Consider the following 72,089-nt stretch of genomic DNA (forward strand, 5'->3'; position numbering starts at 1 on the left):
CTCAAAACAGCCTAGTATTCCCAGAAATTGACACATAAACCAAATGAACAGAGCTCCAGAAACAAATCCACACATTTACAGCCAACAGAGATGCCAAGAACACACAATGACAAACAGATACCCTCTACAAATGGTGCTGGGGAAATCTGAGGTTCTTCTTGTAGGCAATAACTGCTCCCCCTCCAAAGATGCTATCTGCTCACCATTTGATTCCTGCTATTCTTCCTCAAAAAGAGGATTTAGAGATTAGAAAACAGAAACCAGTAGGAGAGACATGTGAACATATGCAGCCTGCCCTAATCACTATGTTTGTGGAGTCTTCATGGTCTCTTATTAGCTGTGTAACTCCAGCTGAATGGCCAAGTCCTTCCCCATCAGTGTTGACCCAGTAGGGATTTCTGGAAGCCATTTGATGAATGCACGTAAGATCTCAACCCCAAGGCTGACCTTTCTTGGCCCATGTCAGTCACTTGTGCTATGGAGTCTTGAGGACAGGGAATCACTGTCCTGACACACCAATATTGGCATATTGGGGCCTTTAGTACATGTTAGTGGCGATTATTAACAATAGTATATGTATATTTTAATTATATAAAATGGGGACAAAGTCTCACCAAAATGGCCTCCTAAATGATAAGGCCAAAAAAGGATGTCATTATTAGAAATGCTAACATGGAAGAGGGCAATATCATGGGACTTCAACTCTTGTCAAGGAACTACAGGCAACAAAGGAATGCTGAGGGTGAAATAGTCTTCCCCAGAGAAGAGCCAGATTGGTGCTCAGACCTGAAATCGTATACATCCAAATAATAGTATAAGAACTGAACAAGGTGTGCTTATATATTAGGAATATACTATTCATATTTATATGTTCATATATGTACACACACACAAACACACACATGTGACGAATTTGACAGAATGCAAGAGGGTACATGGAAAGGATTGGTGGGATCAAAGGGAAGGATGAAATGATGTAGTTACATTTTAATTTAAAAAATGCAGATAAATTTTAGCTGTATCTTGGTTAAAGTCTCTTGCAATGAAACACATGACCAGAAAACAAGTTGAGGAGTAAAGGGTTATTTGGCCTACATTTCTACCATTGGTCATCATTGAAGGAAGCTAGTCCAGGAACTCAAGCAGGATTGGAACCCAGAAGCAGGAAGTGATACAGAGACCATGGATGAGGGTTGCTTAGTGGCTTCTTCTCATGGCTTGCTCAGTCTGTTTCCTTATAGAGTCCAGGACTTCCAGAATAGCATCACCTACAATGGACTGGGCTTTCCTATATCAACCCCTAGTTAAGAAAATGCTCTGCAGGCTTGCTTACAGCCCAATCTTATGAAGGCATTATCTTAGTTGAGGTTCCCTCTTCTCAGATGACTTTAGCTAGTGTCAAGTTGACATGAAAGTATCCAGTCCACAGTGGTTGGGTATCCACTGATATTCTGTAATTTTTTTCAACACATTCAATGGAGATATGTGTTTAAAACAACCTATTTTACTGAGATTGAAATTAAATAACCACATTTTCATATAGCCAAAATTGGAGCTTTGCTTCTAAGAGATGTATTTTGTTAAGTCCTAGGGTGCCCTGTTTCCGAGTTTCCAGAGCAAGAAAGTAGCCTGGCAGTAGGTAGGAAACTGGAAGGGCTATACTCAAAAGGTGCCAGGTGTGTGGCATGGATTTCCATCAAGGCTGCATGGATGATGACCAAGGAAGCCTTGAATGGGCCCAGTCAGGGGGCCTAACATGTCAAATGCTGCTGTGAAGGCCTAGGTCTGGACCAGGTTGCTCGGAGGACAGCTTGGCCTTTCCAGTCACAGAATACAATGTCAGTGTGAGATTCAAATTCTTGGGTGAATTCAGGCAGGTTTTTGTTTTGTCTTTATTTATTCTCTCTCTCTCTCTCTCTCTCTCTCTCTCTCTCTCTCTCTCTCTCTCTGTTTGTAGTGATTTTGATTCATGTTTTTCATGAGAAAAGAGGAATTACAAACCAGTGTTAATTTTTTCTTCTTCCTTGCAAAGAGCCCATAGCTGAAAATAAAAGCAGCAATAACCCTCGTAACTCATGAAGACCATTTGCTGTTGATGAATTTTCTTGTGATAGTTCTGCTACGGATGTTTTTATATAACTGTATTTATGGATCTCACTCCACACAGTCTTCTTCTATGTAGTTATGCTTTCATATCCCTGGTTTTCGAATCCAGTAATTTATTCAACCGCAAATCAAAAGTATTCACAAAAACTGTGTAATCGTGTCTGTTGTGCACTTGTACATGTTTTGCTTACCTGCAATTATCTTTAAACAATATGGTGTAATAACCACTTACAAATGGTTTCTATTGTGGTAGGGATCATGAGTAATCAAGAGATGATTTAAAGCAAAAAGATCTGAGTATGTACCAGGGAGATGCCTGGCCTAGGTTTTATATGAAGTGCTTGAGTCTCTGACCTTATTTTTAAGTTTGCCTGCACAGTAAGTTCTTCAGCTGGTGGCCAGATTTCCTCGTGAGATAATGCTGTGAATGAAATGTCCTGAATGCCTGCTTTCTCACAGTTCGCACATCTTGGCACAGAACGCTGGCAGCTGCCCCCCCTGGTTAACTGATGGTGTTCCTTGGGCTTTGGACCAAACTGCTTCCACGAGCATCTGTGCCAATTTCTCCGCCATGGCTTAGAATATAAAAAGTACAACTTCTATTCCTCCCGTGCAGATGTGGTTGATTTGTTTTCGGAAGGTTTTGTTAATTTAGTCAGTGAACTAAGTATAAATCTCTGATTACTAAATTATGTTAGGGAAATACTCATGAAAGTGTATTTTTAAAAGTCCAGTTACTGGCTACTTATCAAAAACTCTGTTATGCACTTACATTTTCTATAAATAATTTTGAAATGTTATTTTTGGTTTGTTCCCTTTAATTATTACATCAAGTTATATTGTGGTTGTCAGCATATTTTACACAAAACATATTTTACATTTTGGTGATTTGCTTATGTGGCTTGGGAGGGGTCAACCTTAGCTTAAATAAATGGGAACACAGCACACTGAAGTGTGATGAACGATGACTTTGCTATAAACAGCTTGAAATAATATCAACCTCATTTTAAGCACAAGTGCCCGAGCTTTCTGGAACTGATTTAACAGTCCGTTAAAATGTTGAGTCTTTACATTTTAGCACATATATGAGTATCCATGTCAGAAACACTCTACTAGACCAAAGACCTAAAGTGCAAGAACAATGTTCTGGAGAACTCTTCCAACTCAAACATTTCCACATTTGCCTCAAGTTATACTTTTGCTCAAATAACTACTTTTAAGAGATCTAAAGTACTTAGATTCCAATGCAATAGACAGTCCTTAATGGTGTTCAAATCAAAAGAACCATTCAGTCTACATGGTTGCACCTCTTGGACAGAAGGATCTGGACAATCGACAGCATGTGCAACGTCTAAAAATATTTATTTTTATTTTATGTACATGTATTTTTGTTCTGTATGCAGGTATGTCTGTGTGAAGATGTCAGAAATCTTGAAACTGGAGTTACAGACAATTGTGAGCTGCCCTGTGGGTGCTGAGAATTGAACCTGGGTCCTCTACAAGAGGAGCTAGTGCTCTCAATTGCTGAGCCATCTCTCTAGCCCCAAAGTAATCTTTTTAGATTTGTTTTATGCACATGTTGGTACACCACATGTGTATCTGTTGCTAGAAGAAGTGGCAAGACATGTGGGTTCTGGAAATTTAATTGTTTTTTTTTTTTTAAAGAACAAGAACCACTGAGACAACTCTCCAAATCACAGCATGTGTGGCTTCTACCTTTTGACACTCAACTCTCACCCCATCAACTACAGTATCACCATTCAGCAGTACTGATGATGGGTAAGGGAGGGTTCACTTTTAACTTCTCCCATATGATATGAGGAGTTGTGTGTGTGTGTGTGTGTGTGTGTGTGAAATGCCCTTCCTGAGCCTGCTTTTCTACACTTACTTGTTAGTTTTATTTAGTAACTCTTTGGTTCTTAATTATTTTTTTTATACATTTTAAAGGAAACATGTAAAAATGAACATATAAGTTAGTTAATTTATCTGCTAAACCAATGCTGGGTTTCTGTTTTGCAATAAACACTCCATTCACATCTCCTGGATACAGTTCACCAGTGTTTGGTTTCTGTTTCAGAAAGCTAAGCATCTCATGACAGGAAGAGCAGAAGCAACTGTGTCAGCAAGACATGGTAGATTCGGTGAGAGCTGTGTAAGTGTTTCCTGGGAATGTTTGAGAGAGGCATCTAATTTTATGAGGAGCACATCAGAATGTTCTCAGTGAGGCACTCACATCTGAGAAGGACTTCGGTAGATGGAGCTGCTCACCCGGGCTGTGACAGCAGGCTGGTTTGTCCTCCTTTAGGACCTGGGGTTATGTGAGGAGTTTTGCTGTTATAAACAATGCCTCAAACACACTCACACCCATTTTAACACACATGTCTATGTCAGCAAACATCAAATCCATAAGCAGGGAGTGGTCTGGCAAAAACAGAGACCTGAGTAAGGGTGGAGGTCTGGAACATGAGGCCAAGGGGTAAGCATAGCATGTTTCTGGGAATTCCAGATTACACAGTCTTACTCTTTTCTGTGGCTAAAATAACCCATCCCTAGGTCCCTGGACATACACATCTTAAAGTAATCTGATTCTCCTAGTTGGAACAAAGACATTAGGATTTAAAAGACTTCCCTCATGTGATTCCAACTCACAAGCAAGCTGGAGAACTGGGATCCCCATGCCAGGAGCCATTAGAGATTGTGACCCAGTGGGTGGAACATCTGGCATGTGTTGAGGCAGTGAGGGTGGATCTAGAAGCAGAAAACAGAATCTACAGGCATCCATGAATGAGACTGACCATGAAGGTTCCAAACTGACAGAAACTAAGATGTGCCATTGGCAGGATTAGCTGAGGAATCATATGAATTATGAAGGAAGCAGAGTGGCAGAGGGTGGACTCTAACATCATGGCTAGGTCCTTGGGTAAAGGGCAGGGCCATCAAGTGAGACAGAAAGAATGGTTCTCAAGTGAGCTGCAAGAGGAACTGGCTATTGATCTGAGAGTGGAGAGGAAAGATTATGTGGCATTTGGATTAGAGAGATGTGTGTCTGGCGTAGGCTGCAAGGAGTGTTCCGCTACAGAGATCAATGCAGCCTCACACAGAATTGTCACTTGGGAGGCATGAGACTCTGAGCCTGCCTCTCTTGGACCAGTGAGCTTGGAAACGCCTACAGGCAGCTGGCAGAGGCTTCATGATTTTATTGTCACACACTTCACAGCAGATTATACAAACCACTAAATGGCTCTCCAAAAACTGACCCATCTCCACATCTACTCCAGGGACCTTGAAACTAGAGGGTAAGAGAAAAATGATTCATCTGTAAGTGGAAGAGAGAGCAGAAAGGCTCGCCCCTTCATTGGCTCTTGCCTGCTGCAGGAAGCTGCAGGTACTGGGCCAGGAGTCCGCTCAACTACTGGGGTCTTGGGTTCTTTTATACAAACACCAAGGGTTCAGCTGTCTTTTTGAAATTCAGAAGACTATAGTACTCTTGACCTGTGGGGTGGTCGAGTCGGGATGTGTCATCCCTGCTTGCCTTGGATTTTCTCATGTCATCCTATTCTTTCTTTTTTTCTTTTTTAAAAAATATTTTTTATTAATCATTCCATTTGTTTACCTCTCAAATCATATCTCCCTTCCAAGTTAACTCACCCCATCACCCCCTTCCCCTCCCCCTTTCTCCTATTCTTTCTTAACTCAAGCTCTTTGACCCTCATAACTATCTCTCTGCTCCCCCTCCCCACTACCACCACCACAAAGGACATGATTTTAGAGGCAGATAGCCATCTCAAAATGGCCATTTTGATGGGAGGTAGATGGAGAACACACATTAAAAATATGATCCAAATTCAACATGTTATCTCATTCCTTCCTCTACAGTGCAAAACTGAGGGCAGAACTGTGTATTTCTGACACTCTATGAAGTGTTCTGTGCACATTTCTCCCTCGGATAGGACCAAGGGCAGATATAACTATTTTATCTTTTAAACATGTCCAGTGACTTTGAGACAATTTCCCCAAGACTGTTGAAAGTAGTTGAGACTATTTGGGCAAATAGAGAGCAAAATGTAAATGCTAAGGACTTGTATTTTTAAATGGCTATTCATCCCTCCTTTAAAAAGATTTATTTATTTTATGTATGTGAGTACACTGTTGCTGTCTTCAGACACATCAGAAGAGGACATCAGATCCCATTACAGATGGTTGTGAGCCACCATGTAATTGCTGAGAATTGAACTCAGGACCTCTGGAAGAGCAGTCTGTGCTCTTAACTGCTGAGCCATCTCTCCAGCCCAGGGCTTGTATTTAAATAGCTAACATGTTTAAGCATGGGCACATGTGTGAAACTCACATTCAGAAAAGTTCTCTGGTGTAGAGGCACAAAGCGCCCCTGGTTTGACACAAAAAGCTAGGCCCACTTGCCTACTGAATGCTTTTCTGGAGAAGTGTTGTCTGGACATAATTTGAAATTCCCCCCTTAGATTTCTGCAGGTGTGTGTGTGTGTGTGTGTGTGTGTGTGTGTGTGTGTGTGTGTGTGTGCTTGTGTGTGTGTGTGTGTGTGCGTGTGCACACCCATGACAATATAAAAAATCTATTAATGGACCATTTTAAACAAATAGCATCTCCATTCAGCTGTTAAATTCCATGTCTGCTAGGATTTATAGTACACTAACACATCTGGTGTCTGCTTTCTCTTCTCTTTAAGGCCCTGGTGGGTATGTAGTCTCTAGTGTAAGCCAGCATCTCATTAGCTCTGCAGAAAAAAATTCCTGTATTCCTGGGATCTGCAGTAGAAATAAGTTCTCTTGAGAGTAAGGCTTCCTAGTTGTTTCCTGCGTGGGCCCCTCCTGGAGCCATCACAAACCCTGGCATGCCAGGCCATGTTTTATGGGCTCTGGATCTTGTTTGAAACAGAGCAGTACTTTATGAGAGAATCCCCCAGAGCTCTTGCTTTTTGTCTCCCCTAGGCTCCCGTCCTTTTCTTCCTTTGCTTTGTTTTTGTCTGGGAACGATGTGAACACAGTAGTGTTGAGGAAATGTTCTTAGGGCCATCATTTCCTATTGTCTTTCCTTTATAACACTCTATTGTGTTATAAGTGTCTGTCACTGATATCTGTACATATTCCTGTGATGGGGGACATGAGCACCCTAAAGGACCTTGGCCTGGCACTGTTCACTCATGTATCTTGAAGATGAAGAGACTTAGGCAGGGAGTAACTGAGGATAACTCAGATGGCCAGGACTTCTAACCCCACCTTGTACTTTCTATAGCCCCAGGGAGCTTTGTGTTCAGTCCAAGGGTAAGGAACTGAGGCCTCATACACAAACGCCAGTGTTCTGCTACATGAGACAGTCAACACTGCCTACTGAATTCTTTCTCTTCTGGGTTTGGTTGGTTTCTTGAGTCCCACTACCTGGGATGGTGGGGACTGGCTACTTGGGTGGAGAATGACTTGATGCCCTTGTTAATGTATATGCTTTATGAAGCTAACTCATTTTTTTTTATCAGACCTCCACTCACATCTGGGCATATGTATGAGTAAGGGTGGATGTCTGAGTTTGTGACAATGTGTGACACACATTTGCCCATACATGTGTACAATGTACTCATGTGCTCACACATGCACATTCCTGTACACTCACAGATATCATATATTCTCATATATCAGATACTTGCATAACCTATTACATCTATTCCCACATATTCAGATAGTAGAGTTATAAAAAAAATATGCTTTTAGACACGTGCATACACAAGGACCACAGTCACTCGAACATCAGGATGTGACTAGACTCTTGGTTGCTCCCATTAAGAGGTTTCTGGCTACATGTGCTTTGTGAGTTCTGGCAGCCCAGCACTTTCAGAAGTAATCATCCAAGGACAGTTTTTATCAGATGTTTCCATTTTAAAGTATATAACATTCCAAGGAAAACCCTGTCATGTGAATTGGTGAAAACAGAAAAGGGCTTTTACAGCAAGCGTGCAAAGTCCAAATGAAGCCGAGTTAAAATGCCATAACCCCAAGCTGGGAAAGGGCAAATGTCTCACACAGGCCACACACGGGAAGGTGGCTGAAACCCTTTCTTGGAATTCTAAGGCAAAATCCATCAAACCAAGAGTAGCTGTGTGACCAAGAGTAAGTCCCTTCTCTTGCCTGAATCTTCATTGTTTTGCTTATGGTCAAGATTTTCAAATACCTCTATTATCGGCTTTAGTTGTACAGAATGAGCCCAGAACACATATGTGTGGACCCGTGGCTAGCGAGGGGTTACTACTGGGCTGCTGGATTTTAGGCAAGGATCCTTGTTCAAGGACAATGGGTCATCTCTCCTGATTCAGTTTACCAATTTAGTTAATGAATTTATACTTCTAGGAAATTCTAAGTAAAAAGAACTTGTTAATCTTCTGACTGAAACCTCCAGTGTTTTCACTGGAAAGCTTAGATCTCCCAGAATGCCCCAACAGGAGTTTGCTCATTTGGTTGTCTTTGCCTGACTGTCGTGTTCCCAGCCACTGTCCCTTACCATGTGTGACCCACTTATTTGACTGCAGAATTCCCCTGTGAGAGTCAGCTCATACATATGACACGTTGGCCTGCCTTCACTGTTTCCTTCCACAACACACTAGAAACCAATTTGGCATTGATGAAGGATGTGCTTTCTGCTGACAGCCAGCCAGTGGCCTGTACTCTCTGTAGGTGAAGTGAGGACACAGGGTTTATTTTTCTAGAGACATGTTGTTTGAATCAAGTGGTGCTCTGAGAAAGCATAGTAACCTGGAAGTGTGTCTGCCAGCAAGAAATGACTCATGGCCCAGCAGGCAGTCCTGCTCGCCTTGAAGAACATGAGAACATCTCCTAAAGCAGACATTGTTGGAGTCACAGAACTGTCTCAAGAGCCTTTTTTCTTTTGAGACAAGTTTCTCTGTGTATCCCTGGCAGTCCTGGAACTCACTTTGTAGACCAGGCTGGCCAAGAACTATGAGATCTTCCTGCCTCTGCCTCCTAAATGCTGGGATTAATGGTGTGAGCCACTACACCTGGCTTTGTGTTCAGTTTTAACACCATAAGAAGACAGTTCCCAATTTAAATATGTACACTGCCCTGTTAGTATAATGCCATAAACCAGTGGAGTCTGGGACTAGCCTAATTATATAGGCATAAGCAACGTATTGTGTGCACATACATATATATGTACATTGAGAAGTCACAGAAGCACTAAGCACGGTGGCTTGTCAGTACACTAAAGTATCGAAGACTGTGCCACAGTCATAGACAAGACTTACAAATGGCTTAACTGCTGTGAAGGCAGAGCTCAGGGTACTCCTGGCTTGGTAGGGTACAGATGCTCAAGGCACCGTTAAGTTGCTCATTTAAACACGTGGCTTATGGGAAACCTGCTGTCATGCCCTTAGTACCTTGGTGCCTCCCAGAACAGTAGCTGAATCCAGAACTCTGCAAAATATTCTTGTCATGGTCACAGGCTGAAACCTTCTTGAGATGTCAAGAGCTACAGTACAGGATCGTGGTGGAGGTCAAGAGCCCTTCACATTTTTCTGAGTCTCTTTTCCTGCAAACTATAGCAGGTGTCTGGCAAGTGGAGAATGTTGGAGATACCTCTTGGGTGGGAGTATGTAGTGCTAAGACCGGGATTGTGACTGCCTTTCAGCTGGGGAAGGAAGGAGACCTTTATAGAAGGCTGGCAATGTCCACTTGGATACTGCTCTCTTCCCACTGCCTAGTCCTCGGCAGAAGTCATTACACACAGTTCTCTGTGCCTCCAAGCACCATGCCATCTAAGAAGAACGCATTTGAAATACGGTCCATGCTGACAGTATCCGAGAGTGCAGATGGGCTTAGAATTCCATAGACCTTGCATGTTAGAGAACAGGCTTCTGTACAAAGAATTGAGTATGGTAAGGAGCATGCCCTTGTGCTTTGTCCCAGGTATCTCTAGCTGAGATGTGCTTTAATCCTCACCATAGTCTATGAATCAGATGTTGTTGTGCCTGTTTTGAAGATGAAGCCACACATGGGGGTTTAAGGCATTTTGGGTGATGTACAGAAGACACTTTACTGAACACATGCCTTGCTCTAAATTCTAAGCATCTAAGGATGCCTTTTTATCAAATCCAGACTGCGGGCTCACTTCTCCTGTGTCAAATACTGTCTTTCACCATCTCATACAGTCCATCAATGGTGCCTCCACTGCTCAGATGAGAGAGAGGGTTTGGAGCTGGGATTCCAAATGCAGCCCCAACTTCCCCTTTCTTTAAGAAAATGCTGTTGCTGGGGAGGCCATATGGGAGAACTGAGGATCAGAGGGAAGCAGAGGCGATAGAGAGCCCTGGGTATCTTCAGGGACATACCTGAGAGTTAGTGTATGAGTAGCAGCCATCCCAAGAAAGGTACAGGGGTAAATCTGTGACTTAGGGGTGTTAAGTCCACATTTGTTTCTTTATTATTTGTGTACCTTCGTGGCTAATGTGGCCAGCCACAAAGTTAGATTTAGAATGTCTTGTTTTAAAATATATATAAATATATTTAATTGTTATTATTTACTAGAAAAGTATTTCTTTAATTTTTAAGAGTCCAGACTTTTAAGTACAGGAGAAAGGCTCAGCATTTGGCATTCTATCACCACTAGATGGTGCTGTCTGAGTGTGGAGTCTCAGCCTGGACCTTGAACATAAGCTTTGGGATGGATGATTGAAGGTCTCAGCCTGGTTGCCAGCGTGTGTCCCGATGCTAAGATATAGCAAACAGGATAAAACTTCTGCCCATTTTATCCATTCTGAAATCTGGCTCTACTTAAGTCTCTCTCCTCTGTGATTCTTTCGAACTCTTTCTTACTTCTATGCGCCCTGTATTTGACAGAGTGTGTTGTGCTTAAGGCCCACTGGAACATGCTAGCAACTTAGTATCCTTGTACTGCTGCACTGTATCTGGTGAGGACCTGAGCCTTCATCTTCTTACTCCAAACAATCCTGGCTGGGTATCTTCCATGTGTCCACTGTACTAGTCTACCTCTAGATATGTCTAATGTATGCCTTCTGCCATTCATTCTTCTGGAGAAGGTAGAAACACTGGTCTCCACTGGAGATCCTATGCAGTCTTTCAGCTCTAGAAAACTCTCATCTGACTACTGTGCTCAGACACTCAAAACCTTGAATTCAGAAGCAGGCTTTTGGACAGAATTGAGACATGTATTCAGGGAAGCTGAGGTTGTCAGAGGGCATTTTAGTGTTGCCATCTAGCCAATTGTCTGCTGACTCAGCAGCTCCAGGCTCTTGCACACCATTCTGATGGTGTCTTGTGGTTAAGGTCTGGTGCATGCCTTCCATTGAGGCAGAAGGGATAGTAAAGAGATGCCTCTCCCCTAATGAGAATAAACAGAGGAGAGCAGACACCTGTAGTACAGGGTTAAATAGTGCAGAGACGATCACTGCCCTATAGGTCATGGGGTTGGGAAAACTTGTCAAAAGTCAGGATGTGTGACCCTACAGGGCTGAAAGATGACTCTGTTACACTTTCTCCTTTTCTGTATTTTCTCTATCACAGTACCCAACTCCTTCTTCTTTGTTCTGGTGTCGGGGGCATGCTCTTCCTGAGTGAGCTGAGACTTTGAAGCTTTGTTCTTCAGTGAATATCCAACACCTTTTGTATTTACCTCCTGCATTTACCCCCCTGAATTTATGTGGGGCCTGAGCCACTTTCCCTTGGGAGGAGATGTGGTGTGGCTGTCTTTCTCTTTGGCCAGAGATGGGGCACCTCACCTGGCAGTTATACACTTAGAGGTGTATAACATTCACTTTTTAGGGTACTTCTGCAGACTACCCTTGGTCCTGTAAAAAGAGCACAGGGTCTAGCTCTGGAGCTTCACTATCCAGGCTCTACCTGGGGATGAGGAAGTGTGGTCATTGCCATGTTAGTTCTAAGTCTTGACTCTTGAAGCCAGACTGTTCTGTCCTGGCTGGGGAAGTCATCAAGTGTGTACTGGAGCTTGGAAGCCGGTCTCAAAGAATGTGCCTTTGCCTGGCTTTTGTCAGTGGACACATTCCTCTCCCCACCTCCCAATTTCAACAGGCTCTCACCCTGTCACCCCAGGGAAGGGACAGCCAACTCCCTCAGCTTCTCTAGTGCTGAGATTACAGGTATGTGTCACTATGCCTAGCCTCAACTGTTTTCTTTCTTTCTTTCTTTCTTTCTTTCTTTCTTTCTTTCTTTCTTTCTTTCTTTCTTTCTTTTGAGACTTTTATGTCTACTTAGCAAATTGTTATTTCCCTTTTTTGTGTGTAGCACATCATTCCAAAGAAAATCCATATTCTTCTGTCCTTTTGAATTCAAATCTTTTAAATTGTGAGACAACTAGACAGTGAGATAGGAACTTTCAGGGGTGTGATGTTGGAACCAGGCAGCTGGAGGCTGCTGAGGATTTCTGTGCAGTTGACATTCTGACTTGACCATGTGCACATTCCTATGAGTAGTGTTGATGGCATAGGCTCTCATGGGAGGAGACCACAGTTTGGGCTTGTCTCACTTTGTTTTCATGTTTCTTGTATTATCTTCATCTTCTTGGGCTGCCATTAAAACAAACCAACCAAGAAAACAACGAATGGTAGCTTAGCAATGGCAAGAGTTAATTTCTCAAAGACCTGTAGGAGTTTGCAAGCTGGACATCAAGACACTTGGATGTTTGGTGTCTGGTGAGAGCCACTTTCTGGCTCGTCAATAGAGCCTTGTGTCTACCCTCTCATGGCAGGGCCCAGGGAGTTCCCTTGGATCCCTTCCACATGGCACTGCTCCCAGTCCTTGAATGAAGCCCTCCAGATCTCCTCGCTTCTGCCTCCCAGGGGCCACATTACCTTTGTGGTTAGGATTTCATTGCATACACTTTAGGAAGTCACAATTGTTCAGGAATGTGGGGACTGCCATGAAATGATCCTGAAAAGCAACTGTAGAAAACTCACTCTGAATAAATATCCAGAGGAAAATGAAATTTTACTTCAGGATGCCTGAAGAAGAGGACAGGTTTAAGCCAATGGCCTGTAAAAATGTTTACCAATACGTGGAGTAATTTTTGTCCTGCTCAATATTCACCATAGAGAGAACCAATAGAGATGATAGTAACTAGGTTTTTGCCTTGTTTTGTTTATAACTTTTGAATTTCAGAAAGAGAATGTGTTCCTAATCTCGAGTATTTTTTTAATGGAGCATGTAAATCTGGTCCTTCTAAAGCCAGTGTGCATATGAACACATTCCCCTTACTGATGGACACAGGTTTTTTTCTTGATAAAGCACATACCTTCATCTCTGTAAAGAATATCTGAATGGGTAGGCCAAAATTTCAGGAAACTGATTTGTGCATTAAAGGCATTACAGATAGTATGTAACTGACCTGTTATTATTATGAATAATAATTATGCATAATAATATTATAATTATGAATGATTATTATGAACTCCCTGAATATTTGCATATTTGAGGGAATCAAATCCCCATTTTTATTTCAATCTGTATGTTTTTAATCATTAAAGATGGCAAGCCCTTTGTTTTGTGTTTACATTCTATTAGCATTTCTTTTTTTCTATAAATTATTAATATTTTCTGTCCATTATATTATATTGTTTATGTTTTCTCTTCTAATTGGTAGGTTCTCTTCACTCTGAAAATCTAGGCTAGACTTAACTTTCGTGGTTTCTGAGGTTTATAAACTTTAGGGAGTCCTCTGTAGCAAAACTAAAGCAGAAGTAGGAATGTACCTTTCCGTGGCTAGGCTCTTGCCATGGCCCTGGAATGAACCCTTGCATGCAGATTGTCTTCAACTCATGCCTCATTAACATTATGATGAGTCTGACTTCCCCAGAATGTTCCTTTTGTTATATTTGCAGCAAATATTTTCACTGTAAAGATACTTTAACTTTTCTGTTTGCAAGTCTGTCAATATTTTCCATTACAACTTATTCTCTAATGATGCTGATACTTTTCTGGTTCTACAAGTTACAACCGTTGTGTGCTTAGCTGGAATCTCTGTTTGCCACACTGAAGTTGTATGGAAATAAAAGTGGTTGGGCTGAAGTGTCAAGGGGGAAGGCAGCTCCAAATCCATGGCCAGGGCACCCGTTTGCTCAACTACTCCCACGTCTCCCCAGCTCTGGGATCAGCTGCTTGTCTTCCATAAACTGATATGACGCTGGACTACAGGGAGCTATAAGTTGCATGGCTAGGTCTTTAGCTTTTATTTTTCAGTATTAATGTAAAGTTGTATTCCCCTTCTCTTTTTCTCTGTCTCTCTTCTTCCTTCCTTCCTTCCTTCCTTCCTTCCTTCCTTCCTTCCTTCCTTCTTTCCCTTTGTTCTTTTTTTTTTTTTTTGTTAATAGTGTTAGGGACTGAAACCAGGGAACCAAACAAAGAACCTTTGTTCTTTGTTTTTTTTTTCTTTTTTTTTTTTTTTCTTATAGTGTTAGGGACTGAAACCAGGTCTTTGTAGAAAAGCACTCAACTTTTGAACTATAGCCTAGCCCTCTTTTCTCTTTCAGTTTTGAAGAAAGTCTTACTAAGCTGTCCAGGATGTCTTTGAACTCACTGTAAACTCAAAGTAGTTCTTGAACTAGTTGTCCTCCTGCATCATCTCCTGAGTAACTGAGATTGGAGGGCAATGTCACTGAGCCCAGCCTTAGTGCAAAATAGAAGATATTTTCTATTAGGATAAGATATAGGGCCCATTAGGAGATTTAGTCAGTTTGGTGAGACTATAGCAGAACGCCTCAGCTTGGATCACTTATTTAGAAAAGAAAACAGGTTCTTACAGTTTTGGTAGCTAGACGTCCAAGAGCAAGGTGGAAGCAATATTTGGTGTTTGTTGAATGTGGAGGCATTTTAATCCAGTAACATTACTTCTCTGCCAAGGGATCACATCCAAAGATATGACCTGGCCAGAATGCAGACATCCTGACCCTGGATTATATAGTATGATCTAACTGGAATACAGAAATGCCCATAGTACACACCTTTAATCTCAAACAATGAAGGTAAAGTTAGTTTGTAGAAAGAAATATTCATGTTTGAAAGTGATGTCTAATTGAGGGGCAAATAGAAAGATGAATCAGAGAAAGATTGAACAGGAAGAGTCAGAGATAGGATATACACAACTCTTATGAGAACAGAGAGGAAAGAGAGACTACTTAAGAACAGCTCAGGGAGAGAAAGTTTTGTGTGTGTGTGTGTGTGTGTGTGTGTGTGTGTGTGTGTGTGCGCGCACATGCGTGTGAGCATGTGCACACATACATGTGCTTTGCTGGGACAGTTTTACAGAGACAGGTTGCAGAGAGAAAAAGCTAGACACATGTGAAGACAGAATAAGTCACAGAAGGAGAAGGAACCAGATGATTAGAAAAGATTGTCAGAGTTAGTATTAGGGCAAGCAGAGCAATTCAGTCAGAAGTCACGAGAAGCTGTATTGAGTCAGTCAGTTTGGAGAGGAGTTTTGAGCCAGAAAAACTGAGTTGAACCAGTCAACCAGGGTTCAGAAAGAACTAGGAAGGGTGTGCTTATTCACATCTGGGTGTAAACCTTCCAGATAACAATACACTTGGCAAATAAAAGTTACTTTTACAGTTGATGTCCCTGTTTGTATTTGACTGTGGCATGAGCCTGGGTGGAGGGATTCCTCCTTACCTGGCATTAGAGCTAAACTTGTGGAACTTTCTTTACACAGCAATAATCTATTCATAAGTCTTTGTGTGAGCATCTCTCATCAGGCCAACCTCTCAGCACTGGCACAGAGGTCTAGTTTCAGTTTGGGGAATAAACATAGACTAAAGCAGTGTTTGCATTTTCAGTGTGTTATTAGATCAGTTCTCTCAAATCTGACATTCTTTTAAAGAGAGACGTGCTGCACTGAAGAGACAGAGAATTCAGTTTCTTGTATGTAATAAATAGGCAACATGAATTCTTTGTTTGTTTGGTTGTTTTTGTTGGTGTTGTTATTATTATTTTTTTTTTAATATAGGTTTTTCTGTGTAGAGCTCAGAGATAGGCCCACCTTTGCTTGCTGAGTTCTGGGACTAAAGATATGTGTCAACATTGCCTGGTAACACTAAATCTTCTTAAGCCATAAAATGCACTGGATTTGTTTTGTGAAATATATAGTTGAAATTAAGCACCACTTCATCATTGCTGAGTGGTATTCTCTAAATTCTGTTTCTTCATAACTGGTCATGTGGTTGTTGTTTGTTTCTTTGTTTGTTTTTCATTGTAATGCAAGATTCCAGATGCTAGTTACAACTTATCTTGAATTTCAACTTGGTGTTGCCCTGGTAATGTGGAACAATTATAGCTGCTCCTTAAGGGAGAGGAGTTGGCTGTTTTAAGATGGCAGCCTGATGGCCCTGGGAATCCATCACCTGTTCCCTCTTCTGCATTTCATTTTTATACCTTCCATACTTTCTACTTCTTCAAATATGTATCATATTTACCATCCTTCTCATGACCCAATCTTGTGTATTCAGTGAGAGGCTTTCTCTCTGTATGTCAATAAATTTTAGAGCCGCCTGTAGTTTCCATCTTTAACACACACACACACACACACACACACACACACACTCACATTTTAATGAAGAGATTGAATTTCAGGACCCAAGAGCATCAGAAATAGGGTTACCTATCTCTCCCAAATCTCACACACTGAGTTTTTGACAGTTCTTCCTGAATAAAATAATGGATCATTGTCAGGGGTATCAATTAAATTAGGCAAGTGAAAACATCCAGCTGAGAACCTATTCCATTCATCAAAAGGACTGGGAAACATCCCTTTACTGGCTGGCTTTCACAGTACAGGAAGACATCATGAAAGCCATTAGAGGAACAAGGACATCAATGGTTGTACTGAGTACTGGACCTTGTGTTGAGTAATGATAATCTGACAGGCAAGATATGCTTACCGGTGCAATAATGGCATGAATGTTAAAGGGTAACTAACCACTTTCAGATTGGGTTTAAGGCCTGATTCACAGGAGGAAATTTCATGTCTGGTACTTTAATCCTCATCAAAAACCCATGGCTGGGAGTTCATAAGCCCTAGGTTAGCCTGATATTGCTCAATTGCTATTTTTTGCTCAATTGTCATGCTGTCAAATTGCCTTCTAAATATTGATCATTATACCCACAGACTTGGGCTGCTTTCAACCTTGGTCAGATAAGCTCTTTATTAATTTTTATTTTTTGCAGTGGACAGTAGTCAGTGGAGAAATTCATAAATGGCCAAAGTGCTAAAAACAAGAGACTCAGTGCTGGGGCCTGAATGGGATGTCTATATTAACCCCTCACCAGCAAGGCTTAGCGGACATCATAGAAGAAAAGATAAAAAAAGCATAAGGGCCACAGGATGCTGAGGAGCTCTGTGAAATGCTATCTTCTGGACACAACATGGCCATTGCAGACATGATCTTATAGACCTGCACAGGACCTGTTTAAGATCAAGTCAGCCAAAATCCCAGCTTAGATGTGGTAAATGGTCTCTAGGCCTCACCCTTTACTGGGCAGTTATGGGAAGTTAATAGTTTCTGGGGCAGACTCATTCTCCTCTCTCTCTTTCTTTCTTTCTCTCTCTCTCTCTCTCTCTCTCTCTCTCTCTCTCTCTCTCTCTCTCTCTTTCTTTCTTTCTCTCTTTCTTTCATTCTTTAGATACAACCACTGGTAAGTTTCCCATGTTCTAGTAAGTGTTTCTACATCCATACACACATGGGCAGCACAAACTGGACATAATAGGTTATCTCCACTCCAACTCTTCCAGAAAAGAAAAAAGACACAAAATTGGGGAAGGAGAACTTGTTGAGGAGACAAAGGGGGGTAGATATAAACATATTTCATTTAATACATATACAAAGTTTTCAAAAATGAAGAAAAAGTTTTTAAACAGAAAAATGTATCCCAATGCTTTACAAGCCTGAAGACATCTGAGGAACACTGTGGGGTTCCACTGTACCACAGAGCAAGTGCTTCATTTTGTATAAGAATGCTCTCCTCAGGCACATTATCGTTAAGTATTTTGAGTTGGACCACTGGGGTCAAGTAGGATCATAACAAAGACCTCCAGGCTGAGCCACATGGGAGCCGTTCAGTCCACTCTGGAAGAGCCCAGGCTCATGTGTCTCACAATCCCCTGGAGTCAGGAGCTGTCCAGCCTGAGCGCCAGACCAAATAGATTAGGACAAACATAAGCAAGATGGCAAGGTCCAGCACAGAAGTCAGGAAAGGTCAAAAGCTCCCCAGACAAATGTCTGACTTTTCCAGTGTTTATTTACTTTTACAGCACTGGCAGCACTCAGTGAGGGTCCGAGAGCAGCAACTGGACAGATAGGGCTTTTCCTGTCCTTTCCACACCCTCCCATTCCACTTCTAATTCATCATAAGCAAAGCATATCTTCTGGTTTCAAGACCCCAAACAACTACAAAATTTAAATGCCAGAATAAAATAGACAGAAGGAAAACTCATATTGTCATTAAGATTGAATACATTTTAAACAATGGTACATCAGCAATATCTCCTCACAAATGCCATTTTTCTATAAACTCATCAAGTCTGTCTTGATTATAAAAATGTCTCTCTGGATGAATAGCCTATGAAACATGCTTTTCTTTTCTGTGTATCTCTTGCATGTTGGGCAATAAAGGCTATGAGTTAGAGACTCAAAGACTCTTTCTTCAACTCAGTCTCATCACAGAGCCCAGAGAGATGTGACCAACAATGCTACAGTTAAGAAACATGGCCATGTTTGTAACACAAATACATCATTCCAGTGGTTCAGCATTTGGGAAGTTCACAGAGTTTTAAGCAGTGAGGGAGGGAGGAGGTAGGTGATGTTGAGCAGTGGAGAGGAAAAGAAGGGAATTAGGAAAAGCAAAAGCAGGCATAGTGTGGGAGAGTCCGGCACTTGATGCTGTTGAAAATGACTTTGATATCTAGAGGAATCATAAGGTACCAACTTCCACATCAACATTGCTCAGGCTTATCCTGCTGGTGATGGGGATAGGAGAGGAATTTCTAGCTGTGTAAACTGTAAAATCTGAATCAAGCCAGCTATTTGTCAGATAGCCTATTCACAAATGCCCGGTTCATCTTCATCTTACAGTCAGATTAAAGAATATCCCAAAGGTCACACAGCTAGTGATGATAGAAGGAAATTAATTTGTATGTCCTAGGCCTGAACGTCTAGGGCACTATCATAAAGAAAACTTAAGGCAAGTCTGGTGGGTGCTCACATTTGCATATCAGATGTCCTGACAATCATTTAGGAACATCAGGTTACCAGGATTTGCTGATTTAAATTTCTCTTTGTGCCTACCAGTTATGTTCATGCCAAAACAAACTGTATAAACCTTTCCAGGACATTACCAGCCTAAATATTCTGGCTTGTCTGCCCTTCCCTTAAGTATTCTTACAGGATGGCACAGGACCAGCAGGGCCCTTGCAATGTGTTGGGTAATCAGTTTTCCAGCTCCCAGGCTGGGGTTTTGGGTAGTCCTCCTGAGCATTAGAGAGGTTCCCTTCTTCATCACCTCTGGAACAGAAAACACATCAACTGTAGTTTTTAAAGAAATGGTTTTATTGAGATTGATTTTCTATTCTAAAATTTTAACCATTTTAGGCATGTAATTTTAGAGTATTTTACTTAACTTCTGTGAATTCTCAGCTGGGCCCTCAGTACTTCTGGGTGCTCTGAGACCTGAAAAATGTCCCGAATTCCTGATTGCTGTAATCCTTGTCTACCCTTGTCATTTCTTAGAAAAGGATTCATACAGTATGTAGCGTTGTGTATGACATCTAGCAAAATGTCCTTGCAGTTCATCTGAGTTCTAATATGCATAATCAGTCTAATCCATTGTGTTTCAGTATCTGAACACACCACACTTTGTTTACCCATTTAGCAAGGAACAGGCATTGCTTATAAACCTTAATTAAAATGACTAATGTGCATTGAACATATACACACAAGTTTTATGTGCCCAAATATTGTCATTTCTATTGAAGGCAGAGTAGAATTCCTAGGTACATGATGACTTATATTTAATGTCTCAAAAAACTCCCAAGCTTCCATTTCCAAGATGACTGTATCATTTTGAAATCCCAGCCCTGACGTTTGAGGGATCTAGTTTCTTTTCATCCCAAACAACATTTATTACCTGTTTGTTTTTATGGGTGTGCAGTGGTATCTAGTTGTGATTTACAGTTCTCTAAATACCAATGAGGTTGAAGACCATGTTCTGCTAATGTCTGTGTTAACTTACTGTGGTGGTTCAAATGAGAAAAGTCCCCACAGTCTTGGACATTTGGAGACTTGGTTCTTAGTTGGTGGCACTGTTTGGAGACATTTAAGTGGTATGGCATTGCTGGAGAAAGAATGTCACTAGGAGTGGGCTTTGAGACTAAAAGCCTCATAATGTTTTAAATTCTCTCTCTCAAGTCCAAGCTCCCTGAACTTGTAACTCTGCCTGTTATTTGCTGCCATACTGACTCTTTCATTATAGACTCTGAATTAGTTGCATTTATCATGCTTTTATCTCAGCAATTGAGAGATAAATAATATATACAGTAATATGTAACATGTATTAGTCATTGATATATATATATGTGTATATACACACACACACACACACACATATATATATATATATATATATATATATATATATATATCATAAGCCAATTGACTTGATTATTTAAAAATGCCTCAAGTTTATAACAGGAAGTAATGTCTCCCCAAATTTGTTAGAATTGTCTTAGTTGTAGGCTCTGTGACTTTTCCATATGCATTTTAGAATAAACTTGTTTATGAAACATTCCTGAGATTTTGACAATGGTTTCACTAAGACTTATTTGGCAGAGGTTCCACATCTTTTTTTTTTCCTGACTCCTCCATTCCATGAACATGCTTCGGCTGCCTTTCATTGGCTTTTCTTTATCTCACCGCGATCTGTTTACTGCCCAAGTCCTATGCACGCTCACTCTGTGTGTACCCAGCTATTGTAACTGCAGTTTTGCTTTGGTTTCTGTGTGCTTTGTCCACTTGGCCTGGTGCTCACTCATTCAGACATGAGCATTCTGGAAGGCAGGTGAACTGTTGGGAGGTCTGTGCTGAAGATAGGAAGATGTGGGCCCAGACTCTGGATTTTCCTCTTCCCAGTCTTGGGTCTTGGGCAAGGTATTGAGCTTCAGGTAGTAGCTGCTATGTAGCTCACTGGAGCTAGAACAGCATGTATTTCACATGCCAGTGATTACAGGTGCTCCGTCCTTAGATTTCAAAATATGAAGAGATGGTTGCGTGTTCATTAAATGCTTTTGACAATCCACTTTTAAAACGAAGAGCACATCCATGGGGCATAGTTTAGAAAGAGAAAATCAAGTAAATATAAACACAAATGTATATTCAGATTTGAATAAGGAATAAAAGTAAGTCTGGAGACAGGCAGCAATAGAGTGGATGGAAGAGGCAGACTGTGGAGTCTGTCTTGGAAGTCAGGACTGCAGAAAGGTGACATATACTACTGACATTCATATTCTTCTCCTCCCTATCTTCATGTTTCCAACCCCCATCTTTCTTTCTGTTCTCTTTCTGTGTTGCTTAGTGCTGTCCTATTGTGCATAATGGTCCCCAATACTCTTCATTAAAATCTGGAATAGCTCAGTGGTAGAGCACTTACCTCTTATACATGAAGGCCTAGCTTCATTCCTTAGTGTACCAAAAGTCAAAACAGAACAACGAGAAACATTGAAAATACCCAAACGTCTTAGATATATATGTAGTATAATATTAGTAAGTAGTAGATAGACAGAATCGATAAACCAAGGGTAGACCCATGCGTACTGTGTGGGCAAGAAGAATCATCTTGTGTGTATGAGAATCCCATAAAATTCCAGATGAAAAAGCAAATCCAAGCTAAATAGTATAAGCAGCCACGAAGTGACAAAATTCAATACAGATACTATCAATATAGTATCTATAGATACTCTAGAACTATCTATCAAAGGTCCAGCCTTTGATAGAAATATCAAATATAGGAATCTAGCCTATAGAAATATCCCTTGCAGAATCCATCCTGTAGAACTACCAAGTTCAGGGAATTCACACTGACTTAGCATATGTCTGCCAGGGCAGGCTGTGTGATATATCAGCATCTGCATTTTCTGAGATCTGCATGAGAGCTGAGGGAGGGAAGAAATATAAATCTTGGTCCTCCTTATCATAGTGAGCCTCAAGGTAGCTTGAGAATATATCGCAGGCCTGAGCATGGTGGCCAGTGTGGCAGTTCTGATATGGAACAACATAAAGTCTTACTTTACTGGAGTGTGTTGAGAAATAAAACAGTGGGGTGAATCTCATAATCCCTTTGATTATGGCTCACATTAGAATCAAGTTTAATTACCAGGAATATGGGCTGTGCTGCTGAGCGTCCTCCAGCTCACAGAGGAACGCTGGTACACAGATGACAGCAGGAGGTGTGCAGAGGCAGATGGAATGAATTAGTGTGAGCAATTCCTGCACACATTAAATCCCTTCTATCTTTGCTGGAGGATTAAGTAGTTCTAAGTAGGCAGCTAAACTAGATAGTATAAACATGTGTTAGAGATTTGAAGTCAACCTAAGTAACTCAACCAAAGCCCCAGAAAAACAGACCTGAGGGACCAGAAAGGAAAGAATTCATAGGACGACCTCAAGTTGATCAAAAATGCCCTTAGGTATGGGTCACTTCTGCACTGAGGTGTTTCACCCCTCATGTGAACTCTTCTGCATGTAAGCTCTAAGAAAAAAAAAATCTAAAACAGTGCCATCCAAACTTAACTTAGAAGTAACACTACTTAAAGGAACTTTTGTATGTATCTTAGTTCTTTCCTTCTTGAGACCACTACCTTGTTATCTGTGGTTTCTTTGATACAGTCACTTGTAAATGAACTGGAGAATGAAAAAAAATAGCCCATAAGCCCTCAGATAACTGAAGTTGCCTAACAAAACTCAGGCTATGACATTTGTTATTTAGAGGGTCTTTTCATGGTCAAAATATTTGCTTTTCCTTCCTGTGCCTTCTAAGAGAGTTTATCTTAATACACAGGCAGGCTGGGGATTTTTGGTTGAACCAACATTAGTCAGACAAGTTGCCTTGGTCTTCTCTGATGTTTTACTGAAGCAACATCAGTAGTGTTTTGTAACAGGCCTAATTTTGGAGCCTAGAAAAGAAAGATTGGCTTCAGGTGGTCATTAGCAAGCCCCTTGCTCACCACTCTGAGGGGACCAGGGTGCAACTGCTGTCTGCATGCTGTGTGAGGCTGGTGATGGACCCACTGCTGTTTGGTGACTGTGTGTAGTGTAAAAGTTCATGTTCTCTACCCCTTCTTGGAATGCTTTTGAACAGGAGATTTCTAACCACATACATCTTTTCAGACAAAAGATGGTTACAGGTACAACTTGAGTGGTCAGTGGGCTGGGATCATCCAGCTGAACACAGCTAGTGAAGCAGAATCCAACAGCTGGTAGGCAAAAAATAAATGCCATAGAAAGCCTCAGTTTTCTCAGATCCTGATTTTTAACAAAGGCAAAACGGTCATAACATGTGCCCAGAGACAGGCCAGAACTCTCTGTGACTAGAACATGCAGAAGACAGAAGTCATTCCACTCTCATCCTTAGTCCTCAGGTAGGCTCTCTGGCTTGATCTAGGAACTAAATAAACACAGAGGAGGAAAAAGTAAAGATCTTTATTAAACATACATGTACTTACTCTCTTTACAAGAGAGCAAAATGACCAAAGCATAGATGAGTTCAGTCAAAGGACAGTAAGCCCATGAGAGGAGCAGAGAGCACATGGATTTCTGGGCTAGGATAATAGGTATGGAGGTGTAGCTAGGAGGTAGATGGGGCAGAGTTGGAACTTTCTGGCATAGGTCTTCAGAGGTGTGAGAAAACCACCTGAGTGATTCACTTCATCTTGCTGTATTTGTGAAGTCAGGCCACATGGTCTTTGCAGGAACTACAACCCCTCTGGTGATGCCATTTGAAATTCCCAACACACCAGTTGGGTACGTTGAGACAGGGAACCCTTACCTCCTCCAAATGCATCCTGTCACAGTCAGTAGTGCATTAAATAGACTCCACTGAAGGAGGAAATCCCCTCTCATAGAGTGATGATATCTGCATATTGCGGCTCCTATGGGCTTTTCCCAAGCAGAAGGATGAATCTGAAGTGGGAATGTGGTATCTGTGCAGGCCTGTGCACAGTGACCCTGGTCACGGTGGAAGGAACTGTTTTCTGAGAAGTCCATGTGAGGCAAATTTGCCAGCTCCAAGCTCTCTGTCTTGTTTTATTTAGAGACGACCATTTAGTTTCTTACTGGAAGCAGTAATAAAAATAGTGAGTCCATGAATCCTCTCTTTTGTCTCAACCTTCTATTCATGTGATGGATCAAGTCTATCAGAGGATTGTTTCTGCACTTGCTGAATGCTGTTCCATGGCCCAACTGTGTGACAGCTGCCAGAGTTTAGAGCCTCATCCCACACCCGTCTCCCTTTTCAGCCTCACACACTGTTAGGCATCCTCTCCTTAATCTAGAGCCTCTTGTCTCTTATTGTCCCTACTATGCTACTTTTGGCTCCTTCTCTAAGCTAGCAAATCCATGCCCCCATATTTTTCAAGAAGACATTTAATGGATTTGGAGCCTTTGTGGGTAATACTAGGTAAACCCCAAATTTCTGAGGCATGGGAAAGACGGATCCCATAGCAGCAGAGGCCTCTTGAAGAGCAAAGGACCTGAACCACAGAACCTGCTGGAGCACAGTTCTGCTGAGCACAGCAGAAAGGATGGCTTCCCATGCCTGAATTTTGAGTGATGTAATAAACCTCCCCCCCTCTGCATGAGGTTTACCCAGTCCCGCCTATCACTGTGGTGGTGTTGCTTGGTGGTCTCATTTTTCTAGATGTGATTTTAGGACACTGAAACACTCTTTGCTAGTGCCAGTATCTTCTCAACTTCTCCTTTCTTACTTCCGATTTTTAGATTTTTATTTGTTTTTTTTTTTAATCTAAATAATCAGAGAGAGATTCTTTGAATCATTTAAAGCATTGTAATAATAATTAGGACTAAAATATCCCTGCATAGAGATCTATCTATGACCTGTAGGAACTATGGGTACAGTCAGGGTATATAGAGAATCTACGACCTGTCGTAGCTGTGGGTGCTGTCAGGGGAGCTGGAATAATGGGGATCCTTCAAAATCAAAGAGAGACACTAACTGACTTGGGGAATTCATTGGTTTGGACATTACTGATAGGCCTTAGGGCTCTTGCAGCAGCAGAGTCCCCGGCCTGCTGGGAAAGCATCTACCCAGGGCATCTGTGTTTTAGTGATGCTCCTGCCTAGCTGGGGATGCAGTCTATCAGGGCATCTTGCAAAATGCTGAAGATCCACTTTGTATACAAATTGTGCTTACATACAAGACTTGCAGAGTGTGAAATGAGGATTCTCTTTTGAGGCTTTAGCCCAGTCTTATAAAAGTACTTCTGTAAGATAGGCAGGAAGAAGCCACCCCACTTCCCTAAGATGCTGTACAATTTTGTCTGAGTCTGACAAGAATGCCACCCCAAATACACAAATAGATCAATTTTTACTTTTCCCAGTACAATATTTACATTTTGTGAGGTACTGACCATAGTCTCCTTAGAATATTGAACCATCCTGTAATGCTGGGATGTTCTCTCCTTTCTCCCCTTTTCCTTCTTCCCACTTTCTCCTTCTCTTATTCAGTCTTCTTGGGAACCATCCAATGTGTCAGAGATAAGGGAAACATTTTTGAAATGAGAACTGTTCCTTGTGTTAAGGACATGCCAACCCCCTTCAGCCTTATTATTAGAATTCCAGTAAGGAAAATTTTAAAGAGTTTTTATGTGTTAGGGTGCTCTGCCTGCATGTATGTATGCACACTACATGTGTGCACGCCCAATGAACTAGGAGGCCAAATAATGGCACCGGAGCCTCTGGAACTAGAGTCGAGACACTTGTGAGCTGTCATATGGGTGCTGGGAATCAGTCCCTGGTCCTCCAGGAGAGCAGCCAGTGTTCTTAATTGCTGAACCACCTTTTCATACCCTTTGAACTATGTTTTATGCATTTCAATTGCTGATCTGTAGGATGGGTTCTGTTATTTACTTTTGTGGTTTATAGTGATTCTATTTTGAAATCAGAATGAAGCTCGATTACTAAAATAAATGTGATATTTGTTCATCCTTAAATATCTCCTGGAAGTTTCTTTTTTATGATTTTCGAAGGAACTCCTTGTGGCTTTAAGTTCCTTGAAAGGTAGAGTTTTTCCTAGAATCTTGCATCAGTCTTGGTTGTTACTTCCTCTAGGTCTTCTCAAATCATCACACTACAGGTCATAAAATTATTCCAAAGATGAATAGGAATCTCGGGCCCTCTCTCTGCACTCACAAAGCAAGCCAGCATGTTGGTAGCCCCGCAAGCAGGTATCTGCCAATGCTACAGATGAGGAGAGCGAGGCCTGATAGTCTCTCTAATGTTTCCTGGGTCACACCAAACAGCCGAGGAGAAGCAGCGCATGAGCCTGGCGGCAAAGCCTGTGCTTGTCAAAGATTCTTTGGCTCTTGCCAAGTCTGGTGACTACTGTTTATATTAATTACTATCCCTTCCAAGTTGTTAAAGGAAACGGCTCAGAGAACAGTACATTCTCAGCCATGGTGAGTTTCCCTTCCAAGCCAGCTCCAGCCATGCAGAATGCTTTCCTGACGTTGCCACCCAGAGCGCAGCTCCTGACTCCTTCCCTGTGAATAGCCTGCTCTGGTTTCTTTTGATTGCCTGCATCCTCCCAAGCGTTTGTTGTGTCTGAGGTTTCAGAACCAGGTGGCCTATTTCCCAGATATGCGGCTGCAGTTCCATCCCCAAAATTCCCACTCTACTCTCAAACCAGAAGTTTCCTCTGTATCTTTTTTCTAGATTTCTTCTCACTGGCTTTCTCCACAGTATTCTAGCTTTTAATAGCCATAGAAAAGAATTAAGGTCAGTCTGCTTGACTTCTTGCAGCTCTTCCAACTGCTCGTGGCTTCTGTGGAGAAACTCACTGTTTTCTCAAAGCCCCTCTTTGTCTGATCAGGGGCTCCTGAGCCTGGCTGAGAGGAAGGCATGAGCTACTTGAGATGGAAATAGCATACAGTACTTGTATGTGATGGTCTGTACAGATGCAGCAGGGTTGATGCTGAGGAGCTTGTCTACTCCTTAGGCCATCTGTGCTGCTTAATTCCTACCTCAGGGCTGCCAGTCCATCCAAGCAAGAGGCATTCCATGGCATTGTTCTAACTTTCCATGTGATTCAAGCAAATATCTACTCACCCCAATAGAGTACCAGCAATATGACAAGGAAACAATAGCACCTAAGTCCAGTCTACTCTGTTGACTAGGAATTACACACGGAGCAGCACGGACTCTGGTAGGTGACTATATCTTACAGGAAGTAGAGTGGAGGGCTTAGAACCACCATCCCACTCTATCCCTGATGAGGCATGGATCCAATCTATTGCAGGTCTCATGTAGGTAGTTGCAGCTACAGAGTGTTCAAGAGGGAATGACCATATTATACCCACAGGATAGCACCTCACAACACTGGGGATTCTGAAATCTTTTACAATGTCTCCTACCACTTGCCCAAATATTATCATCTGTGACTTGTTAATATGACGTGATAATGCACAGAGAACTTGAAATCTGACCATCTGATGTCTGATCACTTTCAACCCACTGTAACCAAGTAACACAGGCTGGTGATTTGAGAAAAAATGTAATTTATCTTTAAATTACTTTTTGGGGTAGGATGAATGTTCAAGACAAAGATGACAACATGGTTGGGTTACATGAGGACTTTCTTATGGTTTCAGAAGACTGTTTTCTTATTGTTTCCTCGCGTGGCAGAAAGAGTCCAAGGGGCTTTGGGAGTTTCTTTACTAGGGTCTCTAATCCCATTAACTTTTGCTTTACCATTATAATTTCATCCATTGACCCACCACTGAATACATCCTGAGATGAGGATTTCAATATGGAAACTTAGGAATTGTTGCACAGGTATGCAATCCATAGCATCCTGGAGTTATTTTCTCATCTGCTACCCTAGCTGTATGAACTTGGGGGGGAAACATACAAGTTCTTTGAGCTCTAGCTTACTGTGTACTCAGTAGGACTTCACTGGATGCACTTAGTAGAATTTCACAGGATGCAACCAGTAGGATTTCACTGAATATGACACTGTCTCATGAAGTGCTTTTCGAGATCACTCCCCAAAATAAGCGCACAGCAGTCAGGGTGCAGTTGCTTCCCTCATGAGGAATAAAAACAGAGCACGGTGCTCCAGGCCTGTACCTGCTCCTCAGACCCCACACTTCTGCTCTCCTGTTCTTACTGACTCAGATGCTGCCACGGGGCTGACCAGGTTTCCTTGGCTTGTTCACACCAGTGCCCCATTACATGGCCTTCCTGCTGCAAACCCCCAGCACAATACACTTCTTCCACGCCTCTTTCCCATGCTTAAAAGGATTCAGACAGTGGGAGGTGGGCTGCACCCTGCAGTATGTCTTCCCTCAACACTGACCACTCTGCTGCACTCAGGATTTGAACAGTGCCTACAGGATTAAAAGCTCACACTGTTGACTCACCCAGTAAACCAAGTCCAGAGTTTTTGTTTCTCTCTTGGGGAGTTCCTGTAATTCTTAAATGCTTGGAGACATCATGGTTTGGTTCTTGCCATCTGTTAGCTGTGTCCTGGATACGGTTTCTATGTGGAGTATAAACTAAGTTGTACACTCAGCTTATTGTGGGGTGAACAAAAGCTCTAGTGCTGATATGCGGGCTGGTTGGGGTTTATTTACAAAGCAAGACATATGCTGGGAGGTCCTGGGTTGTGCAAGATTTTTTTTTTCCTCCCATTTGACTCACTCAGAGGAGACTGACAGATTTTTATTAATGTGTGAATTATGAGTGAAGTGTTTTTTTGTATCATAGACAATCTAAAAGAAAGTATGTGCTTATGTTGTATATGTGTGTATACATGTGTGTACGTACCCACCTATGTGTGTACACATGTGGAGAACAGAGGTCAGTCTAGTGTCTTTCTGTATGGCTCACTATATTTATTGCAATCGTGATTTAAGACATCAAGTGATTTTTGTGACTCTGGTTTGCCAGCAAGCTTCTGGAATCTGTCTGGCTCTGATCTCTGAAGTGCTAGGGTTGCAAACTTACACAGCACTGCTGCATTTTTCATGAGTACTGGGATTCAAATGCAGGTCCATATGTTTGTGCAGCAAGTGTGTTAACCAAGCCATTCTATCTAGACCCTAGACATCTCTTCAAACGTTTATGCTAGTCTTAGCTTTTTCTCTATTAATTATGTTTGAGATTATTCTATGCCACAATTTAACAAAAGTCACAGTAGTTTTGCTTCTAGGTTAAGCATCCTAATACTCTCAAAGGATTTAATTAACTTACATGTGTGTTCCTAATGAAATACCCAATGTGCTTCATGTGTTGGATTGCAGTGTCCTGTAGAACTCAAATTCCTGGATGAGAATGGATGAGGGATGAGTCACTTCTGAGGACGACAGACACATGAGCCCATGAAAACCCATCCTGTGGTCAGAATTGCTGGTGAAGAACATACTACATGAGGAAACCAAACTTCATAAAAGTGTGCCCTTAAAAGTGAAGAAAGAATGGATGAGAACTGAGGCAAAGAAATAGGTAAGAAGCTGCAGAAGTGGAGTTATTATCTGGGGACTCTGGATTCAGATACAATATCAGAGCTCACTGCTGTGTCCTCAGAAGACAATAGAGAGGCTTCTAAAATGTTTGCCAAGACCACGTGAGCTGCTAAGCAGAGACTATGCTGTAGCAACATGGGGATGGAAGTATGAAGATGATGTCGGGGCTTGGACAGGCTGAGTGAGAAGTCACTAAGGGCTTGAACCACAATGGTGGGAATGGAAAAACCAGGAATCGGAGGGTAATTGACTGGCACTGAGAGCTATGAAGGTTGATGACCGTTTACTTCATTTTGGTCAAAGAGTTGAGTGGTAGAGAGACATTTATTTGGGAAGAAATACTTCAATGTGTATTTCGAAGCAGCACAAAACAATGCTCAGAATGGGATGTATGTAGTAAAATGACTGCCACTCAAAGGGCTTGAAGTGACTATTTGATTCTGCCAAGAGGGATGAGAAATTATCCCTCCAGGGTAAGAGGTATGCAGGTCCTTGATGGCCTTGGCTAGAGCATATCTCGTAGGACTGGAGGCACAAAAGCATGGTCAGTTTACTAAGAGGGACAAGAGACAGTGTGGAGGATTGGACACAGGAAAGCACTCTTGGTACTCAGGCAATGGAGTGCATTCCCAGTTAGCATGGGCTCCCCGATAGAACACTTCTTTTGATCATAAAGTGGGTAGTGGTAGAATGAAATTAAATAATAAAATGAAATGAACTTAACAAAACATGGAGGAACAGGCATCGATGGCTCACAGTATATTTAGTTTCTAAATATATCACTATTTAAAAAATAATTGCCTCATGTGGACCTAAATTTTATTCTATCTTACTTTATTTTATATTCACTTGGTAGTCATGGCATGCGGTGCTTATTCATAAACACATGACTTCTTGGTTGACTGCACTTGATAATTATTTTCTAGATAAAGAATACAAAAAAGTAATTGGAAAGGGGTAATGCATCATTCATTTTTCTATACTGGTGATTCTGATAAACAAATCTGAATTCCATCACATAGGTGTCAAAATTGATCCTCATGAGCTTGTCATGTTCTGTGTGGTTTGACATTACTTACTTCTCACGGCAGTCCTTGCTATCTTATCAATCAACTGAAAGTTTGCTTTAAAATTTAGGAAGTGTGAGCTCTTATATCTAGTTTCTGACATCTTCAATACTTGCAGCACACTGTCTCAGTATTTTATCATTTGGGGGATTGTAAAATTTATTCAGAAAAGTTCACTAAAGCATACAGATTTACAACATTTTGCAATGTGAGCCCATTAATGTAACCACCACCCAAACTAAGAGTCTAAGCTCCAAAGTATACGCTTCTATTCACTATCTAGCCAATCAAGTTTCAGGAGTGAGCAGGATCCTAAATTGTAGTAGCATACATTGTAACTGTTGTATTTTACATCAATGCAACAATAGAGAATATTGTTTGTCTTCTTAAAAACAATGGCTTCATCTTGTTTGTCTCAGGTCATAATTATACTTTAAGTGCTCATTATTTATTTTAATAAATCAGCATTATTTTATATTGTTGGTCTAAAAATTATAAAATTTACATGCTTCGTTTATTGCCATGGTTCTGATCCTTGGTGGAAGTTTCCGTTGAATCTTGTGCATGGTGATTCATATCTACCTGTGCTGAGGAATACTTTTTAAACTATAAAGCCTTATTCTCAGGCCAGCAAGATGGCTCAGTAGGTAAAGGTGCTTGTTTTCAAGCCTGACAATCTGAGTTTGATCTCAGGACCAACATGAAGGAAGGAGAAATGCAAGTCAGCCTCTCACTTCTACATGTGCACGGATGTGTACGCACACGTGTGCACGCACACACACACATTAATGTAATTAAAATCACTTAAAATATAAACGAAACTGTATTCTTTAGATACAGTACATACTAATGTGCAAAGCTCCTGTGAATCTCCAAGCTAAAGTATCATTCTCAGAAAAGAGTATGAATTAAGAACAATACTAACACAGGACAATTTAAAAATGAGTTTTAATTGAGTTTTGAGATTTTCTCTGAGCACTGTTAAAAAGCAGAGGACAGCTTCTTAGCAACCTCCAAAGCTGTAACTTGTCACAGTAGGGTATTCAATTTCAGCAAGCTACTTCCTGGGGATACAACAATGTGGAGGAGATTTCTTGACCTGTGTGGTTTTCCAGGATGACAGGTTCAGAGGATGTGGGTCTCAGTGTCACTAAGCACAAGCTGACAGTTTTGAGTATGACATGGTTTTGCTTTTTTTTCATTTTTTTCCCTATAGCTTTTGGCTCCTGGAAAATATGCATGAGAACTTGCTCTCTGTTTCCCATTTGTGTACTCCCAGGGGAGACATTTGTGCTGGGAGTGAAGCTGTGTTAACAAAACCTGTGGTGTAACAGTCTCTCTCACTCTCACCATACTTTGTCTCTGCAGCTCCTCAAGTCAGCTCCTCCCCTACCCCTTAGATGAGGAGTGATCTTGGTTTCCCTCTTCCTCTTCCTTCTGAGAGCAGCATATGTCTCTCTCTCTTACACACACCACACCTGTTCTCCATGTAAGATCTGTGAAAACCTGCCTGACATTATTTTTTTCATTTTTTATTGGATATTTTATTTACACTTCAGATGTCATCCCCTTTCCCCATTCCCTCCTTAGAAAACCCCTATCCCATGCCCCCTTTTCCTTTTTGCACTTATACATTTTTAAAAAACTGTTAATCAAAGGCTTTATAAGTTTGGTAATGCTCAATCAGAGGTGTAACCCACTACCCAATCTAGATATATAAACTATCTTTGACTGGAGGAGATATGTGAACATCTGCCTTCCTGTCTCTCCCCGCCCTTTCTCTCTCTCATCACCTAGCTTCTCCTCTCCTACTTCTCCTCCTCTCCTTACTCCTTCTCTTCCTCTCAGCACTCCTCCCACCTTAGCTCCTCCTACATATCACCCTTCCTGTTAAAATAAAACTTTTCTCTCAAAATACAATTAGAGCATAATTATGCCAATTTGTACCAGTGAGGTACAAGATAGTCCTAATACCCAGTCCATCATTTTGTTGACTAAGCAGAACCTCTGTCATCTCTCCTAACTAAAACACTTAGTTCTGAACCTGGCTTTTTCCTTGCCTGCCTGACATTATTAAGTATATATAAAAGGCCTTGATTTACTTAACGGAGGTTTAAAACAACATAGATTTTCCTACCTTTGAAAGTATACTATTTTTTGGTATGTGCATGTGTGTGTATGTGTGTGAATGCATGGGGATGTTTAAGTCTAACTCTTGGCTTTTTTAGTGACAAGAACTATGTCCAGGGTGACTTTTGGGTGTAATGTCTGAGATATGACATGATTTGAAGTGCTGAGTTAAATGTTTTCTGCCAACATGCAGTCTTTACTGGTTCTGCTGCAGACAACTTTAGTTTACATTTCAGCCTTAGAACTCATAAAATATTCCATGTTTCATGACTACACTTATTTTACATAGAAAACTGAAATTGTAGAAATGATTTGTCTGAACTTGCACAGCTATTGAAGGTCAGGACAAGATTAGAAACCAGGCTTTTTTTTTTCTTCTTCTGAATTTACTAGCAGGCTTCAGTTTCCAAGGGTATCCAAACATTGAGACCAGGCAGTGTTTGCATTGTCCTTTCTGTGCCAGTGGCTGAATCTAAACCATACCCTCCATGCTTATCCATTAGCTCCCCACCTTAGCTGCTTTATTTTCATGATGACTCTCAGTACTGTCGGAAACTCATCTTAGCTGTGTATTTTATGTCTTCCCACCGGCTGAATTCTCCAGAAGGTAAGCTGCCGGTTAACAGATGCCCATATGGAGACTTTCTAAGTATGGAGAAATCTTTACTGTGGCTAGAGAGATGGTCAGTTGGTAAAATGTTTGCCTTGCAAGTTTGAAGGTCTGAGTTCGATTCCCAAACGTGCGTGGAAAACCAACCAAAAAATCAAATACAAAAATAAACAAAACCGCTGCTGGGCATGGTGGTGCATGTTTGTAATCTAAAGCTGGGGAGGTGAATACTTGGGACTCACATGTCAGTCAGCTTAGACTGCTTGGTGATTTCCAAGCTAATGAGAAACCGTCTATCACAAAAAGTGTGTGTTCCTGTGGCAGAGTTGCAGGAGTTCACACATGTACTAGAACTAGACAATCAAGTGAACAGTGGTGTTATGATTTGTGGCTTTCACCAATGTCAGTATCTAGATTATGAGTTGAGCTGCAGTGTTGTAAAATGTTACCTATTAGAGAAACAATGTATAGGCTATGAGGGATCTCCCTGCAGTTGTGAATCTACAAATATGGGAATACAGATTTCAATTACAAATGTGTTTGAAGGTTGTCCTTAGTGGCCAGCCTTTGAAACCTCAGCACTCAGGAGGCTGAGGCAAGAGCCATATACAGAGATTATCTCAAACCTGCCCCTCGAATGTAAATGTTTGACCTCTGAAGGGCCTAAGATACAGAACCAGGCTCATTGACATTTAGGATCTCCTTTAGATGTTGAAATAACTCTAAAGGAGCCTTTATTTTCTTCCCACCCCCAAATATTAGTTACAGATTTCAATCTACAAATATTCTATAACAACGGGCTACCACCCATGACACAGAGACAGTATGTTTAGGTCCCATTTTAGACTCTAGGACTTACTAGCTTTGTTTCCTTGAGCAAGCTGCTTAATTACCTCCCCCCATTGCCTCTTCTGTACTATTGTGACAGGCAGGACACATAATCCTGTGGGTGACATCCCTAGGTGTAGTTCCCTTGATCAGTAGATACAGCTGTGGCAATAATCTGTTCCCTGATGTAAGGAATGATGCTTTGGGTCCTTCATACATGTGTCCCAACTTTATTGTTAAGGTACGGTGTCTGGGAATTTCTATTAGTTAGAGTAGGCACAGATCTAAAGACGCTCTCCTGACAACATTGCTCATACCTGAGTAAGATGACAACCTGGTACAGATTTCACAACTCTTTCACAGTTCTTTACACAACTCAAGGTGCTGCTGCTGTGCCTATGGCCAAGGGACTTTCTGGACACCGGAACAAATCCAGAGCCTGTCAGTAGAATGGGAGTATGAAGTGGTTCATGTGTAATTGAACAGGCTTTCTTCTTAAAGATGAAGAGTGGGGGAAACTGGGGCAGTTCCTCAGGGCTCTGTGCTTTTGTACTGTGTGCCAGCTTCTTTCCATATACTGCCTTTTAATATTTTTAATCCAAGACTGTGATATCAAAGCAAATTACATGGCTCCCTGAAAACGTGGTTGGTTGCTGAGAGCCACGGGTCAAGCCTGGGCAGCTTGAGTACCCTGCTTGCTGAAGCTGCTTTGTGGGCAACAGGGTTGTCAATGTTCTGTTTCTGAGGTCTGCTATGACCATGAATCCAAAGCAGACATGAAGGCAAGCTGAGCATGAATGAGGAGGCATGGTGAGGACCCTGCAACGGGGGCAGGATGCAGTCACTAGGGCGACAAATCAGTCATTGTGTGTCCCAGATAGGAAAGAGACAGATACGGTGACAGGCAGATAACAGGAGGCTGCATAGATTGTCACAAGTGCTCTGACAAGAGCATCAGTAGGGATTGAGCACCCCAGCACCCCACATGTACACCCTGGGCTGAAGAGCACCTCAGATTTCTACCACAGTCAACATGTATTTCCATATCTCATTCCCTAAAGCCTTCAGACAACATGCTCTCCTGGCTTTCTGTGGCCTGGTGAGCTGCTGCCCAACAGCCTTGGTTAAACCTGGGTATCCTAAGACATTTCAACCTTACTCTTCATCCTTTATCTTTCAGGAGCTTTGGTCTGCAATGGGAATAGACAGCTGCTCTTATATGGGGGGCAAACAACAATGTCCTTGAAAATTTGGACTGGTTTAGCCTAAAAAAAGTCAGACGTTTCTTTAAGTATGTCTCACAAGCAAGGCTGTGTTTAGAAGCCTGTGAAGCTCCATGTCTATAAAGAGGAGTTTTCTCTGACAGGAAGCTACTTGTGTTTTAAGAGGGCACCCCATGTTCACTTTCTTGGAATCTCTTTTGAAGAGCAAAGCTGGGGTCGCCTCTCACTAGCGGCAGCCATCTTCAGAGCCAAATCTTGACCAAGTGGTTTGACAACCTTTCAGTTTTGCAAGAATTCATGATCTCTTAGCTTCTCACTATCATGGGCAATGTGCTTTCCTGGGGTTAAGTCCAGAAAGCTAAATAAATCATTTGCCTAACCTTCTTGTTTAGGTTTCCTTGTGGGATGGGTATAAGTATCTCATTAAATTTCTGGCAACAAGCTCCGATCAGCTTGCTGTGGGTGCAGCCAAGACTCTGCAGCTGTTCTTGCGTTAGCACAGGCTGAAGTGGCAGACAGGCTCTGCCGTTCTTAGCTCTGCAGAAGGAACATTGTTCTTCATTCTCAGAGCGCCCTTTGAAACCCTCGCTTCCAGTGCAGCCTATCTCTAAGGGAGATTAAGCCTTTCTTAAAGACCTGATAAAGGCACTTCAGTGCTCGCTCCTGGGCTTGGCACCTTGGGACAAGTCATCATGTGCACGAAACATGGGTGTTTGTGGTCTCCTGTCTGTTCTGGGCCCACACCTGGAGCTGCTCAGCATCTGTAGCTTGACTGCCAATCTCTCTCTCTCTCTCTCTCTCTCTCTCTCTCTCTCTCTCTCTCTCTCTCTCTCTCTCTCTTTTACTTTATTAGGTGGAGTTTGGGCGAGAGAAAACACTGAATCAGTTGTCCACCTGGTTCAGGACAGGTGGTATAGAGGAGCCTTTGTTTGAGACAGGCTTTCACTGAGATGGAAGCAGGTCTTTGATTTCTTTATAAGGGAGCTTACTAGCTGAACATCTCTGAGACCTAGTTCAGATTTTTTTTTAATGGTTGGTTAGAAAAGACAAGTCTCTAGGGCAGAACCAAACCCAAAGCAGAAGTCCCTGCTGTGCTTTAGGCACCAGGCTTATGTTGGACAGGGGTCATTTATTTCCAGATTAAGATTTGTTGGAAGGGGCACCATGACAAATGACAAAAGGATTAGTTTTTCAAAAACAAGTATGAAGTAATTACAGAGGGAAAAACATAATGGTTCACAGGGAATAAGTCGTGATTCTTCATTGGTACTGACCCGGCTCCAAACCCACCAATCCTTCAGTGGGACACCCAGCAGCCCACTGAGCTGGGGCCACATGGAGGGTCTGAAGGACTGCCAATCTCTTAAGCCAAGATAATTTTTTGTGTGCTTCTAGAGGATACGTGATGCCGAGTCTCTTGTTCTGAGGGGGTCTAGATCTTTCTGAGACTCTAGGAAGACAAAATGACTTCCTTGAGCCTCAATTCACTACTTCACAGTACAGGAAGTATCTGCCTCGAAATCTGCAAGAATTGAACATTTATTTCCTTAAAATTACAACACCACACATACACACACTCACAGACCCACAGTGCATACTCATGTGCATGCATGCTCACGTGCATACACACATGCACCTGAACATAAACACACATATATTCACACAAGCCCACAGCGGACACACACACACACACACACACACACACACACACACACACACACACGAGAGGCTGCATATTTCTGGTTATGTGGTTGACTTCGCCACCACACTTAACACTCTAGTGTCTGGGACTCTAACCTTAGCCTGCTGTTCTCCACCTCCAGAAGCACAAATTTTCACCTCCCCATTGGGACTCACCTGTTTGAATGTGTTTATGTTGGTTTGATACTTTTCCTGCTTCTGAGTGGGACTTGACCACTGTGCCTCTTCTTGCCCAACAATCTTGGCTCTGACTGGTCTTCCCTTTTGTCACCCAAGTGTGCAAGAATTTGTCAAATATAGGCTCTGAAAGCAATTAGTAGAGCCAGCCAATCTAGGCAGCATCATGAAGAGATCGTCTGACTTATTTGGTGTCTTGTACTCAACAGCTGATGTTTTCTTATTTGCAAAGCCAGTTTGTCTTCCGTGAGGATCGCGTTCCCTCTTCCCATTTCCAGATGATCTGAGATGTTACCAGAGCACAAGGTCCTTTTCTGATTGTCTCCTTTCTGATTATGAACATTTTAGCAACATTTTCTATAGGGAAGGTTATTTGCCATGGATCAAGTCCAGGTAGAAATGGGTTAAAGGAGAAGGCATGTTCCCACTCTGCCTTTAAACCTGAATCTGATATCCTGTGGGTTCACCAACCAACCATGTTCCTGATGCCAGTGAAATTCTCACTGGGTGTCTACATCTCCCTCCATCTAACCCTCCACTAAGCCCAGCCTCTCACCCTTGTCCATGTAGGGGTTGCTTGGATTTCTCTGCTATCCAAGCTTGCCTATTAATGACATCTTCCCTAGGCGGTCAGTGTGGAGCACAGAAAAGAACATCTCACACACTAATGCTGCCCAGTATCAAATACTGTAGTTACTACCCTCATTTTTCAAGTGAAGAAACAGGCATGGATGGTCAAATAAATTCAGGGGGCAAGTGAGAAGGGGTATTGAGGATCCAAACTCCAAGGCTGGACATAGAGCTGTGCTGGGGGGAACTGAATATGCCTGGATTCCATTTTCAGTTCTATTAACCACTAACAAGCACATAGAGAGCCTCTGTATAGCGGAGCCCTATGTCTTCAGACAAATGGACAGATGGGACCCCTAGAGATGTTGCGTGTCCACAATGGCTAGATAATAGGATGACTCATTTAAACATACAATTTGGGTTTGTTTCTCTTGAAAATGGGAGGGAAGGGGAGAGAAAGATCAGGATTTGGTGAAAACTGTTTTTTTTTTTTTTTCCTAAAAGAAATATCTTAGAGGTGAGAAGGCTGCAAGCAAGACCAGTTGCCAGGGCCTGGCAGAGAAACTTGCTGTGGTTATTTTCTCATATGTTCTTCTATGACCTTCCCTATCTGTCCTCCCAGGGGGGTTTCTGAGAAGCAGAAAGCTGGGAGCCTACTCAAGAGATCCTGGCCCTTGTGTCAAAAGGCACAATGCTGTAGAACTCAGTCCTGTTCTAATTATGTACCAGCAACCTTCTCTAGTTGCAGAATTTCTTTCTGCTATATTCCCAAGAAAAGGAGACCCTGTTGATAAAGCTTAACCAAATACACACACACACACACACACACACACACACACACACACACTCACACAGGCTCATTCTGCCCTTGTTTTGTTTCATACATAGTATATATTATTGTATTGTTTCTTTTTATGATTTTTGAAACAAAAGCCATGAATACCATGCTTGCTGTACACATGTCCAGCATATAGCGATACATTCAATAGCCACAAACTAACACTTGTTCAAAATCATTATGTCTCACCTGGTGATCTGAGTAACTGCTTTCTGCTCTCTCCAGTGGGCTTGCAGGGGTCTGGCAGTGAAAGTACTTCTATGTTTCATGCCAAATGTACAGCATGGAAGCATCTCAGAAGGCGATCAAGGAAAACCAATAGCACAAGCTTTGCAGCTCATGTGATGACATCACAGCTGTTTCTAGGACCTGCAGTAAAACCAGGCTGTGGGAAGACCACTCTGCCAAGACTTGGAAGTAAGCAACTATGATCAGCTCTTAGCTTTTCTCTAAGTAGCCACGACTGTCCTGACTCTTGGGAAAATAGGACATTAGCAGACCACCTAACCTGGCTCTCTGCTCTGGAAATAGCTGATTTTCTCACTGGTTGTTGGATCCTTTTTCTTTGTAACATCTCTAAGTGTTAATGCAAATTTTCTTTCATTCTTGTCTTTTTTTGGTTGCATTTTCAGGCAGCAGGAAGAATAAGCTGACTTGATTGAGGAAAGCCATAGACTAAACCCTACATTTGTGTGTGTGTGTGTGTGTGTGTGTGTGTGTGTACCTGTTCACGAATGCACGAATGCCTGGTTTTTTGTGTATATTTGTAATCATGATGTTTCAATAATTTTATGCATGTTTCTAGGCACTAACACATATAATGTACATGTATGTATTCAAGTGCACATACACATATCTATATTTGAGAAATGGACGAATCTGTTGATTCCTCTTAATTTCCCATGTTACCATTTTGGTCTTATTAGCCTAGATCCTGTTCTAAGAAGCTGTTCAGAGGCACCATGGTTCCCACAGGGAAGATAAGTTTTCTGACCATAGACTATTGATTTTGCTATTTTTTGAATGGCTAGAGGTTGTCACACTGTTCTCCACAAATGCATGTCTCCTCTCATGCAAAGCCCAGAAGGTGACTCATGCACTTTGTCCTCAAATTTTTCTCAGGAAAGGCTGTCAGGGCAGATGACCCATCTACGTGCCTACTCATTATATTTAGAAGGATTGAGAGCACTCATTAGTAGTTGAACACAGTCACACTATAGGGAGCCAGCGTGCAAGAATGCACACCAGTGCTGTGTATGTAGTTCCATGTGATTTCTAGAAAGGGATCGCTTCACAGGCATAGGAGGTGAGCACTGAGCCACTTTCGAGGAGGCTGGGAGACACTCTGGCTGAGGAAAGAAGCAACTGCCTGGCCTCTTTTATTGGGCCATGTTTAAGACTTCATCCCCAAGTGTGCTGGGAAAGGATGTTGATTACCTGCTGCTATGATGACACGACTTCTGTGAAAGATGAAAATGGCTTGCACTTCACACTTCGAATTATGTACCCCTGGGGTATCTGCGGCCTTCTTTGTTAATGTTTACTATGACGTTATAGAACATGCTCCCAAATCCTCTTTCTCAAGATGAGGAATCTGAGGCCACAGAAAGTTGCTTGACTCTGGAAACCAGTACTTGTGACAGGCCGGTTCCCAGCCTCTACGGCAGAGATTTGCTCTCTTTGGTTGGTTGGATGGCATTTAGGGGTGGTAGCAATGAGGTAAGTGGGAGAGGTTAAACTGTAACATTCTGGCATTCTCCATGAGCTTTAGCCCACATAGTAGGTGTAGCTGGAGGGATTAAGGAAGAAGAGGAAGGCAAGCCTCTTAGGGAATTCTTTTGGTCCACGCTGTATGGAAGACCTGGTGATACATACTGACAAATCATGGACCACAATCCTACACTTGGACTCTCACGCTGACTTTTTCTCATACAGGGACCATGCCTCTCTGATTTTGCCATCTGACCCTTCTTTTCCCTGTCCTAGGTATGTGCTTGCCAAACTCACTGACTCTCCCTCACACATTCCACTTGACCCTGTGCTCTCAGGCTCCTGGAACTCTTCACATAATCCCGAATCAGGCCACTATCTCATATCCTCTGGCATTGTGACCTGAGACCCATGCCTCAAGGTTCCCAGGTAGCACCTCGGGACATCGACACACCCTTTCCTGTTTCATATGGCCCAGAATATTATTTCCCATCCTCCCGTGGGCATGCCAGTCCCCTACGCACCCATTCTAAACTTTATGAAGCTTTTTATATATGTCCCCTGCCCCTTGGTTTGTGGGGAGGCTGCTACTATCCCTGTTGAAGAATCTGGCCTTTGTGATCCAGTCTTTCTTAGGGGCTTGAAATCACTTGACTCTGACAAGAACTTCCAGAATTCTTTTGTGGTAAAGGATGTATCCACATGGGGCTCTTCTCTCTGGTAAGATTGTTCTCATCTTCTGGAGACAGGCAGAAGGCTGGGACATGAGATAGGGCTCATTCTTGATCTGCAAACATGGCTTGTGTGAAATTGGTTAGCTAAAGAGCCCGGAAAAGTCTGTCTGGCTCTCTGGTAAATTCCAAACCCTACTGAGCACCTATTATTAAGAGAGATATACAAATATATGTTAACACATTCCTTTGTGTTTGCTTCATAGAGAATACAGAGAAGTGGAGTATAGAATATCAACCAAACAATCTTATAAACAATAAAATAATTTCTTATTATGCATTTAGAATCCCTCAAAGCGTGTCTATTCTCTTTGAATGAACAATTTATGTTCTAAAATATATATCCTGAAAGGGAAAACAAATAATTCCTGTAACAGATTGTTTTCATATTATCCAAATACAAATCTTCATGAGGAAACAACTTCATTATGGCAGTCAATTATAGTGAGAATATCTTTACATCTGTTTTCCCAACTATGAAATGTTAGTCATTGTTTTGGTTATTTTTGAAGTTTCATTAAATTGATAGTGATCAATAGCATTGTGAAATATGAAATGCTAAAATTTTAATCTTGGAAGAGCCGATTCCTAAAATTTCACTGAATAAAGCTATATATTTACATGTCCTGATACCATCTTTGATATTAATGTACACATGTTACACTAGCAATGCATATGTGTGTATCTGTAGTTCTACAGAGCAATTCATGTGTAGAAAGACTTTATCAATATGACATGTACATATGTGATTTGTACAAGGTGATCTGCCCATATATATCAATGTATTTATTGGTTATGCAGCTACATATTTGTCTATATAACAGAGCTGCAAAATCACCAAAATGAACAGGGGAATTGTATTTACTAAGCAAAATGTCTGTGTGGAATTAGTTTTCTTTTCTAAATTTGCTCTTCAAAATTTGCTCTTATGCTCGTGTATTGCTTTTTTAAAAAAGAAAGCAATGTACTTTAAAAAACAACTTTATCCACCATTTCACATTTATGACCCTTAAGACTTTCTAAAAGTTGGAATGTGATTTAAATAAAAATAGCAATCGCCACGACAATGGGCATTTTCCCCTCTGGCAGTCACACAATGAGAATGCACTTGACACACAGCCCAGAACATTCCAAGTGCACCAAGAGCAGGAAACACATTCAAGCTGAGATCATTATAAGTTACTAGATGACAATTTGTTCTAAGTTCTGAAAGCTAACCTAGCAAGTATGATTTGGCTACAGGAATCAAATACTAAAAATCATTAAAACTCATTGCTTCTAATGTTGGACAACATTTTTGCTGTTGTTTGAACATGATCCCGATGTCTGTATTGTTGTCTCGGGCCCCCTGTGAGAGTCACTGGAATAGAGCAGAGGCACCCACAGCTAGAGAAAAGTTCAGGACCCCAAGATGCTTGCTAGGCATTTTAAGGAATATTACTATCTTTAAAATCTCATTACCCAAGGGCCTTTCCTCCTTCTCCTCTTCCTCCTCCTCTTCCTCTTCTTCTTCCTCCTCTTCCTCCTCTTCCTCTCTCTCTCTCTCTCTCTCTCTCTCTCTCTCTCTCTCTCTCTCTCTCTCTCTCTCTCTCTTCTATTAAAAGCAATGGGAACATTCAGATGCCCCAGTGCCATTGATAGTAGCAATAAAGTGCTACTTCAATTCATAGAGTATGTAGATGTGTAATGTTAGCTGGGCACCCAGAGGTATAAGCCCCCCGAATCACTCACATACTTTTAATTTTCATCAAGTTAACAACCAAAGCCAAACCTTGCAGAGACCTCGCACAATGGTGTGAGATGTGTGGTCAATAAGTCCTCCATAGCCTGAATTCCCATGGACACAAATTGTCTTAATGGGAAGAGGTATCACTTGGATGGGAGAGGGCTCATACCTGTTAGCTGTGGTGCTCCAAGAAGGATGAGTGGAGGGAAGGGAAGGAGAGGGGACAGGAGAGACTGTCAGTAAAGAAAATAAAAGATAGAATTCCACAAGACTTCATGGGTCCCTGAGTTGAAACTGTAAATTTTGTATGCATAAAAAAAAAAACAAATCTTCACTGGGTACAACATCTAGCTTTCTTCGCCACTTCTTGCTCACTCTGATGTTGACAGTGCTGCTTATAGCTTCAATACCATCTCCATATTTCTTATTCATTTCCCTCAGGTTCCCTGTTCTCACAAAAATCCACATTTAAACCACTTTGTTCTCAGTACAGGAGAGAATTTCACGAGATTCTGTCAATCTAGTGGAATGTAGTGTTTTTCTATTTGTGTTCTTTCTAGACTATTTTCCCATTGTGAGCTAAACAGTAAGTCCTAAAGAAAATATGGCACTCGTCCATCTTACCCAACTCTTGACCTAGATTTTGGAGATTGCAGCCCAGGGATTCAAGCATGCTAAGCTAGGGCTCATAGCTGATTCCCACTGCTTCTCTTTGTACTTTATAGCAAGAGTACCTTCAGGATAAGCTTCTTGTTCAAGGCAGATGGACATCGCCTCACTGTGGGAGATTGAATTTTAGCTCTCCTTCCTCACCTTGTCTAAATATCCTGCACTAAACTGCTAGCCAATCTTTATGACTGGATTAACTGAGCTAAATGGCAGGGGCTGCCTTTCTACATTTATGAGAAAAATAAATACATCTTAAAGAAGCAAAGAGAAAATAAACCTAAATATGCCCATGCCCATGCCCATGCCCATGCCCATGCCCATGCCCATGCCCATGCCCATGCCCATGCCCATGCCCACGGGGCAAATTTGTCCTGCCTGTTAAACAAGTTTTTAATAAAACAAAACAGAACACTAGATAGTTGGAAAAGAACTAGACCTCTGCCGAGATCCAGTTTATTTGTTTATTCCATAAATGTTTATAGGACACCTAACTGTGTCCCAGGACTTGTGTTAGTGTTGAGGATTTAGGGATTCTTCTGTCTTTTAGATCCATAGTTTCAATGTGTGCTCTGTGGATCACATATTCAAGAACATGTGCATGTGTGTGGTGTGGTGGTGGTAGGTGTGTGTGTGTGAAGATGTGAGGATTTCATGGAATAAAAGATGCATCTTTGAAACTACACATCTTAAGGACTCAGTACGGAAGGGAGATGGTAGGAGTCATGACTTTTGTGAGCCTGAAACACTATGGCAAAGGGTATGAGCCCTCCCACATGAAGTGCTAACAAGATAAAGGTGCAAAGAGGGGTGGGATGAGTAGATTTGTGAGCAAAGCAAGGGCGTTCATAATGAGAGCAGCCAACAGAGTAGATATGGGGAGAAGGAAAATAATTGGATACAATCCCCCAGAGATTTCTCGGATGAGGTAGAAGTAAAAGATGGAAAGGCCCAGGAGAAACAAAACTCTTTACAGTTTAGTAAATAGTTAGGGAAAGACTGAGGCTCCAACTCAGACAGGAAGAAGGTGAGAATGGGAGCGATTTTAGAGAGAAGTCATGTAGTACAGTACACCTCCCCTTCCTCAGAGCATATACAGAAAAGAGGAGAAAGGCTTGTAATACTCTCCATGCCTTAGAACACACACACACACACACACACACACACGCACGCACGCACGCACGCACGCGCACACACACACACACACACACACACACACACACTCTACACAGAAAGAATAAGTCAGAAATCATAGCCCTTCATTTTCCTAACACACTTGTACACATCAGTAGATTACATAATTGAATAGATTCATGTTAATTAAGTGGATTAACTAGACAGATATATTTCTTTACTGTGGCATGTCTCAATGCTTTAATATGATAGAATAATTCATTTCATCTAATGGAAAAGATTTAATCTGGAGAACACACCTTACTTCTTTGACCATAGCATCAATTCCCTTTAACATCTGGCATTTTTCAAGGGTCTAAAGACACATTCAAACTGCTGTCTTGATCCAGTGAAGAACACTCTTTAGCTGTGCAGTAGAGACCAAAACCACTTCCATTTGTTCTTATCAAGTGTGCAGGAGAAAGGCCATATTTCATGGGGCCTGTGAATACACTAGCAAAGACCAGTAAGTAAGGCTGTGTAATGAAGTGAGGAATAAAAATGAGAAGGAGAAAGTAGCTAAACAGAAGCTAAGGCGAGAGGGTCATGATGAGAAGCCTGATGCTGTTGCTGCTGCATAGTACACAGTAGCACAGTTTGTTCTATAGGTGTGATCCTTCGTGTGTACTACTTTCTGGTAAAAAGTATTTTATAAGTAGAGAATATTTAAAATGGATTATCCCATAAGGGGAGTGTAACCATCCCCTTTAATGGATCGGGAAACTGAATCTTAAAGGATGAATTTTTTAGGGTCACATAGCTAGTAAATGTCAAAGACCCCTGTTTCTACAACTGTACTCTGACACAGGGCCCCTGACTGTGACCACTCACTAACAGTGCTGGGGAGTTTAGTTTTGTTCCAGGCAGTGATTGTGGTTAGCAAACATCAAATGTCACCGCATCTCTGAAAAAATGTGCTATTATTCCTAGTTTATAGAGGAAAAAGAGAATCTCATCCAGCCCAATATGATCCACCTCACTCTCAAACTTAAAACTGTCCCATGAAGAAAGAAGATCATGAATTGCATGCATATGCTCAATCCATGGTCAGCATGCTTCTGTGCCTCAGAGCCCAGAGGACACTAAAGTCACAGTCAGCCAAGAGAAAGTGGTACCCAGTGTGTATGGTCTATAAAATAGTTTGTGTTCACACAGGGTAAGCCTGAAGAAAAGAACCCTCCTGGTATAATTTGCAGAGACCTGGCCCCTTGCAATATTCTCTCATGCATTTATTTGATTCCATAGAAGGGAAAAAGAAATCTGGGTAGACAAATAATCATATGAAGACTGAGGTGAATGCAAGAAGACACAATGCTTGATGATGGAGACCCCCAAGGGATGCCTCATTTTATCCTAAATAGGGGAGAGAACTGGGAGTACAGAGAGATGAGATTGGGACTAGCTGTGATTCCCAAATGTCTGTGCCACACAGGAGAACATAGGGATGCCGTTTTGTCTTGTTTGGAATTGCTTTGAATTAGTTTATGGTTGGAATTGAATAGAGCCTGTTTGTTAGCCAGAAGAGACCTTCCTGGTTGCACGAAGAAGCCTGTCTCAGCATAGGAGCTGATGCAGAGATACCACTTGCAATGGTCAAAGCCAGAGGCATGGAAACAGAAACAGACATTGGTCTGTGTTACACGAAGGGAAAAGAGCACAGTGCCATGGCTTCAGCATACTCAAGCACCTGCATGCTTTGATCCAGGGACAAGGTGAAGGATGTGGAAGATACGTGAGCAGGGAGCATCCCCTTCTGTCTTATCAAGAGGAAGGACATGTTGTCATGACTTGGCTGAGCTTTAGAATGGAAAATGTTTCTTTGAATGCTGACAAGTCACGGTCTCACTGTGTGGAGAAAGACTCTAGGATTCCTATCTTTCCAAAGGGGAACTCCTAGATGGTTCAGTCTTGTTCTGAGAGAGGACTGTGGGTACAGACAATTAGACAAAGCCATTTTCCCCTTAGACCCAAAACAAGGCACTGGACTTTGCCAACCCCCTTTAGTGTGTAAACACACCCATGTATGGGAGTTCTTCCTCCCACTAAGAGCTTCTGAATTTTTGGTACACAAATGGGGTTCCTCAGTCTGTGTTTCCCAGGGTGGAGAACGGTGGGTGGGTGGGTGGGCAATGAGCAGCTCTTCTGTGTCTTTCTTTAGCAGCCTTTGTTTCTTTTACTGTCTGGGAGCCAGGAGCAGCAGCAGTAGGCAGGCAAAGGCAGTAGCAGGTGGCACCCTGCAATGCCTCATCTCCGTGAAGGCCTTGGGCATCAGAATCCATAGCCCTACCACGTTAGAGCTTTTGTATTAGCCTGGAAACTGGGATTCCTTACCCCTTAACGCTGGCCAACATCACAGTTCTTGGACTGGTGCCTGAGCTGTTTACTATCAGTTGCTATCTCTCTACTTTCACTGTTCACTTTCTTCTAGCCTTGGCTACTTTGAAAGCATCTGCTTGCTGTCAAGTAGCCCATTCATGGTCATGCTTGCTGATTGCTTACGACTGGTCTAGCATCTACTCTTATCAATGTTTTTTACTTTTGTTGCTTTTTTTCTTTATATGAGCAGCCTCCCCCCCCACATTGTCTCTTTGGACTCTAATGTCACATCACCAGGAGGGACAGCACCAGAGAGAATCTCTCAGTCACTTCACTAAGTGAGCTGACCATCCTGCCTGTATAGCTGGAGATTGGGTTGTTCAGATCCATCACAGTCTTGCCTCCTTACACCAGATAAACCATCCCTCTGCTAGGTTATGACCTAGGTGGAAATGGCAGAGTCATCTAGAGTTCACCAAGGCTTGTAATAGCCAAATGTCTGGTACAAACTGTTTCAAACAGGCCTGGCTCAGGCTGCGCCTTCAGCAGCTGCAACTGTTGTGTTATTCTCAAGGGATCTGTGGAGTGTGTTCAGGATAACTGGTGCTGGCACCAGGGTAGCCTGGATGACTGTTTGACTGACAGTCTCTTATAAGGGGGAGTCCAAGAACTACTAATGGGAAATGGGAAGTCAGATTGCCCAATTCCTCAGCATCTTCCCTTATTTATGGGCAAGCAAATATTAAGAGTACTTATAATAAGAACATAGCATTTTGGTCAATAATAGTTTAATGATAGTTTTAAGGATGCTTAACACCTGCCAGCATCCCCGGGAGTAGTGGGTACTCTTTATTTGTCACATGGACTTTTGGCTCTGGTTTCTGAGATTTTTGGTAAGAAATTTTACCAATCCAAGTCTGTGTCAGCTTCATCCATCATAACTGTTTCAAATTTCTTCTCTTACCTCAGAAGGTTTTGAAGGGGCTAATTCTCCAGATTAAATGTTTTGAATGTTGCCCAAAGCTGGGTGGGAGTCCTAAGCCCAAAGCTGAGTGGGATTGTTTCATGGGGTGCTGTATCACTAACTAGGAAGGTGTTTGGCACAATCTAATCTTCCAACAGACAACAGAAGACAAGCATTTGCAACGTGTCTTTGTCATGATTAAGGTACATATCTAGTTTCTTTGAAAACCTTATTTTTCTTGTTTGGGAAGGTGTAGCATGCATTTTGTGCTACCCTGCCTAAGCTCCATGATCAGTCCTAGCTACTAGCCCCCGCCCAGCTTCCCTTGAATTCACGGATAAAACAAACACACATTGCTGTTCATTTTCAACTTGCCTTCTCCACACAATTGTTGGGCGATGCTATCTCCCACCTAGAAAAATGTGCCCTTATCATTACTCTCAGCTCCACACCTCCCACCTTTTCTAAACTTTAGTGGCTAGACCTGCTAAATGCTTGGACCACCCACCTGTAGGAGCAACCTGTTTGACCGGTCAGTTCTGAGACCTCACATAGCTCTTCATCCTTTCTCCATCAGAAGCATGGAGAAACTCCCCTCTCCTCCCTTGTGTCTCTCTGCTTCCTCTTGGGACCCAGAAGTCCTGACTATCCCTTCTGTCCAACAATTGGCCCATGGCTTTCTTTACTGACAGATAAAGAACCAATTGGGGAACAGGACCTTAGCATCAGAACCACTCCTACAGAGTTTCTTCTAAGCAGGCATTTTAGGGTCAAACACACACACACACATCTATAGGGGTGGGAGCTTCTGTCTCACTCACGACTGCCAAAGCTCTTTCAACTGATTTTTCTGTTTCAAATAAGGAACAAACTTGAGTGCCTGAGTCACTCTGACTCAACCTTTCAGATGACCTAGAACCAACTTCCTCAATATAATAGTAAATTCTCCATGGGGAAGCACTCCCACTGGCCAGGTTTTAAAGAGGTATGTATAGAAGACACCTGATTTTGAGCTTAGCATGCTCAGAAATGTGTCTGCTTTATATGTCTGCCCTATATGAGAGTGCACATGTTTTCTGACAAGAGTCCTTTGTTTTGTTGGCCTTGTACTTGCTGGGGGATGGCCTGCTCTGTCCGGGCACAAAGAGGACCAATGGTATCTGATACTGATAGCAACTCTAATCGTCATCTTTATGAACTTTTATGTAACTTGACCAACTTTGTTTACTTGTTATTCCAAATGTAAAAAGCTTTGTAAAGGAACTCACAGATTTGGGTGAACCTGTGATCAATAAGTTCTCTGAATATTGTCATTTCTGTGATTAGTGCTAACACCTGTACCTCAACCACCTGTCACTGTCCTCCGCCCCTGTATCTACCCATCTTCCTAGATTTCACAGAGCACTGTGAAACCTCAGTGTTTACTTGACTCTATTTTAAACATATTGCACATCTAGAGACCTCTTGAGTCCTATTTGTATTCTCTCCAAACATCAAAACACCACATGAATCTGCATCATATGACAACCAGGAACCTCCGCTTCAACTTGTAAAGAAAAAAAAAGGTTATTTTGATGCACAGTTTTGGAGGATCTAATCTCTGATCAGTTGGTCCAGTTGTTGTGGGCAGATGGGAGAAGGAAGAGAAGGAGGAGGAGGAGGAGGAAGAGGAGGAAGAAGAAGAGAAGGAAGAGGAGGAAGAGGAAGAGGAAGAGGAAGAGGAAGAGGAAGAGGAGGAGGAAGAGGAGGAGGAGGAGATCAGAACTGTAGATTGTACCTTCTTAAATATTTTGGGGGTAATATTTTATTTTTTATGACTTTGGAGATAATTCCCAGGTATTGGTTCCAGAAATATCCATAGTCCTCTACTGGAAACACTTCATAACTGTTTGATTGGCAGCTCCTTTTATAACATTTCATTAGAAAATATTTCCAGAAGTTTTGCCCTAGAATTTCTTATAAAAGTTATGCTTCTTAGTCCCAGCTAAAATCCTTGGAGTACAAATCAGTAAGTATAGAGTTTATATTCTAGCGTTTTAATATCATTCATGCTTTTATTATTTATTAGTTTAGTGTATTTTGCCTTTCTAGTGGAATAAGGGGTCAAAATGGCTTCATACTTGTGAAAAAGCATAAGACTATAATTTCAACATTGTCTGTTAGTTTTCCATGTCATAAAAAGTAACTGGGATCATCAACTTTTTATAGACTGAGATTTTTCAAAACCTACTTTAATAAGGGTTCTCAAATGCTTCGCTGCCCTACCCCTTCATCTTCTAGCCCACTGTCCAAAGGTAGGAGAAAAAAGATGTGGACCCATTTAGAAGTAGCTCTTTGGAGCAATTCCAATCTCCATTGTCAGGATACCAGCAGTCCAGTTCAGTAGTGTCAGGATACCAAATAGGAATCCACAGAGGTGGCGCAACCAGCAGAAACATCCATGGAAACAGCTGACCAGAATCAGCTAGGATGCCAGTAGTTCTTGGTGGTGCCTCTTGAAACGAAGTGACGATGTGAGACCAATGAAGCATTGCAAGGCAAGCTATGCAAGTACCCTGTCACTGTTCATTGAGTCCTATTTATACTCTTTCCGAACACCACATGTCCTCTCAGGTGTCTTGCCTCAGCAAAACACCACATGAATCTGCATCATATGACACAACCAGGAACTTCCACTTCAACTTGTAAAGAAAAAAAAGGTTATTTTGACCCACAGTTTTGGAGGATCTAATCTCTGATCAGTTGGTCCAGTTGCTGTGGTCAGATGGGAGAAAGAGGAGGAGGAGGAGGAGGAGGAAGAGGAGGAGAAAGAAGAGGAGTAAGAGAAGGGAGAGGGGGAAAGGAGGAAGAAGAGGAGGAAAAGGAGGAGGAGCAAGAAGAAGAAAACTACTCATGTCTCAAGGTGGAGAGAACAGAGATTGAGGAGGGACCTTGAGGTCTCATTATCCCCTTTAAAGACACATGCTAATAACTTCAAAACACCTCACTAGTTCCTGTCTCTTAAAGGTCTGGCCGTTCCTCATTAGCACCATTCTGGGGACAAGTCTTTAACTCATGGGCCTTTTGAAGCCTTTGTGATCCAGTTTAAAACAGGGGCCTTGTTGGGTTATCATTTAGATGCTCATTAACACACCCATCTAGAAACTTTGTAACATTATGAGAAACTCAACTACTTCAGTCTCCAGTTTCTTCTATGTGCATTCTTCCTCTCCAGTGAATGCATTGAAGATTTTAATAGACTAGGTAATAGGATTGGTAAAGAAATCTTATTTATGTAATATCAAATATTTAACTATTTGGCAATGTCTGAAATAATTCCTAAATTCCTAAATAAATTCCTTTTGTATTAGATTAACAGCCACAAAGCCTTCAAGACTGGTTTGTTAACTGTATATTTAGAAATATTTCTAACCAGAGGACCTTACTTCACAGGCTTCTTTTGTATAAATTATGATCTTCCATGATCACCTATCATATTCCACAGCATGGAAATGAGATTTTACATGCATAAGTGAATGTAAACAATGGCTCCACAGACAAGAGTTAATATATGTCTTTACCAGTTTGCTCAGGCTGCCGTAACAATTATCCATGAACCATGTGACTTAAACAACTGGACTTGGTTGTCATCTTTTGTTTCTGAAGGCTGGGAGTGGAAGACCAAGGCAAAGGCAGGTTGGTTCCTTTCAAGGCCTTACTCCCGGGCTTGTGGACAGCCATCTTCCCCAGTGCCTCCTCGAATCCTTTTTCAACTACCCACACCTCTGTGTCAGAATCCTATCTTGTATGAGATTAGAACTAATACTTGTTTTAGCTGGATTCCTGATAAAAAGACATTGTATCTAACTCCAAAGCAGTTGGACCTCAACATAAAAGTTCAGCCTACAAAAGAATCTCCATTTTACCAATAATGAGGCTTACTTTCTTAAAAATTATACTTGCATGGACATTTAAAATGGTCTCTAACATGTAACTTAAAGATTATATATTTTTCAACGATAGGAAGAATCAGTTGATACTTACACTGATACTGATAACCAAGCAAGAAATATTCGTTCTACTGGGTCAGAAATATAAGCAATCTATCAAGCCTGAGAATCTACTGACAGTTTTCATCAGTAAACATTACTGATGAAAGGACAGTTTCACTTGACAGTGAATTCAATCAGGGTTGTTTGAGGCTGGTATGCCCTCTGTCCTTTGCTTACTGACTAGAGATTTTGGTGTTGTGGTTTCTGCCTTTCTCTATCCCTTTTTGGTTGTGGCAAAGTTTACTGAGTTGTGTCCTCTTCTTGAAGATACAGACAGTAAAGGTAGAAAGGAATACTAACACCATTGTCTTCTTCTTGGATGGAGCTTGCTCACTACTGCATTGAAGGCAGGAGAGCTTAAAACAGCATACTACATGTTTCTGTTGATGTGGGGCCCAAAAGGCCTTGTTAAATATTCTAGTGAATTATAGAGACGTGAGCAGGCTGAGCAAAAGCTGATCCCCTCTTTGCCTGACTGCTGGCTGTGGGAAGCTTGCCTGGCTCAGAGACAGCCTTGCTTCCAGCCTTCCTCCTGGAACACAGTGTATAACTCATTTCACCCTTATCAAAGGTGCAGGGTGAAGCCTCCCAGGGAACAAGACTACATTACAGCCTGAATTCTCTGCAAAGGGGGAGGCTGTCACCTGTCCCTATTGTGGGCATGGAGTTGAAGTGCCCTGTTTTCTCCTTATCACTTGGTAGAACCACAGAAATTCTGAGGGGGAAATTTGGACCTGGAGAGAGGGTCTTAGAGCCTGTACTTCATGTCACCACACACTGCCTGGCAAGAGCTGATGTAAATCAAGCATGTACAGCTTCGGCCAATATCCTCTTGTGACCCCTTTGCTTTATTTTCTGTAGTCACATACGGTAACATCTGGGATTAACCCTAAAAGGCATGGCTATTGCGTAGAGGGACAAGTCACCTATAAGGGAAGTTTTTCAAATTAAATGAGTTCTTCTTCCTGAGACATTCACAACCAGTCTCCAGCGGCCTGTTCACCTCAGGGTAACATGCTCTGTAACCAGCCCAGTCCTTGAAATGTCAATCATGCTCTGCATCCCTCAGCTTCTTCCTCCAGTAGAAACCACAGCAAAGGTTACTGTTCAGACCCGCTGCCCTCTCTATGCTGTCTGACTAGAGGCTAGTTTCCTCCAGTGGCCTTGAGTGGCCAGCACTGGCCCTTCTTTTAATAATGGACACACATGGTCTATCTTCAATGGCAGTTGTCTCCTGACCTGTTAATCTCAATGTACATTTTCTGGTAGTATGCTATTGTTTACAACCTCAGCATATTAGAAATTATAGAACAATACTAAGGCCATGTGTCCAGAAAGTGCCAGGGCTTGGTCATGTCTACTGCCTGTCCTCAGGGACTTCCTCACCTCTTTGATCTCTTTCTCTGAGGACCCTCAAGGCTTCCTTGAAAGAACTTACAGACTTCTCCACTCCTCTAGAATCATTCAGCCTCCTGGTTATCACAAAAATTGGTATGTTGTTTTGTGTTTCCTACATCAGTGTTTTCCTAACTTGATTAAGGTGGGAATGAAGGCACTTTATGCATGCCCCCCATTAAACAAGGTAGAAATGTCCTAGAGTCTCCCTCCCAGAGGGGGTTGTCCTCTAAAGTGTAGAAGCACACAGCCTGAGAATCCCAGGAGATCACAAGGAATTTCATTGAGAGGTCAGCCCTGGGTACATTTTTGCTTTCCCAGCTCTCTGTTCCCATCAGAATGTAGTTTGATGTTTTCAAATAAACACCATAAGCCTGGAATAAGTAGTAACGATTAGGTGTGATTGTAGTGTACCCCACCCCTACGTTAGATGGACTGTCTCACCTAAGTGTACTCACGGAGAGTAATCTTGTAAACATGCTACGGAATACCACATCTCATGTTCCTGGAAGTTTCAAGAATAAAAACAAGTGTGTATTTTCTGCTCTAACCACCTTCCAACCAAAAAGCAGTGTTTAAGTCTCCCACTTGTTGTCACCCACGTTGAGTCTGGCTCTGAGAATCATTAACCCTTACAGGAAGAAGGTCTATCCAAGGGCTTCTGCAGCTCACATCATTACGTGAAGACACCAGTCAGGTCCTGAAGAAGCCAGAGGACTTTTAGGTTTACGAGGAAATGAATTCCATGTATACGGAGATAAACCTTTGAGTAAATATTTTAAAAATGGAATCAGCGAATTATTTTTCCACATAAAAATGCCTGAGTTTTGGTTGCTTGTGGATGTCCAGATGACATGAGAGCTGGAGGATGAGATTCTAAGGGAGGGAGATGTACCAGCTTATCATTTAACTAAGTATCCAGAACCTAATCATTGTAGGTCTCCTTGATGCTGGTAATAGTGGAGAAACATGGCATCAGCTGTTTAATGTAGTTGATAAAATGTATGCATATTTAAAATGAAATATCACTATGAAGTATTTCTTATTGTCTTATTAGATGTCTTTCCTACAAATCTTTCATCATTTCAGTTCTCAGATAAATGCCTTTGTAATCTTATGATTCTGACACAGTAGGAAACTCCAAGTTGAAAACAGAAAATGTCCAAAGGGTCTTGGTTTATTTTCTTCTCCCTAACTATCCACTCTTCCTCCTCCTTCCCCTAAACAGAAACACAATTTCCCATACATATGACAAATATTACCTAATTAAAACACTAATTGGGAACGATGCTAGGAAGAGAACAAGAAAGCCAACATGTATGTGTCTTCAGGAGAACTGTCATTGAGCATGGAGGAATAATTGAGATCTTTCAGTGCCATGCAATACTGGGACATACTTACACTAGCCTATTATGTTATTTTTTAAATATATTCTTTATTTGTAACCTTTAAGGCCATGGGATTTTCTTGAGAATAGGAACCCCTGACTTGATCTGCATATTGCACTGCATTTGACATCCTTGGCTGATGAGCACTCCCTGGGGTAACAGGAGGTGCTGGCTTGCATGTATCAGTGCTGTCCTGGGGTCTAAGGCAAAGCCTGCCTATGTTGCATCCTGGAAGAGGTCCTTGGGGATGCTAATGTTCCTCTGTAGGAGAGAAATTGCTCTTTCTCCCAGTAATGACAGAGGATGACTGACCATTGTACAGGACAGATTAGGAACTGTGACCATTCTAGAGGCATTATTTTCTGGTTCTCTTTCCTTATGTCTCCTGAATAGAGTAAGACGTGTAAATTAGAAACAGGCTGTGGCCCCTGCAGTCAGCTGGGCAAAGTTTCATGAACAGAAGATTTAGAGCACTTTAAAGATGCGCTCTGAATTCTGGTGGGAATTAGTCTTCATTAAACTCTAGATTGGTCTCATTTCATTGCTCAGCCTCAAGATGCGGGAGGAAAAAGACAATAAAGGATTTAAATTCAAGTGATTTTCTGCAATTAAGTCTTCTGGAATTTTAAAAAGCCCAATTATATTGGCATTCGCCAAATATAAATGTATTTTCCACTGACTCAGCCAAAAGAAGCTAGATGGGCCATCAGACTCTCATGGAGCTGGTGGTGGCTTTGTGGTCCCCACTTTTGGAATCAGGGCTAGTCCTTCAACCAGTGGCACAGCAGTACCTTTAGAAAGTTTCTGTGGAGACAAATGTCCTGTCAGCAGGTGTTCTGGATTAAACTCATGCTCTTAAACCTGACAGAAGTGGTCAGGTACTGACCTGGTTGGCTTTCCCACAAAGGATTAATTATCCTCCCAGGTGAAGTTCAGCCTCAGTGTCTCTTCGGATCATGGAAAAACAACCAGGAAGCTCACCCTCAGAATTCTGGAGCTAAGGGCACAATAAACAAGCCCCAGTGCTCTCGAGAGCCTGCCCCCGGCAGGGGCAGGAGGTTTGAAAGCCTGCCGCCTGTGGCACAGCCCTTCCCACAGTATCCCACACCACTGCACAGTAGCCTGCTTTGTGACTTTGCACACACAGTTGCATCCCTCTATGTCTCTTTTTCCCACATGCATAAATGGGAAGGGATGTTATAAAGTAGTTCCCAGAGTTTTGTGAAGATTTAGAATTGATGCACAAAAGCATAGACTGTCATCTGGTGCCCACTACTCTGTGGGACTGCTAAAGTGCAGTGGATAAAATGACTTATTCTAGATGCTTACAAAGGTGACTGGCCTTGACTAATGTGCTACAGCAGGAATGCCACCTGGCTGTCTTGGGATGGAAGGATCAAAGGATGTTGGGAAATTTGGGTGTTCCAATGTCCAAGGAGTTTGACTCATCTCTGCTTCCTTTCTGGATGGCAGACCACGTTCAAATAGACCACTGCTTTGAAAATTAACCATGAGTTATGATTTCATTTTCTGTTTTCTTTTCTTTATTGTGCTGTGCTTTATTTATTCATTTAATATCATTTTTCTTCATAAAATATGATTATAGTTTCCCCTCTCCCCATTTCTCCCAGACTCTCTTTACCTCCCTGCCCACCTAACTCTATACCCTTTCTTTCTCTTAAAAAAAAACAAGAAACACACATTAAAAACAAAACAAAAGTTAAACACACACACACACACAAAATGGATTCCAAAATATACAAGAAAAAGACCAATAAGACAAAAAAGTCCAAACGAAGCAATAGACAAAAATGTTTTAAAAATTACCTTTGTCTTCATTATGTATTGGCCGACTATTCCTGGGTATGGAGCCTACCTCAAGATGTGGTCAACGTGTTCAGAGAGATCCCACTGGGGAAAACTAATTCTTTCTTTGCAACCAGGTACCAACTGCGGATAGCTTCTTGATTACAGATAAGGGTATTCCGCTTGTTTGTTTGAATTTACTGTTGCCTGTAACTACAGGAGGGAAGGTCCAAGGCTCTGGGTCTCATTTGGCTCCCTTTGTAAGGTACTATTTACTTTCATACAGCCTTTTGTATTACAGAAATTTTCACAATACATACTTCTGTCCATTTTTACATATGTGAGATCCACATTGCATGGTATAACACCTCAAACTCAAAATCCCTTGAAGCAGATTTTAAGAAGCCATTTCTATGTAAAACATCATTTTCATAGTGCTCATGAGAATCCAGTACATACCACAACCGTGGCAGCCGTCAGATGGGTGAGAAAATAGAGACTACTATGAAACATCGATTTCCAAGTCAAGGAGATTACTGTATGGGTGAAGGAAAGTGTCAACCAAGAGAAAAAATGGATACATTATAATGGAAATTTACATTATATTTATTATAAATCTATTCACCCTTCTCTTCTAGGTGACAAAATAGAGCCTGCTTGATACCGGGTGACAGGACACTTGTGTGCTAACACTATACACTGTAATGAAGAAGCTTGTGACCAGGTTCAAGGAGCCAGATGGACTGAGAAGCCGGAATCTCAGGAACAATGGCTACCAGAGCAGCTGGGCAAAGACTTCAAAGCTGCCAAGCCCAGTCCGTCGTCTCTTCATAGTCTCTATCTTCAGGGTTGAAGCAAGAAACTCAACCCTCTGTAGCCAGAGAAACAGAGGCTCTTGGATGTTAAGGAGAAATGATAGCATGTGCCTCTTTGGCCTGTGTTTACAAACATGGTAGAGAGTAAAATAATTTAATTTTTTTTTATGTCCTACAAAAGTAATTTAAAAAAAATTTTATGTCCTACAAAAGATGTAACATTCTTGCTAATAAGCTGCCTTGAAACGCATCGCGGTGACGCTGAAGAGTACATGTTCCTCACTGTGCAGCGCTGGTCTTGCCTCTGCTCATCACTGGCTGAGAACCCATGGAGGTTGGTCTGCCTCTGACCACGCAAACTTGGTACGGATATGGTGTTCTCATGGCACTGGGAGAACTGCACAGGATTAGTCCAGACTGGACCAGTGAGGAGAGCAAGGAAGTGTCCATCGATCCCTGTTGCATTTGAAGTAACTTTGCTTTCCTCTTAAATTACCCCTAAAAGTAAAATGATCTAGTCCAAGTGAGATCTGAAGTTGCCACCTCCCAGTTTCGTCTTTAGCTGCATTAGCAGCAAACTGTGCAGTTACTTCCCTAATTCTCTGACTCCCAGGGAGCTCCTCCCCACCCCCACTCCGCCATTCCTATTTCTTCAGATTTTGTTTCTGTCCTCAGAACTGGGACAGGACTCGTCATGTAGCTGTAACTATTAATAAAGTTTCAGGCTGGAGACAGTTTTCCTCCGTTTTAATAAATAAAACAAAAAGGAAAGAAGCAAGCCTGAGAGGCCACGCCCCGGCCTCTGCACAGACTCCATGTGCTCTGGTTCTTTGATTCGCTGTCAGACTTCCTGTCATTGTTACTTGGAAACTTCCGGTGATGTGGACAGTAAAGCGCTTTAGGGCTGAACATGGTGAGATGCTCTCACTGGAAAGTGAATATTCTTTCTATTCTGTACTTGGTTGTCCTTTACCCTAACCTTGGAGGGATTCTACTCTATGAAGGACTGACACCCAGAAGTATTGCTTGAATTCTGTGTCAAGAGAGCACCATGTGCAATCCATTTCTATGTTTGAAGTGCTTCATAATGAGATTCAGCCTTGGCTGGGAAAGCTGGTACAGGTTCCTCATTTGCATGCACTGTTTAGTCAACCGCTAAGGAATAAAATTGGAAATGAGCACTCCCTAGGGTAATCACAGGTTTTTATTTATCCTGGAGGCCACTGGGCATCAAAGACCATCTAGATCTGAGCTGTTTCTAAATAGGGAAGACAGTTCGTGACTCTTCACAGGAGATGTTAGGGGCAAACCCTGGAGATTGCTGGTCAGCTGAATCAGATCTTCTCCCTCCATAAATAGAACATAAATATTCTTCCTTCACAGAAGCAGACTGAAATTGTAAATGGAACCAGTATACAGATAAACAGTAACATAGTTAAAAAGGAAGGCTGTCCAACCACCTCTTCCCCGGCACTGGCAAATGCTTCCTTTGGGACTTTTCTGTAGCTTTCCATCATTTATGTGTCTGAGTGTTTTGCCCATATGTATATATGGGCACCATATACATACTTGGTGTTTGCAGAGAAAAGGGGGTATCAGAGCCCCTGGAACTAAATCTGTGGACATTTGTGAGCCATTATGTTCTGCTGGGAATTAAACCCAGACGTTCTGCCTGGTGGCAAGGCTCTTATCCCCTGAGTCCTTTCTCCAGCTGCCATTCTTCCATGTCTTTCAGTGAATAAATAAATCTGAATACACTAATCTACAGTGTAGTATGTAGAGAAGACAGGGCTTGGACTCATGTTCCAGTTCAAGAACGAGCATAAAATCAGAACAAATATATACACTGTGACCAGTGTTTATGGTGCAGATGTGCTGGATACGGTGAGGGAATCAACCATGGGCCACACACTTCTGAAGAGAGCACCAGCAAAGAGCAAAAGGAGGGCCCAATCTCTCAGGGTTAGAGGGCTTTCACGGCAAAAAGTTTTGGAGGAAGTTCCCAACCATGAAGATGAGACAACTGAAGTTCAACTGAATTCACAGACTGTGTGGGTCTCTGGGGGTGTGAGCATCTGCATCAAGACCCTGCTAATGCCTGCTGAGTGTTACTTCTCACTGTGTGGAGACACCCTGGGCAGGAGTTTTTGGGGCTTTGGAGGCAGTGGCTGGGGGGAGGGGGTGGGCTTAGGAGAGGAGGCTTCTGGACTGGTCACCTGTCAGGCAGTTTTCTTTTTGCTCAGGATTATTTCTCCAAGGAAAGACACAAAGACAACACCAAGTATCTTCTTTTTTTCTTCCCATGCTTCTAATAGGACTAATTTATTATACATTTTCTATTTTTAATAAAACCACCACCAGCCTTCATTTTGCTGGTATGTTGCTTCAGCTCAAAAGCTCTGCCAGATATTTGTATTTTATGTTTTATTCCCAGTAGTATGAGACACTTCTATTAAGTGACTATGATTTCTCTGAGGTATGAATAATACCACTTAATGTCATTGCATGATATGTACCTTTAAGTTTAATGACATGAGATCATATTTGATAATGATTATTAGTTGTGGGTTTAAAAAAGGAATTAATTTTATTTTATGTGTATGAGTGTTTTGCCTACATATATGGATGCACACTGTGTTCTTCATCAAGTAGATAACTGAAGCTAACTATGACACATGACAGATAGATAGATAGATAGATAGATAGATAGATAGATAGATAGACAGTTGAGAAGAGAAGACACCTGGCTAACTTGAATTTGTGTCTAGAGTTCCAAAGATAAGTTTACCAATTCAGTCTAATCTTAGACACACCAGTGACATTTGCATTGCTGCTTCTCTCTCTGAAAGATGTCAGCAGGGTATTGGTGGGGTGCTTGCCGGGCATGGGGCATATCTGTGTGAGCTGGCTATGCTTCCTTTTGCTATGTGCTCACACGTACCATCTCTCTGGCGTAGGTTGGTTGTCTGCTTTGCTGAGCTCCTTGTGCACATTCTGTCATCAGGAATCCATAGGGACTTTGATAGGACTCCCAGTTTCTATGGACCTCACTTCTGGGGTCTTTTATCAGTAATTCCTGCCTCTCTGCCTAGGACATGAACATTTTCCAGGTGTTTATTTAGCCTGCCCCCAAGGCTTCTAGAAATCCTAATCCAGTCTCCATTCTCTCTAGATATGCATTGCCAACACTGCTTGTAGCCATTGCTGGCCGTGAAGCTGCAGGGCTGCTCCATCATATTTGCAGCCTCCTCCACTCCCAAAAGTGCCTTGCTTTGCCCCATCTTCTGTCTACACACTGCCATACTTCCGATGTTCAGCTCTCTCCCTTCGCATCTCTCCAACGTCTCTCTTTCTTCCCCTCTTACCTTTTTAGACTCTCTTTTCCCTGTGAGTTGGGTTTTTCTTGGGGTGGGGAGGTGTGCGTATTTGACTTGAAATAGTGTCCTATCTATATCTTAGCTCGAACATTTAAAAAAATGCAATTCTTTTAAAAAATCTTTTAGAATAAGTCTTATTTTGCATCTAAATGTTTAATTTCTGTGTTGCTCTTAACGTTTTCATCTTTGATAGTTAATACTTAATTGTGCTGGATTCATGTGAAAATTTAACTCCACTTATAAACACATTTGCTTCTTAAACTTGTTCCAACTGAATAGTACTTCTGATCATTTCAGTCCATGGTCTGATTGTGGAAGTCTTACCAGTCTGAGTGACAAATGCTCTTGGCTGGTGATGCTGCTACTAGCCCAGCATCATGGAGTATGTGATCATAACAGGAACAATGGGCTGAGTTTAAACATGCATGGAAATGTGCAGTCACACTTCTGAGTTCTAACTACCCTTCTGAGTTCTAAATACCGTTCTTTGAAGTTCGCTTCTGAAACATTTCTAATTATAACTATGAATTTACATGGCACAGTTTACCTTCAAAGGCAGGTAGACTCTACCCAAAATTCATCTAGAGCCTGATTGACTCCACAGAGGGTACAGAAAGTTGCATTACTGACATAATTGGGATCCCTGAGGAGAATAGTGCCTCCTGGAGTCACCTAGCTCCAGAGGGCTAAGAAGGGAGGCTGTTCTGGGCTTCATTGTGATTAGGGGTGGGATTCAAGTGAGGGTTTCCATAAACAGACAGAGACTCACATGGTCTTTATTTCTTATTGATGTAGAAAGAGGGATAGTAATTGGGTTGTCTCCTCCCCTAGCCCAGCTTCCCTCATGGAAAGAAGGAAAGGCTGATAGGTGCCAGTCACTGTTCAAGTACACACAGCTCAGTGGGAATCCTTACTGCAGTAAGATGCTGTGAGCATTTGCCTTACCTTCAAAGGAAGCATAAACAGAGGGTGGTGTCACATCAGAGGAACTTTAATAGTGCTTATTTCATGGTGACACTCATGTCTGTGCTAATTCTTCTTTCTCCCTGACACAGATATGACCCCTCAGGTAACAGAGTTCTCCCCAGTCTGGCTAGAGTTGAACTTACTTTTTTTAGATGTGAAATCATCAAACAGGAAACAACAGCTCTTCCATCATTTCAGAACTGTTTTATAATATTTTTGCCATGGAGAGATCTGCTGGTGGTTTGACTGAGAATGACCCACATAGGCTCATATATTTGAATGCTTTGAGTGGCACTACTTGAGAAGGGTTAGGAGGCGTGGCTTTATTGAAGGGAGTGTGTCATTTGGGGGTGATCTTTGGGGTTTTAAAGTCCAAGCCAGACTTAGTGTCCCACTCTTCTTACTGTTGTGAATCTGAATGTAGAACTCTCAGCTACTTCTCCAACACCAGGTCTGCCTGCCTGCTGCCATACTCCCTGCTATGATGATATTAAATATAACCTATGAACCTGTAAGCCAGCCCCAATTAACTGCTTTATTTTATAAGAGTTGTCATGGTCATGATGTCTCTTCAATCGAACACTGACTAAGACAGGAGACTACTAGTTTTTATGAGTTGGGCGTGTTCCGGCTCCAATATGTGAAGCAGTAATGTTCCAAGAGTACTCACCGTGTACAGTAGAGAGTGGGATTAAAGCACCAATATTGAGTGATGAGGATTCACAGTAGCTTCTTCCCCACAAAATCCTGATTAGTGGACCTGTAACTGGAAGCCATGAAGAAACCCCTCCCAGATATTAGGAGAGTATGAGGCAAGTGCATAATTTTCAAACATTCTGAGTTGGTGCTGACGTATCTAAGTTAGTTCTGTTGCTCTGCAAACCTCACTAGCTCACCCACGTGCTCAGCACACCTCACAGTCCCACAGCTTTTGCTGATGTGCACTCACAAGCAGGCTCTCATTTCCGTTTAGGCATCATCAATCTTTAGTGCCTTTCACTTCTAAAAGGAAACGAAAAGCCATTCCAAGAGGTAGGGCAATGAATAGCAGTCATTTGAGCTTCTCTATAAAAGTCTAAATTTTGGTATCATTTCAAACTTGTTTAGCTTATAGTTTGAGAATCATACAATATTATGAAAACAATCGCAGACAAGTCAAGGCAAATACCATAGGCAGGGATGACATTTTAATAAAACATACATTTAAAAAGCCACTGAAATGTTTTAGTCATAGTCATTCTTAGTCATTCTAAGAATGGAGGTTGAAATTTAGAAACTAATAACAATACAATGTGCACAACATAAGGAAGAAGAGAGAGCCAGGTGTAATGGTCTATAATCCCAGCACTTGAGGTGGAGGGCGGAGGGCGGAGGACGGAGGGCGGAGGGAGGAGGGCAGGAGGGTGAGGGCGGAGGGCGGAGGCAGGTGGATCTTTGTGATTTAGAGGCCACTCTGATCTCTATAGTAAGGTACTAGACAGTGAGAAGCACATCGAATGGAAATAAACATCTACTGCCTGTTTTAAAAAGTGTAACTATGACTTTAAAATAAAAACCAAAACACAACATTTTAAAAATATAGTTCACAATAAAATCTACAGTAATCGTCATACTCAAATTTATTAAATTTATGCTCAGGATAAGGAAGTAAAAACAACTCATAAAATTTTGTTATCCAGCATGGAGTTGGGAGTCTAATAAGACAGCAAAGCATGTCTTTCATGAAACCAGATGTCAGTGACTTCTCAAGTTATGTGTACCCCAGTGCATTCTCTTAAGCATTATACAAAAGTTTCTATTGTACCGATTCCTTGCAACAGTTGGATCTGTAAGCCTTTATAATTAGTCACTTTTGTGAATGAAGCTGTAACTCAGGAATATTTGAATTTGCATTTGCTAATATCTAGTAAGTTCGTGCACATGTTGAATTCATTTTCTATTTATTTTACTTACTTGACATGTTCTGTATATTTTTCTCATGTATACTTTACTATAGATACACAGTTTGTTTTGCATTCTAGATACCTTGTCTTTGCTGTTTTTATGGCAAAAGGGATATCCTCCCACTTTGGCTTGCTTTTTCATTCTCCTTTCATTGTCTAAATGAGCAGAAGTTCTTAATTTAATGTGGTCAAATTTATTGTTTTTCTTCCATGCACTGCTCTTTGTGCCCTGTTTAAAATGTTTCCACTTCCCAAGGTCATGGGGACAGTTTCACTGATGCTATGTGCAGAGGCCATTGCTCTGCCTTTCAGCCCTCTGTGTTGTCCATTGCTTAGAATCTTCATAGTAATATTTATTTGTCTCACTGTATTCTGCTTCCTTTACAGTTCTTTACTGTCTTGCCTGGACAAGTAGAGCCTGCCCTAGTGAATGAATGCTCTCTGTACTTCAAGCCTAGAATGTTGTTGGCATGGGCAGAAAGTTACAGGCTGTAGAAGCCAGACCTGCAATGCAAAACCACCCAGTGAGACCAAGTTTCACCATGTTTCCTATGTTAATCATATATTTTTTTTATTGAAATGAACCTTCAGTCTAAATGCAATATACTTAGTGGCTCAGAAGACAAAGAGCCAATGTTATGCACAGACCAGCTCCATTTTTTTTTTTATCATACTTCAAAATATTCTATGTTCCTGTAAGATGTTCACTAGTGATGCTGTGAGGTCCTGTGGAAAGAGCTCATTCCCCATGTTTATCACACATATTATCCAGGGTTGTCTAAAGTCACAGAACTTACGGAATGAATCTATGTACATAATGGGAATTGATTGGAATAACTTACAGGATGCAGATGGTCTTCTTTATAAGCTGGAATCCTGAAGGAATAGGCTCCAATAGATTTGCTGGCAAGTAATTACAAGCAGGCAAGGAAGAGTGAGCCTTCCTTCTTTCACTGTTCTTATGTAGGCCTCCAGTAAAAGGTATGGTCCAGATTAAAGGTGTATCTCAAGATCGGGATTAGAGGTGTGTGTTAATCAGGATTAAGAGTGTGTACCATGCTCGTGTGTGACAACCTCAAGATCTGGATCAAAAGCCTGAGTCTTCCAGCCTCAAGATCCAGGTCACAGGTGTGCCCTCTACCTTTCTATGAAAGCATCACTGTTTCTGGCAGTAGTTATTCTACAAATAATGCCAATCATTGCCGTTGACAACCCAGAGAGTGGAATGGCTTGTCCCTCTCTCAAGTCTCAGGATTGGGCATCTGTGTGACTCTTAATACACCCCCTTCACAGTATGCCCGCCTTTGTAATGTTACCCTTGAACCTGATATTAGCAGCCAATATTTAGTCCCACCAAATGATACTTATTGGATTTGCCTTGATGGCCTCACCCCCTGTCTCTCAGCCAGCACCTTTTTGGCTGAGAATTCTGATTTCTGCATTCTTGTACAGTTGGTCCCTCGATTGGTTTATTACCCTTCAGAAGAGTTTTTTCATTTATGGGATAAGTCTACTGATTCCTCTTCTTTGCTGGTTTGCCAGCGAAGAGAGCCTCTAACTGCCATGACCATCACAGCTAAGACCTCCTAGGCCCTAGTGCCATGGCGAGGGAACTGGTGTTTCCTCATATGTTCTCTCCAAATCTAGGTATCAAGAACTCAGTACCACTATTGACAGAGATGTTCAACATCTTCAATAAGGCATCAAAGACCTTGCGGACTCCCTCTCTTCTTTGGCTGAAGTTGTCCTCCAGAATCACAGAGGTCTTGATTTACTCTTTTTACAACAGGGAGGGCTACGTGCAGCTCTTAAAGAAGAATGTTGCTTTTACATAGACAAGACAGGGATGGTTAAAGAGAGCATGAAAAAGGTCAGAGAAGGCCTTGAAAAAAGACAGAGAGAGAAAGAGGAAGATGAGAGCTGGTACAAGAATTGTTTTTCAGCCTCTCCATGGTTGTCAACCCTACTTCCTACAATTTTGGAACCATTAATTAGGTTACTTCTGTTTATTTCTTTTGGTCCCTGGGCCTTAAATAGTCTTACTAAATTTCTGAAATAACAGATAGATGATTTGATAGCAAAACCTATTCAGATGCATTATTATAAGTTAGCTATGGAGATCCACAAGATGAGGTTGTTACTCTCTCCAGGGTGTTCCCAAAACCCATCTCCACTCAACCTAAAAGAGGAGACTCCCGCCCCTAGACCAAGCAGAGAGGGGCCACCCAGAACTCCCTCTGACTGGCAATCTAAATTCTTGCCTAGGCTGTGAGTCTAAGCACTGCAGGGGAATATAAAACTTAAAATATCTTTCTGGGTTCTCTGAGGGACAAACCTGACTGCACAGGGGTTGATGTCAAAAATATCCCCTCTCCAGGAAAAAGACATTGGGATGGGTATGGTTCTCACACCTCACTTAACAATAACAGGAGGACTGGAGCCATTACAAGGTCCCTTTTAATTATTGGAGGTCAGGCCTCTATACCCACCTTTGCAAAATTGGAATCGCTACGGTCCTTCTATACTTGGAGAAGGCAGGAGATGTCACCTTTATATTCAAGTAATATTTAATTTGTTCTTGGATCTCTGAAAGACTTAAAGATGTTATAGTCTCATAATCAAACTTAAATTGTTTAACATTAAGAAAAATGATCTAGATTTAAAAAGATGCTTTTCAAATGGTAATACAAGTTAAAATCAACAAAATTCAAACACAAAATTATAAACTTTTAAAGTTAGGATGGATGACAGAGTAATTTGTCTAAATTGTCAAATATGATAGACTAAATGTTATAAGTCCATATCATACCTAACAATTTACGTATTGTTATAATTATGTTTAATGTATACCTGGGAGAAAAAAAAGCCTTTTTAAATGGACAAAAAGGAAAATGTTGTAGGTTTGGTCTAATGCTGCTGTAGTATATTATCTGAGTCACCAAAATTGCAAGAGTAATTTGCATTAATTACCCTGTCCCCAGTTGGTTTTGACTGGTAAGTAAAGGAGTTGATGGTCAATGGCTGGGCAGAGAGACAGAAGAGGGACTTTTAGGATTCTCAGGCAAGGGACTGAGGAAGAAGAAAGGCAGAGTGAGATGCCATGCCAGGGAAGGAGAGCAGACACCACACCTGAGAGGTGCAGGACAGACAGTATATTTGCCGTGTAGGAGCTGGGGAATCATGGCCCAAGAGGGCTACACGTCTGGGTCTATAGCAGCAAAGATAAAATATACATCTTAGTAAATAATAACTAGTAAATATCAGAAGGGGTAGATTAGCCATGTGGAGGTTAGGAAGTGGCCCAGACATTGAGCTGTTTTATATATATCAAAATATAAAGGCTATGTATATGTCTGTCATTCATAGTTACATACTCAGTGACATCCCATTTAAAGAAATGATTTTCTTTCTCAAGTCATTAGCATTTGTGAGTTGTGTCTTAGCTACAGGTCAGACTTGCACCCACTTTCTTTCCTCCATGCTAAGTTGTCTGTCTTGAATTTCTTAGGGCCTTGTGCACATAAGATAGTTTGTTATTGCTGTTGTTGTTTTAGCTTTCTCACAGTCTGGCCTCAATCTCAGAGCAACTGTTCAGCCTCCCAAATGCAGAATTCCAGATGTGGGTCACTAGCCTCAACTGTGTTTTCTAATTGATGGGGAGATTTTAATGTTGTTATTATTGTTGGTTGGTTGTTTGCTCTGAGAAGGGATGGAACCTAGGGATTCATGCTGTAGGTAAGTTTATTTCCTAGGTAGAAGTTTTCATAAATGTTCAATTTGCCTAAGTTGTAGAATTTGAAGTGTGTTTTGCTTCTTTTCCTCAACCCAAGGCTTCCCCACCTTGTGCAGGCTGTCCTGCCTCAGCCTTCTGAGTAACTGAGATTTCAGGCACAAGCCTAAGCATCCAGTTTGAAGTTTCTTTCTTTCAGGCAACATTTTCCTTAACCAGTTTTTCTTTATCTGTTATGATTTTCATGGTCTTGATCCAGTCATTTTCTGTTATAACCTGGAAACGTGTCTGTAAACAAGTTTGTAAACTTTTTTTTTTCTCTTGGAAGCTGTCTTGCTTTGTCACTACTTAGGTCATGATCTATTTTTAAAATTTCCATTGCAATTTTGGTTTGGAATCCTCCCAGAGACTTTCATGATCTTGCTTTGTCCCATACTATTCAACCTGAGTGGGTTGAGGAGGCTTCACCAGAGCGGGTTAGATCCCTGAAAGTCTTCTTTGTTAGGAAAGAGTGTGGCAGGACCTTCCCATCAGGGCTACAGTGTGCCTCAGAGTCTTTGTGTAAAAGAGTCCTATGTTGCAAAGAGGCTGCACCTTCAGCCATTTCTGTTGTAAACTATCTTCTAGTCCTGCCTGACCATCCTGGAAAGACAGAGGATCTCAGCCTACAGAGTTAAAGAGGCTTGCAAACATGCTCCTTGGAATCTTCAGGCAAGAAAGGAGAGTCATGGCTGCTGATTGTTGGTGGTGTTTTCTTGTTTGCTCTACCACCTTGGCTGTTGCTTATATGTCTAGTTATTATGTAGTAGAAAAAGGTAATGTCTCCTCTGGCCACCCTTTCCTGTCAGCCTTTAGTATATCCCACCCTAGTAGAGAAAGCCTGTGGGAACCATCCCTTTGGGCTCCCATTCCATCCAGAGCAGGAATGAATCTATGCTTCCTTCTGTTGTTAAGCTGGAGTTTGCAGAATACAGGGTCTGGGTCAGTTTCTTTAATGTTTGTCTTGTAACTTCAGTTCTAGAGACCCAAATCAATTTGCCACCTTCATACCTCAGAAGTATGATGCGCTTAGTTGGAAATCTCAGGGAAAATCAAATCTGTGCGGCTTTGTCCTGAAGACAGGCTTCAGATGAGAACCCAGATTTAATACCAAATAGTTGGAAAATTCTTCCCTATAAAATGTTCTCAATTTCTCAATCAATTTGGATGCTGGTCTAAATGACTTTTTCTTTGCTGATATAGATAATATATAATATATATAATACATATATAAATATATATGTTTATTGATAAAAATGTTGCAAAAGTACATATTTAATGCATGCCATTTATCATAAAGAATAAATTTACCTGGGATTAAAATATGTCAGTGATGTTGGTCACAGGTTGGTGTTTCGTGTGCACTGAATGGATGGTAGGCATTGTGGAAACTTCTTCCAGAAGTTTAATTTTCATTAGTATTGCGGTGATATTGAAGTTCAAAGAATTAAACTTGGCAGGAGAGAGTGAATGGGCTGAACTCCAGATGGGTGTTGTCCTTTTAAATGTACAGAGCTTCCAGGGTCCTTGAGCAGGATTTTTCCTTTGTCTGTCATGATGTTTTTAAAGAGTATCACAGCAAAGTGGGATTTTTTGTAAATGTCTCATGGATCTGCATCTTTGAGAAGACAGTATTTCTTTACATGAATCCTCATGACTTATCCAAGGATTTGCTGGAAAAAAAAAGCCTAGGCTGGTAGCAGGTGCTTAGAATTTGGCTATGAATGAGTATTATTTTTTGTTTTGCTTCTTTGTTTGTTTTTAGCTCCCTCAGGCCTCTTTAGATTCTAATTTGTTGAATACTGAAATCAGTAATTCTCAATAGAACAGTTTGTGTTTGACGTTTATGTGGGTGCCCCTTTGATTGAGCCACAGGACCATGTGGATGATCGAGGAGTTTATGGAAGAAAGATGTGTTGTGAAGTAAAAGGACTTTTGAGAGAGACAAAACGACAAGCTAGTGAACTTTAACTCAGATATCTAATCATATGACAATGAATACTTAGCTTTGTCTTCTAAATCGCTCCCTTGTCAATCTTAGCAATATAGCCAACATATACTGGAAGCCTGTTTTACTAGATTAAAAAAAAAGCACATAAAAGTAAGAACATTAAGGAAAACATTATACAATTGAATTATCTGTAGTTGTAACAGTTACAATAACACAGGTTACAACCATCCATATAAACCATTAGATAACTGCGTGTCACGAACACTCAGCACTTCTGCTTCCCATTGAATGTGTTTAAGTCAGCAACAGAGAAGAGAATGTGAGAAGAGGCAACAGAAGGTTAACAAAAACGAACAAACAAAAAGACTGCATTTAACTTGCCACTGAAACTTCAAATATCTTAGAATAATTACATTAAAAAGATGTGAGGTATTCACAATGAAACTAGTGATACTGAAAGAATACAGAGATAAAAGAGTAGATGGTCTTGAAATGGTCACAGGTATAATGCAGTTGGTAAAATCTGATGTTTTACTATTGTGTGTGAGTGCACTGAATGTGAGACACTGCTTAGGCGATTTGTATGTAAATGCAAAGAAGCGTTCCAACCCAATGTACAGAGGACACCAGCTCTCCTAAAGAACCACCACTTCCAGACTCCTGGCCATAATTTTCCCACTAACAACCTTTAGGTCTCCAACCAAACTCACAGCTTAAGTTTTGCTACAGTCACTTCCACTACCTCTTCTTGGTTGGTTGTTACTTATATGATACACCACCAGAAATCACCATGGCAGATAGTATGCTCTCAATGAGTCCACGTACCTGTGAGCCAGCAGGGTGCTTGGTGGCCTAGTCAGGCTTCACAGACTCTGTAGATAGTGGGCAAACTTGTATCTGCAGGTAGGATGCAAATGGCTGAGCGGAGCATCACAGCCGTGAGGATGAACCTGAGTTCTTCCCTTGTTGTCCACAGTCATCCTCTCCTGTGATCCTCCAGGTCCTGTGTTTTTCATGGCAACAGAAAGAAGCCAGATTCCCAGTTCAGCATTATAAATATGTAGTCTTGAATCCAGCTTGCCTGCTGTCACTGTAGCACAGGTGATAGCCAAGTCTCTTGGACTTTGACAGATAATGTATTAAGTGTCCACTATTATAGAATCATGCAGAATATTTTTATGGCCCCATTCATTTCTTACTAATCTTTCCCCATTATGAAAGTGCGGGCAAGTATGGGCATCATTCCTGTATCCATGAGTGGTCTTTATAGAGTCAGCTGATTCAATTATTCTGTGGGAAATGAGACTTTCTTCTCTCGGTAATGCACAGCTAAGGTTATTTCGGGACTTTTCATGCCTCAACAGCTCATTTCTTTTTAGCACTATGTAATATTCCACTGACTGGCTATATCCTACCACAGCTCATCCATTCTATCATTAAAAGCTATCCAGGTTGCTGTGATAGTTAGATCTGATGATTAAGCTGACTGGATTAGGGAATGCCTCAGTATTAGTGAGGCACACCTTTGAATGTGTCTTTAAGAACATTCCCAGACAGGATTAAATGATGAGGGAAGGGCATGCCCTGAGTGTGGGTGGCACCATCCCAGTGGGCAGAGACCTCAGACCGAACAAAAAAGGAAGAAGAAAAAAGAATATTCTTCCTAGTCTCCAACCTATGAGGAGATCCAGCCACATGTTCTCTATTGGCTTTGCCACTATGGGAGCCTTCAAACCATGAGACAAAATAAACTTTTCCTACAGTAGCTGCCTTTTTGTTATGTATTTGTTCATAGTAACGAGGAAAGAAACTACTTCCAATTTTGAGCAATTTTGAAAAGGTGCTGTAATAAAAGTCTGCATGCAGATTTTGTATGAACACAATGTTTAAGTCTTTTGGGTACACATTATAGTATAGGATCACTGGACCAAATGCAAAAAGCATATTCAGTTTTGTAAAATAATTGTCTTAGTTTGGTAACTGCACATGGGGTGGATCTCCAGGTGGGGCAGTCTCCAGATGGCCCGTTCTTCAGTCTCTGCTCCCATGAGTATTTTGTTACTCCTAAGAAGGACCAAAGCACCCACACTTTGGTCTTCCTTCTTCTTTTTGAGCTTCATGTGGTCTGTGAATTGTATCTTGGGTATTCCAAGCATTTGGGCTAATATCGCCTTATCAGTGAGTGTATACCATGTGTATTCTTTTGTGATTGGGTTACCTCCCTCAGGATGATATTTTCCAGTTCTACCCATTTGCCTAAAAATTTCATGATTTCGTTGTTTTTAATAGCTGAGTAATACTTCATTG

At 41.6% G+C, this 72,089-nt stretch overlaps 1 long non-coding RNA gene across 1 annotated transcript; it reads left to right on the forward strand.

Annotated features, from left to right (window-relative positions):
- Window positions 1-33,580: 33,580 nt before the first annotated feature.
- LOC143442958 (uncharacterized) lies at window positions 33,581-58,957 on the forward strand. Its single transcript, XR_013111583.1, has 2 exons — window positions 33,581-33,715; window positions 57,600-58,957. It is a non-coding gene; the product is annotated as an uncharacterized LOC143442958 (long non-coding RNA).
- Window positions 58,958-72,089: the final 13,132 nt, after the last annotated feature.

Source organism: Arvicanthis niloticus, chromosome 7, assembly GCF_011762505.2.
Source record: "Arvicanthis niloticus isolate mArvNil1 chromosome 7, mArvNil1.pat.X, whole genome shotgun sequence".
Taxonomy (NCBI): Eukaryota; Metazoa; Chordata; class Mammalia; order Rodentia; family Muridae; genus Arvicanthis; species Arvicanthis niloticus.